General features: G+C 37.7%; 1 long non-coding RNA gene across 1 annotated transcript; it reads left to right on the forward strand.

Annotated features, from left to right (window-relative positions):
• Nucleotides 1–8436: 8436 nt before the first annotated feature.
• LOC116784780 lies at nt 8437–40911 on the forward strand. Its single transcript, XR_004356241.1, has 4 exons — nt 8437–8525; nt 10817–11023; nt 32806–32862; nt 40874–40911. It is a non-coding gene; the product is annotated as an uncharacterized LOC116784780 (long non-coding RNA).
• The last annotated feature ends 31178 nt before the right edge of the window (nt 40912–72089 follow it).

Consider the following 72089-nt stretch of genomic DNA (forward strand, 5'->3'; position numbering starts at 1 on the left):
CTGTTCAAGCTTTGAAACACTCTCCAGCTGAAGGTTTCTGCTCCTCTCTGTGCTCCGTGACAACAGAGATGAAACTGGTCTAGTTTTTTGCAGCTAATGGACCTTCTTGAGGTGTTTGTCCAAAGCTGATTTGTTTGTGTCTGTGCACACATATATGTGATACAGCCTGAACCAAATAGTGACTAAGAAGCTGCTGAAGAGAGCGGAGAAATCATCCATTTCCCTGTTTTTCCTGCAAGGAGCAAATCTCAGAATCTTTGGAGTGAACTTGATGGGATGACATTTCTTCACAAAGAAATGGGTTAGTTCTCAGAACTAACATAGGTCATTCTCTTTATTCTCCACAAGAAGACACATGGCAATTAGAGTAAAACCACTGAATCTTCTGAGTTCTAGCATCTTCCCAGCTACTTCAGGGAATATTTCTGTTGTCTGATGATCCCTGTATTTGTCCTCTGAATCCTGTATCTCATAGCTGTTGATTTTTCCTTTCCTGTATTTTTCATTGCAATTATTTTTTAATGTCTTGAAAGAATTACTGAAAATTTAAACATGTATTTCAGATTCCTCTAGAACTCAAATCCTGTCATTATTTATCTTATAGTACACCTGAATGCTTTTTCTGACCCATACTTTTCTAACCATCTTGTCTGCAGAGTTAAAAAAGTAGCTTTGCTCTCTTGAAGAGCTGTCATTTTGCATAAATACTATGATAATAGCTTTTCTTTTGTGCTTTTGTGCTGTGTAAGCAAACAAATGACAATTTGAGAGTCTTTTTTTCGGGTGTCTTCTCATTAATCAGTGGTTAAGAAATATCTCTCAAGGCTGGTGTCTGAAGACAGCTGTAGTCAAGTAAGGACTTTGATTAACTTCCTTTGTTTTCTTAGTTTGAACAATACATTCTCTTATCCCGTTTGGGTTTTGCAATGTCTGGGGTTTTAAACTACTATAGAATGGACTATTACTGTCTTAGAAAACACCGGGAGCATGATTACATCTTGTGAAGTTATTTACATTTGCATATGGCAAATGAAAAATGGAATTTTAATTTAAATGAGTAAAGAATGATGGTATATAATTGTAGTATCTTCCAAGCTTCAGTTTTCACAGTTGTGAAGTCCTGTGGTGCAAAGGAATGAAAAATCATGTTTTTGATTAAGACTTTTTTGCCTTTTCAAAAGAAATTTCAGCTGATCATTTCTTTTTTTTTTTCAATTTTGGCATTCTCTAGTTGATGTAATTTAGTGTAGTTTGAGTCAGAAACTTGTACACTTTGGCAGTTATTTCCTGGAAGTTTGCTTGCTTTGGTCTGTAGTAAGTAGACAGTACATATGACAAACTGATTGCTGTGGAAATACATGATCAGCTGCCTGTTTATTCCAGATTTTGGAAAGGGAATCCTTTTGCATAGTTTGATTTACAGATGTTCACTCTGAATAAAGCATTTCTGTCTTCCTGTTTACTTGTATCGGTGTTTTCTACTTTTATCTAATGTGAAGATATTCAACGGTAGAGATGTTGTGCCAGTTTAGAGTTAAGAGTATGCTCAGCTTTGTACAACACTGAACAGCAGACAATCACTGCCCTCGAGAGCTTAAAGTCTAAAAATACCTCAACTAATGCTTCGGCTTTTTTCAGCATTTAACATTCTCAATATTTTCTTACTGTTTTCTCTCATCCTAATAAACCTCAATTTTAAACTGTTAGCCAAAGCAAATCAGCTCAGTTCCTATCTGAAAATAATCTGTTAGAGGTAATTTATTAATTTTTAGATTTGAAAATGCATATGGGTTCAATTCAGCATTCACTGAAGAGCAAAGACAGAGTCCCATTGTTATGGACCCCTCTGGGTAACTTTAATCTTGCCTACCTGCTCTTGGTAGTGCCAGCAAAAAATCTGCAAGGCCTCTGGCTGAATTACCTGTCTTCTTTCTGGCTGTAGAGAGTAGTTTAGTTGCAGCAAACGGCTGTAACTCTGGTTGTAAATGAGGTCATCTGGGTAAGACATGTCCATCCTCCTGATGCTTTCATCAACATATGCGTATTTTGAAGCAATGAAATGTCTATCTCTCCAGCAAGCCTCCATTCAAAACTGTGATGTGGGGTTTTTTTGCCATTAGAACTGTCAGAAACCAGGTGAAGACGAGTGTTATCTGCTAGCTTAATGCTAGGCAAAGGAAGGACAGCAAGAGATGATATCATGTGCTAATGGCGAAGGGACTAAAGAAGAATGAGGAAAAGACAAACTTTAGCATAAAGGCTTTGTAGTCCACTAGATACAGCCTCTTTTTGGTGCAGATATTTTTGTAAGTGTTCCTGCCTCTGTGGTTTCTCCTTTCTAAGAACAACATCAATCAGCACTGAGCTGCGGTATCTCAGATTCTTTCTAGGGATTAAGCTACAGGTTTAATTTTTGGGCTGGCATAAGGACCATCTGTTCAGTGTAGTTTTCAGGCAGTGTCTATATGTGTGTTGTGAGTGTACAGAACTCATTGTAAGAAGAGAAGGCAGAGAATAGACTTTAACATCTTGTTAATTTCAGTTTTGTTGTTAATTCTGTTGTGCTTGAAAGAGAGTTTTTCTAAAGGATGAAGCCATTGTATGCTGTTCTATATGTGGTGCTCTAAGGGAGGACAGTTTCAGGTTGCTCTTCAGAGTGGATGAACTGTGTGATAACTTACAGGTTGGTAAGAGATGGAGACATTCTCTGTCCCAAAACTACTTCTATATTGTGGTGGCTACAGTAGCTTAATGCTTTTGAGAAAGGGAACATTTTGCTCTCGTTCATATATTACCCATCTCCTCAGCGTATACCTTGTACTGATACTTCTTCCTTTTTAGCTCCATTCTCATTGCATTCAGTCACTGTGTTTAAAAAATTGTTTTTTGCTGTCCCATCTGGAAAGAAAATTATGCCACAAACCACCACAGGAGCCCTGCGCACTTTTGTGTGTTTCAGACTAAGTCTTACACCCTCATTACCCCCACCTGACAAGGGCTACTTCTGTTACATAAACCAGTGCCATTTCTCTGCCTTGACATGTTCCTGGATTACTGAACTAGCTCTCATGCCTTCTCCTACAATTCAGCCTCCATCTCCTCTATCATACACAGGGACAGTCTTCACCTCAATTTATTATTTTTATTGTTTTCAAAGATCTGAAGTTGTTTATTGATTTAAAAGGTGTATATCGTGTATCTTTGCAGGAAGAGAGAAAGAATGATAAAACTACCCCAGGGGCTCAAATCCAAGAGAAGGCTGAAGAGTTAGGAAGGGAAAAGTAGGAGGTACAGAAAGGGTCATCAACTACACTGCCACACAGAGGTAGCCTCTCTTCCCATTCCTGCTCCATCTGATGTTAACACCAAAGGTAGGCTATTAGAGGTTCATGAGACATTCATCAGAGACTCATTATTGACCCTAAGGTATATCACATATTCCTTAGCTACAGATCTTACTGATCTCCTGTCAACAGTCCTCTACTCCTCGTCATGAGCCTTATTCTGTCATTTCTGTAAAAAGGTTAGTAAATATTAGGAACCAGCTGAATGAATGTTTAGGACTTAAAACACAATGGAACTTACTGAGAAGGAAAAATAGAAGTTTGTAAAAAATTGTCATTAAAGAGGTCTGTTTTCAACTTCAATTTGATATGTTCAGGAGAACACGTGATGGAAATCCTTACCAGAAGCATCCATGGATTTGAATCACTAGGAGTCCTGATCCACAAATTCAAGGATAAAATGAGACAACAATAAAACTGTGAAACTTCACATATCTGTTTTTCACTTACTACTTTCATGGACCTTCCTCTGAGTGCATATCTAGCTTAGTTGATCTTGTGGTATCCCCTCCCTAATGAATGATAAACACACTTCTGGGGGCTGCTGTTGCTGATAAGAACCTGAACCCTCCCTGTGGGGAGGGGGAAACTCATGGGTAAAGGAGAGGCTGACAAGTGGGCAAGGGAAGGATTCACAGTGATCCCAAGCCATAACTAACTTATAAGTCAGAGCCTTTCCTCTAGTGAGCACATCAAAATACAAAGAAGCAGATGGATTTTAGAGCACTTCAGGTACAGAGAAAAGAGAAAACAGCTTAGTACCCACTATCTTTTTCTCTCTGCTCCTCACAGCTCCTTTGCCATGCTGTCTGAGCTGCCCCATGATCAGGCTATAATGTCTTTCAGTCAAATTAACTAGTTGGACAATCTGTGTTCCCTAATACAATTGACCAGATTGCGCAGATTTAATCCAGATCTGGCATGGATGCGTGATCTCAACTCTGCGAAGTTAACTGGAGAATGTGATACGCGTGCTGGCTTTATTCTTTTAGGCTGGTTTACACTGGGTGCAGGACAGCAGAACATTTCTAGCCCAGTATAAACACAGAGCAGCACATACAGACAATACCTGATGTAACGTCAGGTTTACTAGGACAAATGTACCTATTTAGCATTGCTTGAATCAAGATGAAGTGGCAGAGTGATTTTCTACTGGTGGAATGCTCTGTGTTGTACATCCATGCAGTTTTGTACTTGATCCTATTTTCGGATGGTTTTAAAAACTGCTGCTTTCTTTCAACTTAATTTATCATTTCATGGTGCTACAGCACTCAAAAGTACAGAAAGCAGGTATTTGCTACACTATCTTTTTTCACTGAAGAAGTGTAAAAGAATTTCTGCTTTGTAATCAGCATAATGGGATTTGCCTATTAAAAGTCAGCCTACAGGCAAAGGGGTCCAGAACTCCTGTATTTTTTTACTTTTTTCTCGTATAGGTGCAACTAAGTCTCAGTTAATTTTAAAGAAACATGAAATGCTATTCCTTTACACTTGTGTTAATAAAGTTTCAGATATGCTCTGGATGTTTTCTTCTAGTAGTTGTAAGGCACAACGTACACAATTTTTTCTTCAAATGTGATTATTGATTTACAGGAAAGTTGACAGAATGTGAAACAAGGGCCTTTAATCAGGTTTCATTTCTAGTTTTTGGGAAAATTTTATTTGGCACTGTCCTATTTGTCTCCAACCTCTCAGTTCTTGACAGGTGACAGGTAAGATATAGTCCAGGCAGAAGAATACTATTACCTTCCATGTCTTTTCTGTACTGCTTTTATATGAAAGGAGAAAAATTCAGTATCTCAGGATGACAACTGCCCAATGCCTTGTGTAGGAGAACTTTTTATTTAGAATAATTCATTATGAACATATTGCAGCATCAAGACGCCTTTAATGGATAAATCTTTATAGAAATAGTCTCTGTCTCTTAACATTGTCATTACAATAAAAGCATTTTGTTATCATGTGTTTTCATGTTAATTCACTTTCTACTGTATTTCTCAGCTATACCATCATGAAGTCAGTGCAAGAAGTCTCCAGAGTGAATACTGAATAACATATAGGTGAATAAATATCTAGTTAAGTTGTTATAGTCTGTAGAAAAAGCTTTTTATGTGTCTTGAGAATGATTAATCTCTTTTACAAAATGTACTCTTGCATTGTCTGGACTAACCATCTAGAAACCTATCCATTTGTCCCTGGGGTACTGTATCAGGGGTTAATTATGCTAATACTTTTGGCCTGTGTTTGGCCCGGTCACCTGTGAAAGTTTTGCTCCTTCCCTACCAAGTTATGGGAAAACAAGCACTGATAAACGGGAAAGTTGTCCTTGAAGAGAGCTTCTTGTATAAACTGTTTTAATTGGTGTTCTGTGATTGGCTAATTGTCCTCCAAGGTCGCTTGAAGGAGAAATTGAGGAGGAGGAGGATGAAGCAATGCCTCCAGACTCAATTAAGAAAGACCCCCAAAGCATACTGCGTGTGCGTTAGGGGATTTCCAAAGTTCTCACACATGCGCAGAAGAGATGCACTCACATAACCGGGAGGTGGGACTGAGGGCCTCAGGTTGGGCGGTGATGGCCACTCCTGGGAGGTTGTGGTCACTCAGTTAATCGTATAAAAGCAGATAGTGCTTTCTTGGAGGGGAGCTAGCTTTACCTCAAGGACAATGTTGCCTTTTGGCAGGGACGCCTGCTAGTTTGTGAACTTACTGACTCTAAGGATGCAGCTTCTGCTATGGGTAATTATAGGCATGCTTGGTTGGTAAGACAACTTTATGGGCAACAGCTGGGTAACTGGGGAGGTTGTGCTGGAGGCTTATTTCTTTCCTCCTTCCTCCCTTTTGGGTTTGTTCATTTTGTTGGCCACCTCTTGGTAATAAATATTGGTTTTTGTTAAGCTTTTAGCAGTGTCATGGTTTCAAGTTTCAGTATGTCTCGAACCCTCCCTAATACAGGTACCTGGACCTGGACTTATATTTATACTGATGAACACAGATGAAATACTATTTATACAAGTTATCATCCAGCCCTGTAAAACATGTGACCCTTATAAACTCAAGATATCATGTGTTTGAGTTTAATGTATCTGAAATAATATCTGTGGTCTTGCATCCCAGGAAAATGATGTCTTTATAGCAAGAAACTACTGTGCATCCACTCCCTACCTTGTGGGATGATATATAGGCTATGTGGGAGTATTGGGGAGAGCTAGCAGTTGAAAAGGCCTTTGGGACAGGATTACAGGAGAGCAGGATGTCTGGCATGCCATACTGGTCCTGCATTCTGCAGGACTGCTGTCTGCTGCATTGTACTTTGGCACTATTTGGAAGAGCTCTAGCTCATCCATATGTTATACCTACTCTCCCAGCTTGACAGTAAGACAAAATTTTGGGCTAGTGGCCAAACCTGTGTCAAGGTCAGTGGGGTTAGTCAAGCCCTAGTCAATTTTCTAGTGTAGAGATTATCTGAGTGCCTAATCATAAGTCTAGAAAGAACTTCATGTCACAGCATTTGAGATGGATATTAGGGTCTGGTGCCTGATTTAAGAATGGCACTTATACCTTATATCAAAGCTCATGTGTTTGAAAGACTTTGAGACTCAATTCCCCAAAATTTTTGACTGGGCAGCTAATGTGTCATAGTACTCAATATGTGTGCTCTAGAAATCATATTTTTAGATATCATTTGGTATCTAAAACATTCCTTGGTAGTATGACTTCAGTCCATGAAAGCACTTTAATATAGGCAGCAAACATCAATAAATTGTAGCCTATCTTACAAGGCTTAGGTAAGTTGTCTTAGACTACCCTTAAACCTTATCTCTTCTGGTATTGCAAAGAATGTTTTTAGGAATGTTTTTCTTCTGATGTTTCCATTCACAGCAACTAAAGCACGTAACAATAGTTAGAGTTGTGTTGCAAGTGTCTGTCTTTTGTAGATGTGTGAATGAAAGAACAGAGAGTCTCAGAAAACTGAAGCTAGCTCTGCCCATTAAATTAATTGAATTTTTCAGATCTATAGCTTGCAGGGAGTTTGAATATCTTTTAATCCAATCTGCCCACCTCATCACATACAGATTTTGTAATTCAGTGGTACTGGGGGTGCCTACCCCCCAGTTTTTTTTTTTAATCCTCCATCACAGTGCAGCACTGGACAACAGTGGGATTGGCAATCTGCAGCCACTCAATCCATTTATATCCAGAGAGAGCTGGGATGATTCAGCTGTTTCATCTACAGAGGCTTAGTAAAATCTTCTTTCTCCTAACAAGCCTTTCCATTTGACACTTTCTCACCTATACACTAATGCTTTTGGGAGCTAGGTGTGAAACCAAGAGGAGAAATACACCTGTTTGCATAATGATTTTTTTAAAAGTTAATAGTGGGAAGTATTATGTAACATGACTTTTGCAAACAACTGGAAGTTTAGCTTGGCAAATGGCAGGCAGCCTCTGCACAATATTGTTCCCTGCATGTGGAAATTCCCAGCATGACTGATTCAAAAGTTTAACATAGCTGACACCTTGCTGCAAAAAAGTGGCTCAGACAAAGTGAAATTAAGTACCTAAAAAACTAGGTTCTCAGGCATGAATCTAACAATGCTAAGGAATTTAAGTTACTTGTTCAAAAAGGGGAGAATAAGAGAGAAGAAAACTTTTCTTTTCATGTTCCAAACACCTTCATTTCAGGAGAATGCTGTTTGATTCCGTTATACATCAAAGGATAGCTGTAACCAGTTTTGGAAGTGGGTTAACATGTGATAATTAAGTGACTTTAAATATTAATCATCCTATTTAAAAGTAACACTGGCGAAGAAAAGCATCCCTAATGAGAAGTAAAATTACATTATAAATATTATTCTGTAAAAATGGGACTTATTCAAGTGTTTCTTTGAAGCCAAATGAGAATCAATCCAGTGTCTGAGTACATTCGCAGGGTGCTATGAGGAAGCCGAATTCTTTTCATAATTGTTTGACAAACTTCTTCCAAAACACACAGTGCACAGACTTAAAATGCATTTCTCCTGTCGTGTGTCTGTGTTATGGGTGAATACCATATGGACTTTGGTCTGAGCTTTGCTCATCTGAAAAATGCTGGGAGAGGACTCAATGTTTCAGTTAACTGTTTCCTGTCAAGCAGGCAAAACATGTTCATCTTATGGAAGCAAAAATGACAGTTATTTTAAGGTAAACAAGCCTATGGTTGACATTTTGTTTCCTCAGGGTGTGGGATATTTTTGTTATTGTTATTCACAACTGAATAAAAAGGACAGATTAGGTATCACTACTGTTATCTTCAGCTTTTCTCAGGGAAATAAAGACAGGCTTTGAATAGGAAGTATTTACATAATTTGGAGGCTAAGATGAGCCTGAAGGCACTGATTAATTTAAAGATTTGTCCTATAGTAGCATATTGATGTGAATGGTGAAACAAGGCGGATGTGCCTAAATGACACAAGGTCAGACAGGGATGTGTTCTGAGAAGAGATTCTGGAAACTGATAAAACTGATAGAAAGCTTCTATAAAATTGCTCTCTTTCACAGTTTAATTTAACAGTGGTTAAGGAAAAAATGGGAACATTCATGTAGATTATATTGGATGGATGTGACTTTGTGCAGTGTTCCTCCCCCCTGCCATGAAGAGCAGTGACTGCAAACTTTCCCATAGGAAACTGACATCAGTAAAAATACATTGTTTGGTTAATATAGGAAATTCGTGAATTCTGCTTTTGAGTTTCTTTTAGTTTTTGGTGTTGTTTTTTTTTTTTTTTTCTGGGGTATAAGAGCATTGGTCTAATTGTGAAAATGTTGCCTGAGGCCAAATTCTGCTGTTCTTGTGCCAAAAGACATTTAATCAAATGAATGTTGAATTTAATTCTCTGTCTTTATTCAATTGTTTTTTGAGTTAAATATTCATTGCCTTCAACAAGAGTTTTGGTTGGTGAGAGCTGAATTAAACTAAGTAGAAACATCAGGACCCAGCTAAGACACTGACTTCTCCCACGTCCTTAGAGCTCAATATACTGGAGTTCATTAACTCTCATAAAATGTAATGCTAAAAGTTGATGTATCATTGAATAAGGGTAAAGAGAAAGTTACATAGATGCATTAGCATAATTGCTTTCATTTTCTACAACGCATAGTAAGAGGTTGTTTCCCTGTACAGCTTTTGAATATCCACTTGTGACTGAAAAACTGTGACAGTTTAAACTATTGGCAAGAATCTGTAAAACTCTTGGTGCTCTCAGAGTGTCTTGATGTGGGCAGGTGGTGAAAGAACATGAAACTGGCTAACTGTGATTCTCAGAGTTGTTCTTATTGTCTTGATGCAATTTGTAATTTAATTATTAAATATAATAATTTTCAGAAGGAAATCAGGAAAAAATTAAACAGGGTTGTGTTTTAAATTCGATAGGGAGTGAGTGAAATGGAAAAGAAATTCCACTACTGAGAATATTGATCTATATCTATACTGAAATTGACTTAGCATAAGAGTAGCTGTGGTAAAAAACCTGAGAAGCAGAATATGAGTATCAAACTGCTCTAAGTTTAGCGAAAGGCAGTTTCAAGACTATTCTCCTCTACTCCACATGCACATGTCCCAGCTGATCAAGTGGCAGCTGACACCAATGAAGTCTGCTCCTGTCCCTACAAGCCACTTGTAGAAGTGTCAGGACACCCATGAAAGCATTGGCAGCAAGAAATATTTCAAGAAATATTTCCTTACATGTGGAAATGCTTCATTGGCTTGCAGAATTAGTTCCCCGTATTATGACCCTGTTACATCTTAGTTCTGATTAAGGGTAATGCGAAGTCTGAGTTTCCTAAAGAGAACACTGTGAGAAGAAATAGGGCCCCTTTGCCAATTTTTCTGCTGGTCTATATGCCATTTGTTGATACCTGTGTATGCACTATTTACATGAACAGAAAAGTGTTGTTTCTTTAAATTAAAAAAGTAATCTGAATAGCTTTCCACTCCAGTTGAAAAGCTCTCAGAGATCTGGTCTCTTTCGAAAAACAGATCATTAAATCTACATCATTTGTATGAGTATTTGGCTCTGCTCCATGAATGGATTCTAATAATGAAATAAGACTTTTGTTCTTTGTGCTTTTCTCATTGTGATTTTGAGTATCTTTTCTGCTTGCTTTGTTTGAGACTTTTAGCAGATAGAGACCAGGAAAATAAGATTGTATATTGATCTAAGCAGATTCACTCCTAAACAAACTATTCCTCAAAGATTTCCAGAAGGCACCAGCAGCTCTTTAAGAAGTAACAGCCTACAAAAATGTTATTTTTCACAGTTAAGCAGACTTTGGTCTAAAGCTGTGCAAACAAGCCTCTGAATCCTTCTCGCTTCCAGGGACTGTTTTTGGGTGTGTGCTAATCTATAAATCAAAAGGATTTGAAACAATGTAAGAGAAAATGTTTAAAGAAAATAAATACAAAAGGAAACATTTTTCTCTTTTCCCTCCTGCAGATCAGGGTACCTTCCAAAGAAGCCAAAGGCATTACAGGGATGCAAAACTTGAGGATTGTTGAGTTGATTCAGGACTGTCTGGTCCAAATCCCACCAAATTAGTGGCAAGTTTGACCTTGACTACAGTGAATTTTAGATGAGATCCCACACTCTGATTTTGGGTGTCAGGTTGGCTACCACATCACAGTCCACTTCAGTTTGAAACAGGTAAGAATAAACTGGAAAAAAAGGAAGTTAAAAATAAAAAAAGGCACTGGATCTATGTTGAGCCTGCCAGGCTGTTTTATAAATAATATGTGACTCTTTATGAAACCATATGGTAACATGGGCAGTGTATAAAGAGCCCAAATGGCTTAAAGACTTGGAGTAGCATTAATGTGAGAGGCCCTAAAGCAATGGAACAATTATTAATGCCTTGCCAGTATGCAAAATAATATATCGACAGATGTTGTAAACCAGGCAGCTTGTACTGGGGTCTTACTCTGTTGCTGATGTCAGGGGCAAAACTCCTGGAGACCTCAATGGTTAGAGGACTCAGGTGGTGATGAAGTGAATTCATTTGTTCTGATGAGTACAGAGCTAACTGAATAGTCTCATTACCTGATATTGACTGACAGCATCCCCCCTATGTATTCCTGATGGTTGACAGCAGTATGCAGTAATAACAGTACTGCCCACCTAGGCAACCTGAACATGAGACTGCAACTGGAGGCAAAATCTGTGCATTAGTTAGTAAATTGAAGTTTTTTACCTGCCAGGAGCCAATTAGATGGAAAAATAAATAAATATGTAACTTGCTCTCACTGTCCTTTTTAAATCAAATGAAGCTGACCATGTTGAAAAAAAAAATAAACAAAAACCAAGACCAACCAAACAAAAATTCAGTAGTCATTTAAGCAGCTATAGTTTTATTGTTTATAAACAATAAAAATAAAAGAAGAGATAAATGATAAGGCTGGATTGGGTAGTGTTAATTGCTGATTCTAGGTGTGGTTTTGTTTTTTTTTTTTAATTCATGCATGTACTAACACTCATAGTATTATCCAAAAGGAATATTAGAATATTAGTCCATTATCAGCAGTTAATCATTGACTAGACTGCCAAAGAGGAAAATTACCTCTCTGAAAAATTGGCTCAAGCTTATCCTTTGCATTCAAGTCAATGACAGTGTTGTTCACTGAAAAGCAAGTCCAATGCAGCCATCCAGTATCTGTGAGAATGGATTTTGTCCCTAAGGCTTTCCTTTGTAACTTTTTGATTAGTATTCATTTTGAAGAGCATAAACAGTGGATAACTTTGATGAGTGCTAAAAAGTCCAGTCAGTATCAGGGCTTCAATATGTATTTGTGTGTGTGTGTGTTCATGTATGTACGTGCGCATCTGTGTGTGTGCATGTGCTACTACCAGGTAGTGCTTTGGTCTGCAGTTTGTTCTCTGGTCCTGATCACTGTCTGCCTGCATTGCAGAAATCTTACTCATTCTTGAGCTCCCATTTAGAGTCAATCAGCTACATCTCTTCTAAAGCAACCTGCTAGGTGCGGTTCTGGGGGAATCTCCAGGGACCGCTAACGAATAAGCACTGTGACTAAGTCTGCACAGTCTTGCACTTGCACTGTGTTTCAGGAAACTTTACACTCTTGGTCATTTCCAGTGCATACAGGGCATGTAGGGCTCAACAATATAAAATCATAATGCTCATATGCTCCATCACAGTCCTCACACTGTTTCAGACCCTTTGAACTGAATAAAATACAGAGAAAATAATAACTGTCTAATGGCCCAGGAGAGACCTAGGGCCAAGTACTATGGAATACGAATACAACCAGTGGCCTTCACCTTTGACTGAAAGAACACTTGGGTAAATATTTACCTACTCCAAGTATATGTCAGACATGGCTAAAAGGAATCTGTGTATGAAAGATGATACTTAACATGATCAAGTCTATGGCATATTTTTCAGGGCTACCTGATTATAGCAACTGATGCAAGCAGTCAGAAGAGTAACAGACTGTGAGGTTCAGTAGACCTCAATCTTTTGGAAATTCCATATGGTAATTTCCCATTCACTAAGAAAAAGGTGCCAGGTCACTACTAGTTGAGATTGGGGCATAAGTACGATATGCTATCACCATTTCAAAAACTATGTCTGTCTGACAATTTCTATTTTAGTCTCCAAACTACAAGTGTAATTCAGTGAACAGTGAAAACACAGGAAAGACATTTAATTTGGTTTTTATGTATGAGAAAAAAAAACCCTTTTGGAATGATGCTTGGGGTCAAAGAGGTCATATGTTTTGTCCATCAGACCTCCTTAGAGGTCTCTTCTCCTGTAATATCTTTATCCTGCTGGGTGGGTTATTTTTGGAGTCATATTTCAGTCTGATATAATTTTAAGGCAGGCTAGGAAAGACAGAAATGTCCTGCTTCATTGGGACATTTCCATAGGGAGATGTCTGTAGTCCTGTCAAAATAAGATGCTCTCGTAAGTCCCATTCTGCAAGCAAGAACATGTGCTTATCCTATCCTGAACAGCAAAGATGATCAACTTATTTGCTAGTATTTGTTACTCTTACATCACTGCATTGCAATTCCAATAAATGTTCCCTCATCTTTGTCTCACATCTTATTGTTTACATCAGTTTTTTTGTGCAGGAGAGCGTGGGTTTTTTTGTTGGGACTACAGACATGCCCTGATGAAAATGTCCCTATATAATAATTTGACTAGATGATCTTAAAGATCTTTTCCAACTGAAATGATTCTTTGATTCCAACAGTTGTAAAGAAACTGTATTTGAGGTATTTTATCAAGTCATTGATAAGCACAAAGGACCTTGTTTTCTGGAACTGTTGCAGTGAGGCACCTCTAGTCACTGAAAAAGTGATTCCACAAGGTAAGGAAATCATCTCAGACCTTTAATGTGATGGGGGATTTTTGTAAGGGACTTTTAGGAGCCCCTGAGGGTCTTTTCCACCACATCAATGATGCAGTTTAGCTGCACCTGCAGCCCATTAAGATTGCTCTCTCTATTCTGGATAGCAGGCCACCAAGTTTAAATCTGATCAAGAATGCTAACCACTGTAGAGCTCGATACATTTTAAAAACTGAGTAGAAATCAGTTTTTTGTGATATGTAATGAAGAGTAAGGAGGAAGCTAAAAAATAGGCATGAAGAGTGTTCACCAGAGAGGCATATTCTTAAAAAAATCAAATGCTGATGAATTCTTTTTCTGGATTTTAGTATGTCGTTTCATGACACACTTTCCCTGTTGGTAGATTTACATAATGAAAAGATGAACAAATCAAGAAGTTTTAGTCTGAAATACATATCTTTTTCAGAGCAGAGAAGCTAACCCGGTGACTTCTCTTGAGCTGTTAAAGCTAAATCTTGTATCTTCAAAAGTTGTTTACGTGCTTCATATCTACAAGCCAGAAAGCATAACCCACAAAGCCGGACTTGTCCCCATGACCCACTGACTTTTTGACATCTTGAGGTCATGCATCCAAAGCATGCACAAGCAGGAAACGCAAGGCTTCTTCCAACCACATCCTGGTGTGTCTGTAGTGTAAATTAGAGCTGTGAGAGCTCTGGGAAAATTCATCTGGCAGTCATGCTATGTTTCTTTTCCTTTTTCTTATAAACTGTGCTGAAGAGTTTGAGCTTAGTCTTAGTGTAATTAAAATTAATGAGAATTAAATGTAAAGGTAAAAACAGAGATCACCCATCAGTTATTGGTGGTAGGGATGGAAAACATGTATATTAAGACGTTCCATGTAATAGGAACCTTCTGCACCTCAAGACTGATGTAAAAGATAAAAGATACAAGAGCAAGATATGAGAGGGAACATTTACTAGAATTGTAATGCAGTGATGTAAGAATTACACACCATAGCCAATCGACCGATCATCTTCATTGTTTGTGGAAAAGAACTTATGAGAGTGTTTTCTTTTCTTTCTTTTTTTTTTTTTTTTTTTTGACAGGACTACAGACATCTCAATTTCCTGTCCAAAAAGAAACCATCTTCTCTTTTTTTATTTATCTAGCAATTTACTTACCAAGCAACCAAGCAACTGCATTAATTTCTGCCAGTCACATCCCTGTCATGTCAGCCAAAGCTGCAAGGAATTACTCAGAAGCCACTGATCCCTGCTGAGAACCTACTATTGAAGTGTCTCAGATTGCTCTTAAAAATAATCATCTTTTATTAGGCCTATGTGAGCAAGAAGCAAACAAGAAAAATGAGACCTAAAGAAAAGTTCAGAAAGTGTAAAGGCATTCTATTAGCATAGTCAGTTAACATTCAAAGAAAGTAAATTTTCTTATCCTGTGTGATTCTTATCCCTGGTCCAGCTTAAAAATGGACCTGAAGTTTCAAGGTGCTTAGCTGAAGATTAGGCCACTGAACATGGTGCTGCATGGGTGGGTATCAAATAAATAACATTGAAGGACAGGGGCAGTATGATATTTTAAAAAGGGAAATTGCTGAGATCCATTCCCATATGAATGAAACAAAATCAGATAGGACCATATTTCCTGCACTGGCATCATTGATATGTGACAACAAAAATATCCGATGGATATGTACAGAATTCTTCTCAAAGTGTACAGTATATCCAGTTGCCTCTCTCCCCTAAACTGCAATCATTGATAAATAAATTGCTCTTTTCTGAATGGCATAAACGAGGCATTGTTGGTACAACTGAGATACAAATTAAATGGATTGGAAAAAGAGTTACCTCGCTTGCATCAAACAGGAAAGGAATTAATATACAGGGGCTGTAAGTTCAAATATTCACCCAAGAAAGAACTTGGGAAAAAGAACTTATGCAACAGCACTTTTAGTTTTGTATACAAAGCAAGAGCAGGTGCAAGTCCAGCTTGACAAATACAGTGAAAAATCAGCATGTTTGCATATTCTAAGTACTGCAGTACCCAAGCACCCAACTGTTCAGGTCTTGAAGATCTCAGTTGGATAGATCGTCACATTTGTGATCTGTTGATGTGGAATGAAGGCAGTCAGCAACATACAGGACTAATACTAACATTCAATGAATTGAGAGGTCTCCAACTGACAAGAGTAAGATGTCAAACTGAACAGAAAGAAGTGAGACACAGAGAACAAAAATTCAGTAGTAATGGACAAGTCTGACTCATGGGATCAGAAAAATAAAGATCTTCTCAGCCTTAGTACGTCCCATTGCAGCCAACCCGTTCATATGGCACTTCTTTTGAACCATATGGTAGTACAGCAAATGTTACTGGAATCCACTTACCTCTTTCTGACTACTTAGAATGAAGGACTGCCATGTATAATGTCATGTTGCAAACTGACATTCTGAGTTCATTGTCTGATTTGATGCAATACATAAAAGTTCCGTCAGCTGGACATCAGTAATGTCATAACTAGGCCAAGGTGTTGCTTTATGACTTAGCTTTGTTTTATTTTTCGAAAGGTTGGTGGGAGAAGTCTGACTGATGTTATTCAAGATGTGCTGCAAACACTGCTAATTTTAACATAAAAATTCTAAAATGCAGGTCCTTCTGGATGTTATTTGCCTTGTTGTTACCTTTATTTGGACATTTTTCTTTGACCATCCTTATATCCTTTCATGTAAGTAGGAAGTAAAAATTCTATAACTTTAAATTGTAGATGTCTGGTATAGCTGCATTCAGTGGGTTTATATAGTAGATGAATGGGTGACTGAATGTGATCTGAGCCAGAAGCCCTCATGCACAAACCTCCCAGAGCAAGACAGCAATTGTGTCAGTGACAGTACAGAAAAGCCCTTTCCCTTGCTATGTCTTAGGCACAAGTTTAACACGACAGTACCTGCAGATTATGGCATTCAAGAAATTTGGAGGCAATAAAGTGGTCACAAAAATAGACAGACATTTAAAGACTTCTGAATAGGATTTCTGTTCCTTCTTGACAGATAAATTAAAGTAACTTTGTAACAAGGCAGAAAGCCTTTGCCTGACTAAAGTTTATCATCGTAAGGAAGTTTTGCTAGTGACAAATATATGAATAATGCGAAAGGCTTTGTTAGGTGAGTTGTTTGATCTGTAGAGGGTGTAAAGGGTACATCGAACTAATAATTCAACTCTCCAGTGGTGACTGGTTTTGTTTTTGTTTTTGTGTTAGAGAATAAGTCAGGAAGCGAATTCTTTCATAGAACATTTGAACCGGTATCAGTCACTGTTTGGCTGGAGGGTGTTTTTCACAAAAGGCAGTGCTATGAGGTGCATTTTTTTCCTACTCACTGTAAGCAGATGAGTCTGAGACTTTTTAAAATGACACTGAAGAGACATAAACATCAAGCATCATGGTGCCAAATGCCAGGAAATAAGAATTGGAGACTGACTGCTTGTAAAACTAAACAAATGTTTCCATTAGCAAAACAGGCAAAACAGTTTAATATGCAAAACATGATGCATATGAACATGTGATGGTTTACTAGAGTTCTCCTCAAATCAGTCCTCTGAATTTGCTTGCAATTTTGGAAGTCAGGTCACATGTCTTCTCGGTAGATAGTGTGTGAGTATCTTAGCAATGATTGCACTTGCTGTAACATAGCACGTGTGAAAGAGGATTTTTATCAGCCTCAAATCAGTAACTCCTGTGGGTGGAACCATTATAAAAATGAGTCATTTAACACTTTGCATCATTACTGCATATCCAGCTTCATTGTCCAGTCATTTTCTCTACTACAATCCACAGTTATTGTTGATTTGTGTGGAAACTGTGCTTCCGGTTGTTGAACATGTTGATTATGTGTACATTTAAGTCTTCCATAGCATGCTGCAAAATGCTTAGCCCTTCAGCTGTTACAACTGTTTGCAGACCTGCCTTATGATCCTAATTGTTGGAGTGAGCCAGGTCAGAAATAAACCTCCTCCACAAATGATTATTGATTTCAGGCCAGAGCAAAATATATCAAAACTCCTTACACTAGCCATTTTACTGTTTTTTGTTGGATCAGCTGATTTGCTTTAATACTTTTTGCTGTTACAGTTGAACACTTATAACTGGTGCCACTGTTTTCTGTCTCAAATATAATTATGTGACTAAAAAAAAAAAAAGGATTGATATTTCTTTTTGTGTCTTCCTGCAGCTCATTTAGCTTGCATTTTTCTTCGCGTGCCTTTCCCTTTTTCTTTGAAAGTAGAGTTCTTCTTTGTACTCCTGTATTGGCAGTTCGCTCCAGATTCAATGCCAAAAGTGTGTGTGATGTGTTTAAGGATGTATACGACCAATTCTTCCTTTTTCTTGCTTCACATACTGTCAGAGAAGGCAACCCTTCTAGTTAGGGACATAGGAGTAATGCTTACCAGTCTGTACCCTTGTACATGCCAGTCTTCCTCCAGCAGCTCAACCCACCTACTGGTATGAGAAGGCTCAATGGAATTGTTCTCAATGCTAGTAGACCTGCTCACCTTGCTGAAAAATCTGTTGTTCTCCAAAGGGGTTGTTGAGGTTCTCAAATTTGGTTTGATCTTCCTTTGTCAGACCAAAGCTAAGATAACAAAGCAAAAGTCCAACAAAAGGGCTAGTTGAGACCTGTACCAATTACCTACAAAGGAAAGATGCTGTTTGATCTACTGTTTTCATCTTGGGAAGCACCACTGTGAATGGAGTATCCTAAGAAAGAAGAGCAGAGCTGTTTTTCTCCAGTTCAAAAAGGACATGAAGGAAAAGGATGGGAGACTATACTTTACAGAAGGCCAGCTAGTGCACCTGACATCAGGAGACAAACTTTGCAAAAGGTATCAGCATCAAGAGGAACTAGTTCTCTTTATTTTATCAAATTAAAAGAATTTTGTAAAAATCCTAACTCTTGGATCCATGTGATTACAGATGCCTTTGTACACTTATTCTGGTCTTGAACAAGTCTGAGACTCAAAATCTGCACCATTTAAATGCTACGACCCTGGAACTGATGCCCCCTTCATCATCTCTGAAATCCTTAGAAGAAGGAAGTGATCTTTTGGAGATGGACCTGGGGGTCCTGGTGGAAAATAAGCTGGACAAGAAAGGTGAACTTGCCCCTCTACTCAGCCCTAGTGAGGCCACATCTGGAGTGCTGTGTCCAGGTCTGGGCTCCACAGTACAACAGAGACATGGAGCTCCTGGAGTGGGTCCAGCGGAGGGTAATAAAGACAAATAAGGGACTAGAGCATCTCACTTATGACAAAAGGAAGAGAGAGTTGGGCCTGCTCAGGCTTGAGAAGAGGTGACTGAGAGGAGACCTCACCAATGTATAAAAGTAACCGAAGGGAGGGTGCCAAAAGGATGGAGCCAGGCTCTTCTTGGTGTCGCCCAGCAATAGGACAAGAGGCAGTGCGTAGAAACTGATGCACAGGAAGTTCCACCTGAATATGATGAAGAACTTCTTTCCTGTGCAGGTGACCATCCACTGGAACAGATTACCCACAGAAGTCATGAAATCTCCCTCACTGGAGATATTCAAGAACTGCCTGAATACAATTCTGTGCAATGTGCTCTGGGATGACCCTGCTTGAGCAGGAAGGTTGGGACAGGTGATCCACTGCGGTCCCTTTCAACCTGACCTGTTCTGTGACTCTGTGATTCTCTTTCCAGTGAAATTTCTCTCTCTCCCACCTCATGCACCCCCTAGACACACTGCTGGTCACACAGAAATACATCTCTTAAGGAATAACCTCCTCCTCCACAACTGAGAGAAGATGGCTCCAGCTACAGTATACCATACCTCTTCAAGGTTTGCACTTGAACAGAAAAAGATAATGGTCCGGCAGGATCCTGGCACAGAGGTGTGAGGAGCAGTGAACTGTCCCAGCAGGAGAAAAGGGAACTCCTGAGCTGTGTACCTGCACTCAGCTCTGGGCCAGATTCACGGTGGGGCTATTCCCGAGAGGAGAATTTCAACCTGCATCAGAAACAAAGGATTTCAATTTCCTTTTAGGTAATCCTGCCCTTAATGACTATGGATGTGACCCTTTTATGGAGAAAAAAGTTTTGGCAACACCAGGATGTTGAGCTGAGTTTTCAAGGTGATTCAACTGAATTATTTTTCTGAAAATAAATTAAAAAAAAAAAACAAAACAAAACCAAAAAAACCCCAACCACCAAACCCCAACCACCCGCCAAAAAAGCCCCCAAAACAAAACAAAAGACAAAAAAATTTGAAAGTAGATAAGATTCTGGTCTTTTGAAGTTAATTTTGAAATTACTTATAAATATATTTACAGAGTTTGAAAAAGAATGCCCAATAGATGGAAGAGTCTTCTTTAACTTGAAGCTAGTAATTTTTTTTTAATTTGGTTAATATTTTCTCTAAGTGAATATTCTCGGGCCAAAACAATATGTTTCAGTATTTGGACCCATAATCAAAAATCAGTTTTTTATGCTTTTCCACTGTTAATTTCACAAGTCTGACTGGTATGATATTTTGAGCTCATAACATTACCAAGTGGGACATTATTGCAGTAGTATATATTATCTCCCAGACCATTCCTTCATTTTCTAGTATCCCCTCTTCCCCCATGACCCTTTTGCACTTTCTTGGCCACCTCCCAAAATAATTCTCTTCTGTTTTCTTTTTTGCTGACAGTTTCCATTTAAAAGACCTTGGTTTCTGCCCCTTTGTATTCATTACAGAATATAAATCAGGAGATCTCTGATTAGCTTACTTCCTTGTTTTTTTTTAGCCAGGATGATGTCAGTACAGCTTAAGCAATGAAGTTTATTGGTTACACTGTGGGCTCTCTGCTAGCCAAGTCAAGAGAAACTCGATGTTCAAAAGAGCGTGGAAGCTTGATGTAAACAACTATAATTTATATTGCTTAGAATCGTGGTGAGAAAGAAAATTTGAATGCTAGATGTGAAAGTGTTTTGTGATCAGGCATGGGTCTAGCCCAAAGGAAGAAGTAAAACTTAGTTAAAATGTCACAGTTCCCCTTTTGTTCTGCGGGAACCAACCTCTGGTGTACTTAGTGACTCATTTTTTGAAAGGTGTGTTTGGCAATACTGTCAGAACTATTACTTAAAACATTGACATAGAAAGGTTCACTCTCCTTTCTAATAAAACAACTTATTTGAGATTCACAAGACTCAGAAACCCCAACGAGGATTTAATGTTGCCACAAAGACTGGTTCTTTGTTTCCACATCACAGTGGAGTGCTTGGAGGTATTCAGGTTCCTAAAAAAAATGAGAAGACAGTTTGAGAGTAGTCTCAATGCTTTTTCTTATCCATGTTACATAGTTTGCTTTATGCAGCAGATATATTTAACATTAGCCAAAACAGCAATAGTATTTAATGACAAGGCTAACCTTTATCATCTGACAAGTCCAATTCACTGTTTCGAGTCAAAATCACATTTCATTAGGAAAAGTCACGTCTAGTCATACCCCTACTGCTCTGTTTATTTATTGAGAAAGCATGTTCTCACCTTATTTCTCAGACAATTCTGATCTGTTTACTTTAAAATTAAGTACTCTCACAAAGAACCAACATAGGCTGCATTTCCTCAAATGCAAAATAAAATTTCTTTCCTCTCAGGTCAGTGCTAACTACTGATTCTCAAAATCTGGTTTAAATCAGTGAATCAGCCTTGCTTGCATCATTTCAGGGTCTCACCCAAGGCCCTGGGAAAGGCAGGTTCTCTTTGTGAGGATTTTCTTCAAATCCTCTGCCAGCTCCTCATGCTGAGGGAGGGCTGGTTTTTGCAGGGTTGGGGGCCAGATGGTCATGGTACCTGAGGTGGGCCTCTGTCAAACCCACCAGCTGGGGACCTCTGTGCACTAGTGGAGTCTCCTCTACTGTCCAGTTGCAGTGGGCAGGAAGAACAGCTGTGAGCAGTCTTCCCTTTGCAAAAAAGTTACTGTGGCCCCATACCCATTTCCTGGTAAAAAAATACTAAATTGCGCAGACAGACAAATAAACCAAAACAAATGTGTGACAATGAATTACAGCAAATCTCTTCTGACATAAGACAGTTTACTTAACTCACCTTGGAATGATGAGGTGTTGTGGTGAGCTTTCACACCTGCATTCAGAAAGAACCTCAAGCGCCCTTGTCAGCCTGTGCTCTGCTCAGAGTTTTTACACTAAATGTGTTAGGGTCTGAAGGCTACCTGCTCATGACTGGAGACCTTGAAAGCTTCATTTAATCTCTAAATGGCTGATATTATGTGAACATTTTAGCAAAGATGCAAGAATAAAATAATATTTAGTGGTCTTTCACTTTGCTGGTAGTTTTTAGAACCCTTGCCACTTGAATCACAATAAAAAGTCATATTATACTATTTTTTTCCTGCTTGAATAAGGAAAAATTGAAAGCTAATGCTTTTTTCCTGTCTGAAAACCATCATTCCGGTTTGAGATATAAATGTGAAAATTTCTGAGAGTGGCTTACTTTTCTGGGCTATGACACCTCTAGAAATGAAGTTTAATGTAACTGATGTCTGACCAAATTTCTTCAAAGTTTAGAAGAAAGTTTGGGGTTATAGGAATCTCTTCATGATCCAGCTCAGAGAACCATCAAGTATTTTCTTTTGGTTTACGAGCACAAGAAATTAGAAGATTTCTTTTACCAGGACTAATTGCATAATCTGTATTGAATGGCTTCTCATTTTTGAATCTCAAGTGGGCAGAACTTGGTTTGCAGAATGCAGAAGTTTCCTTTGGCTTTTATTTTGTAAAAGCACATTTAGAATAATTGATCCATTTAATAAAGTAATTTTTTTTTGTTACCTGTAGACAAAATTAATGTTGAGGTCACTATTACAAATAGAAAAAGATTAAATTTAGATAGATATGCATGGTTATGCATAGATACACATTGTTTGAAAATAAACATTCAAATATTGTTTTTTTGTTCTTCACCCTTACACATATAGTTGAAATACTACAAGTCTTTAATTCTTAGCACACAGAAGATAGAACATAGGATGTGAACTAAATCTCAATTTACAGTAAGGATACGGAAAATATTTCTTATCAGGAAACCAAGAATGTTAAAACAGAAGCAGTCCGGCCAAAAGAAAGAGAAACCAGCTCTTACTCAAGCTCTGAATTTTAAAGCAAGTCTGCATAAGTGTCCAAGATCAGGTTGGATGGGTCATTGAGAAACTTAGTCTAGTGCAAGGTGTCCTCGCTCATGGTAGGAGGGTTAGAACTGAATGGTCTTTAAGGTCCTTTCCAACCCAAACCATTTTATGGTACTATAATAATCACACAAAAATGAATCATAGTATCGTTGGAGAAGACCTCTTAGATCATCTAATCCAACTGTTAGTGTAGCACCTTACGCATTCTGTGTGGTTATTTCTGACTACGATGCATTACAGGTCAGGACAATTTCACTTTTCTGAGCTTTCATACAAACTCCTCAGCTAAAGAGTGCAACTGAGAGTTTGGGGTGTGAAAGGCTGAGGGGTTTCTTAATTGGAGGACACCAGCTCCTCCAAGCTACTGGTTTGAATTGACCTTAATTTGGTATGGAAACGGAAATCACTAACATACTGTACCAAACCTATCACCTGTGGGAATACCTACATGACTGCTGGCTGGGTGGGCAGTCTGAATTGCTCCTTGCAGCTAGGGATCTGATCAATCCCTGCAGGGCAAGGGCAGGGCATGCAGGCAGGCCAGAGGAGGGTAAACATACTCTACCTCTGCTTCTGATGGAAACCTATTCAGCAAACTTCCTCTTCCTCTGACACCAGGCTGACACCTCCTCTGACCATATGGACTTGCATGTCAAGAACTGTGTGGTTCTGGACATGTAAACAAACACAAGGGCTCTTAAAGCCCACAGTTTATAGGTTAGTCTGTTGAAAATATGCTTGTTGGAGATTAAAGGCTTAAACTGCCTATGTTGCCAGAAAAGTTATCTGTGAATTTTCTAAATTAAACATAAATTCACCTCACTGTAAATACTGTGATCAATTACGTTAAATTCTGTAAATAACTTTTCTATAAACAAATGTTTCATAAGTGAGATTAGAGGTCATCACTTCTGATACGTAGGGATAGATCATTAGTTCTGATAAAATTAAAAGTTTTGTTCTCTCTAGCTAAATTTTAAAGTGAGCACTTGTGCAAACTGAAACAGCTCTTCTTCAGTGATACTTGAATTTTCTCAATCACTAAGATTTCTCCAAATTTCAATATACCATTGTTATCTTAAATGATGAGAAGAAAATTAGAAGGAGAACATGATACCACATCAATAAATCAAAAAACATACTATGAAAATGAATGACAAACAGGAGTGAGACTTTTCTTTCTTCTTTCATCTAAAATTTCTTTCCTAAAGGAAATAGAAAAATGGCTGCTGAAAAATGTCATAACAATATTTATTACATATCATCATATCAACTGGAAAGTCTTACCAAAACCAGGGTTTCCTGTCTCAAAGATCTTAAATCTGAAGTAAAACTCACACAGTAGAAATTACTATCTAGTACAGCAGTGGTCAAAATACTAAATAATCTTTGACTTCCAGTTAAAAGTTAGAAAGTCACTAAAAATATTAAACAGGAGGGTTAAATTCTCTTGTTAACTGTGCAGTTTAGAGAAATTATTGAGCCACTGATTCTTAAATGAAAAGGTACAATTTCTGCATTAGGTTGCTCAGACTGGCACTTAAGGATGCATACGTTACTTACAATCCTGAATTACAACATGAGCATCATGTCTGAAAGATTATTGTCTCAGATAAAGTAAAGATTATAAGGATTTTCTTTTCTTTTTAACCATTTAAAACCATTGAATTATTTTAGTTCTAACAGAAATGAGTGTGCCTAAATGCTTAGGCTATGCTGTTTTCTGATCCATATTATGATTCTCAAGTTCCAACTCCTCTGCCATGGACAGGGACACCTTTCACTAGACCAGATTGCTCAGAGGTCCATCCAGGCTGACCTTGAACACTGTCAGGGATGGGCCATTCACAACTTCTCTGGACAGTCTGTTCCAGTGTCTCAACACCCTCACAGCAAAGAACTTTCTCCTAATATTTAATCTAAACCTACTGTCTTTTAGTTTGAATCCATTCCCTGCCATTCTGTCACTGTATGGTCTTGTAAACGTCCCTTTCTGTCCCACCTCTTTTCAAGGCTGAATAAGCCCAGTTCTCAGCTTTTCCTTGTAAGAGAGGTGCTCAATCCCTCTAATCATTTTAGTGAAGCTGCTCTGGACTCACTCCAACACGCTAATATTCCTTGTGTGCTGAGGTCCCCAGAAGTGAACACAGTAGCCCAGGTGGGTTCTCACCAGAGCAGAGTAGAGGGTCAGAATCCCCTCCCTTGACCTGTTGACCTTGCTGCTTTTGGTGCAGTCCAGAATACAACTGGCTTTCTGGTCTACAAGTGCATATTGTTGACTCATGTCCATCACCGCCAAGTCCTTCTCGGCAGGACTGCTCTTGATCTGTTCACCCTGCAGCCTGTACTGATATTGGGGGTTGCCCTGACCCAGGTGCAGGACCTTGCACTTGGTCTTGTTAAACCTCATGAGATTCCCATGGGCACACTTCTCTAGCTTTTCCAAGTCTCTCTCGATGGCATTGCAATCCTTCAGATTGCACTCAATCTCTTTGTCAATGTCATTAATGAAGATAATTAAATAACACTGGTCCCAGTATGGACCCCTGAGAGACACCACTTGTACCTGATGTCCTTTGGGACTCTGAGTTGTTGACTGCTACTCTCTGGATGTGGCCATCCAACCACTTTCTTACCCATCTAACAGTCCAATCATCAAATCCATCTCTTTCCAAATTGTAGAGAAGGATGTTGTGAGATACTGTGTCAAAGGCTTTACAGAAGTCCATATAAATGGCATCTGTAACTCCTGTCCACTGATGTAGTCACCTCACCATAGAAACCCACTTGGTTGATAATCAGGTCTTGTCCTTGGTAAAGCCACGCTGGCTGTCCCAGCTCACCTCTCTGTCCTTCATGTGCCTCAGTACAGCTTCTAGGAAGATCTGTTCCATGATCTTCCCAGGCTGACAGGTTGGCAGTTCCCAGGATCCTCCTTTCTACCCTTTTTAAAGATGGGTACAACATCTTTTCCAGGTACCTGGGACTTCACCCAACTGCCACAACTTTTCAAATATCATGGAGAGTGATTTCACAACTACACCAGCCAATTCCCTCAGGACTCTGTGCTGCATTTCATCAGGTCTCATAGATTAATACACTGGGAAATTTTAATACTGCAATTGGTTCTAAACTCCTGACTTAGGAGATCCCCAAAAACACCACTGAGGGTTTACGATTTTGCCCTAAAGCTTTCTACCATCTTCTTTCTGACAGTCCTGGTTTTATCCTTGTTATGTCCTGGTGCTATTGCTGTTTTCTACGCTCCATATTTCCACCTTGGCTGAACCTCCTCCATGTGCAGTGTCTGCTGAGGAAGGGATTAGTGTTCCAATCTAGTTCAAAGAGCCAGAGCAAACAAAAAAATAGTTAGCATTGTCACTAGCTTCTTGATGATCTTTTGACATGCTTGGAATAGTTTACTTAGGCCATGTAGATAAGAAAATAACCTGCCAGGTAATGCATAGAGTATGAATGTGTAACAAACAGATTGCAGAAAAAATTGATTGTGCTTCTGATTAATAGCGATGAGACAATATCACTGGGAAAAGACAGTGGTAAGTTCATGTGAAAAAAAGACTGTGTGTACATCCCAATACAATTTAATATTTTGGATGTGAAAATATTAAATTTCTTTTGTATACTTACTAGAATGTTGTCTACCTCATGTTGTCATTGCTAAATCAAACAGCATAGCAATAAAACATTTTTTCCATGCTGGAAAAGGAAGTAGGAGATTAGTTCACAAGAAGTAAATTGCATGAAACTATAAGAGAAATCCCAAGGGTCTCAAATGTGTAACACACTGGAGAGACCTTGTTTTGTAGTGTTTTTAGTGTATTTAGGAGTGTACATAAAGTGGTTTCTTAAGGAGGCTCATAATGTGGTTTTTTTTTGTTTTCTCATGAACTGAAAAACAGTTCTCTAGTACTATATATTGTAATCTTTCAGTTTGTATTTCCCTTGTTTTCATGCTTTATTTATACTTGGTGTTTGGAGTTTATTTGTTTTGGGTTTTTTGGTTTGGTTTGGGTTTTTTTAATAGCCTCAAAACAGAAATATCTACTCTTATAAGAATATACTAGCCTGCACCTTCACAGTGTTAATTACTAATTATGGATTTACAGGTTGTACGCAATTTTCTTTGCAAAGACTTCTTGTTACGGTCCCAGCGAACCACTTTACATACATTAAAAAATTTATAAAATTAAAACATTTATGCACATTGAAAGAGACATATTAGGAGCAGATATGCTATGATTCCAGTTTGCAGTTAAAAACCTGGACCTGAGGTAGAATTTGTGTTGTGCTTTGAATGGAAGAGTCCACTTTTATGAATCTGAGAAATGTGGCAGGCATTAAAAGGACACCAACAAACATGTAGACTAAACAATGACCTGAACTACAGTTTAAGGACTTTTCTTCATTTAATGTAAACTTCATAGCCCAAAAGCCATCTATAATCTGAGCTCAGTGAAAGTTTCTTTCACCAATCTTTTTTCTTTCTTTTTATTTGTTTTGCGTAAAGAGGTAGATTGAGTGAAATCAAAACATTTCAAGAATGCATTTTGCCAAATCTTTCCTTAACAAATGTAAACATTCCAAAAATTCCCTTTGACCGACTTTGACACATTTTTAAAATTATATGTTGCCAACTGAGAACTGGAATGATTTGTCATTTCAGCAAAATATTTTATTTCATTTATTATTGTTAGAAAAAAAATATAGCCTCAAACCCAAACCAAGATACTTTGATTTTCTGGTCTTCAAGGAATTTCACAAGAACTTTTTATTTATTTGTTAAATTAAAAAAAAAAAATCTAAACGGGAACATTTAAGCTTTCTTATCTGCAAACATCTAGTAAGCCACGGGAATAATGTTTTCATCCTGCCTGACAACCAATTATCAGTTGCACTTCCCTTTCCTCCATGGGTAGGCATGAAATGTAGGTGTCAGACCTAAGGAGTTTGTTCAGAGCTCTCTGTGACATGACCACGGGCTAATTGACCTTGAAAGCAAGAGCCTTTGACTAAATGGTGATATAGTTCTGGAAATCTCAAGTTGATGAGACAATTGTATATAAGGGTGAGCCAATGCAGTTGCAGCTACTTTTTTTCTGGAAAGCCCTTTATTAACGTGTTAATTGATGACTGCAGATTGAAAAATTGGGGTTTTGTATTTTTTCTTCCTTTTATTTTCAGTAACTGCTGCTTCTCCCCTTCTCCACCCCCACCAAAAAAAAAAAAAAAAAGGAGGGTTAAAGTTATGCTAGGATTCTGTGCCATGGATAAAATCCAGGCCACTCCTCTTCGACTTCAAAGGAGCCATTTGCAATGGAATGAGTGTCATTTGGTGGTGGAAGCAGAAAGCTATTTGAGCAAGAGGCACACATAAGTGAGACAAGAGGAGGGGGAGCAAACCTGAGGACTGGTGAAAAAGTCTTTCCACCTCTGAGAACACGCAGGTTATTTCAGCTGCCGGGATACAGCAGGCAATTGCAGGGCACTTGCTGCCTTCCTGAGAGGGAAGCTTGCTTCTCTTGGCTCTGTGCCCTCCTGCCCTGCAACCCCCATAAGGACTGAATCTGGGCACAGCAGCTGATGTTCGAGTTCAATAGCATACACAGGACCACCACACTGAACCTAGCAACACTGAACCTAGCAGTATCCCAAAGTTCTCTCTTGGGAAAATCTGACTTCACCTCCTGACCCCAGCACACACAGTTCTGAAATTCACTTGTACTCTATGGAATTTAAAGAGAAGAAAAGAAAAATGCCTCTCCTTTCCACCACAAAATAGACCTTCACTTTCATAAAGACAGAGAGATGTAGTCCTGTAGTCCTGTCACATTCATTTCTGTGTACAAAAAAGCTCACTATATACCTTTTCTCCATCCTCATTGTTGTCTTTGATGTTTTTTGGGTGTAATTTATCAAAGTTTTCTTGCCTTGGATTCCTGCAGGCCTCATTTGGATACAATATATACTTGCCTTACTTCAGTTCCTGTAGACAGTGATGTATTTGATCTGCTGGCCTGAGATATGCATTTCTTTCAGAAACCCTAATGTAAACACTGGAAGTAGTTTATAGCTGTGAATCAGCATCCAATGGTCGTGATGATTTAAAGCTATAAAGAACTGACATAAACCCCCCTTCCCCTGCACTCCAACTCAGAGTCTTAAGGTGGTTCTCTATTCTGTTCTTGAAGCTACAATTAGAAATACTATTAAAAAAAAAAATCTTCTGGTTTTCTTCTTTTATTTTTCCTCTGTTTTCTTTTTTTTTTCGTTTCGGTTTTGGTCAAGCACAAGGAAGTATTCTTCTGCTGTGTTGACTTTTTATTTCTGCCCAGCAGATTTGGAGCTGAAACAGAGTCTTGCTGACAGGATTTAATACGAGGAAGTTTTGCAATATGTTTTACAGCTGGTGTAAAACCTCACGAATGTCAGAAGATAGCTGCTGCAATAAACTAGTTAGGTATTGTTGTGAATATCATTTGAACAAGATGCTTTCCCCTCGAACAAACACTTTATTTGGTACAGGGTTCTTTCAAGGCATCCATACTAATTGTTAAAATCTACCATTTGATGAGCAGTGTTAGTTTATGTGCACTTTAAAAAAGTGGTAGAGACAAACCTTGAGGATTGCATTCTCTTTCCAAAGGTCAGATGCTAATAAAAAGTAATGAATTGCTTCTTTTTTTTTTCAAATGAATTTGTCCAACATCCTAAAAATCTGAAATATTTATGTGACACTGAACAACGAGAAAAAAGGGTGCTGCGTTTTGCTTTGTTTTCAAGTAGATTTCAAGAGTGAAACCTGGTTTTATACATCTTGTTAACACATTTCACTGTAGTTGGCAGTTTGTCAACAGAAGAAAAAATATATGTTTGTTTTAGCTGGAAAGGCTGCTCAGTGTATTGGCCTGAGCAGAGTTCTGAGCATCTGGATACCTGGAGTTTATTCACAGCTATGCCACTGCTCTGCTGAGTGACTCTGAGCAAGCACCTCTGCCTCTTTGCTGCCTGCTTACCTCCTATATCTCATATCCAGTCAGCTGGTGATCACTTGGAGCAGACACTTTCAAGAGATTTTTATCTGTACAGCACCTTGCACAGCTGACTCCTATCTCACTTGGGATCTGCAGGTGCTTCAGTCATATAAGAGTAGCAACAAAATTAAGGATGTCTAATAAAGTCTTGTTTCCCTGTATTTATGAGAGGAGAATGAAGTAAAATCAATTGAAATGTGTCCTTTTTTTTTTTTTCTTTTTTTGTATTCTCAGAGTCTTTCAAAGACTGGAAAAGACAAATCTCTGGTTAGCTAGGATGTAGTTAGGGAATGCCATGTCCTTTCCTGTGACTCCTACTGTGTGTCCTTGCAGTCACTGGAGTCAAAACAGAGGAAAGTATTGTTTTTTCACCCTCTTAGACAGGAGAGGAGTCGAGATAAACCAAGGACACAGTTGAAGATGAATCAGTAATAAACAGTAAATAGCTAGTGACTGTTTCAGTGTCTCTGTGGTAGCTGGAACTCCTATAGCTGCTCCTAAATTTACATGATTAAGTAACTCTGTGTGCAATTCTGAGGGGCAAACAACTAATAGTAAGGAAAAGTTAGACAAAAACCCCAAACTTATGAGGCACTGCTAATACTATGTAGATAATCAATAAGGTCCTTCCATGTTACTGCCAGCACATTCCCTGTTTTCTTTACCTACCCATCCTGAGTTTTGAGTTCTCCACATATGCTGTTTTGACAACAGTTTTACTGCATTGACTGAAGCCAAGTTACTCCTTCACATGGGTATAAAGGAAAATCAAACAAGGCCAGGACTAAACTTGTGGATGCAATTATAACCGATGAGCAGTGTTTTCCTAATCTGCTTCTTTTTGTTGCTCTTTTGAGCAATACAAGTGTTTGAGACTCACTGCATGGTCAGTGTTGGCAGATGAATGTGTTCATCTCAAGTGCTGTGTCCTTGTAGCAGCATTAAACCCATGTTAGCGCTTCCTATGACATGCTGACTTCACTGGCAGTCAATTTTATACTTCTGCAACTCAGAATGAGGGTGAATGTGAAGAATGGATGGCACTTCACAAAGAGAAAAACTGTCTTATGATCTGAACTAAATCCTAAAAACTTGGAAGGTTATTTCCTCAGCTCATCCAAAGCATGTGTTTTTTGAGCACTGCAGACTTAGTGCAGATATCTAAATAAGCAATTAGTGCTTCAAAAGTTTTGTGTTTTTAATGATTCCAGTAAGATTTGCTGCCTCACTGTTTTAAATTAACCAATAAGGGCTTGGAAACCTAACTCTAGGCAATTATTCCAGGAAACTTTGGACAACATACTGTAACAATATTAATTATTCAGAATTAACAATCAACTATTCAGTGCAAATTTGGATGATGTTCAGTAAACAAGGTGTGAGATCACACATGGAATGAGTACCAAAGTACAGTATTTGTAAATATATTTTTAAATGTTCTTAAAGCCATATTAATGGAAGTAAATGAAATTTGGACAGCTAATGTTTTCTTAAGTTTTCACCACTTTATTCTGCAGTTTTAGTATTCTTTCAATGTAGGCTTTTTATAATAAGAGGTACACTGGTCCTTTATTATACTGTGTTATGAATTAAATATTAAATTATAAAATAAATTTAGAAAAAATTAAAGTTAAAATGCAGTAGTCACCTCAGCCAACTGAGGTACTCTGTGATATGTTAACCCTGCTTTTGCATGCTTGGTCACTTGCAGTCTATTTTACTAATTCAAAGAATTTACAACATGTCTCTCAGTCATTTCCAGGAATTTGAAAGAGCTTGTTTGTTTATTCTTACTTGCAAAGAGCTTCTCTACAAAATTCTTCAAAATATACCAAAGACTTTTTCTCATCTGAAACAAAACTACAGGAACCTAAAAATAACAATCTTTTTTAATGGGCTAATTAGTGCATCAAATTATTGCTCAGGCCCTTTATCTGAGACTTTGGGTAAAATCCAAATGGAAATGAGCTTGGCCGGTGCATTTTAACCTACATTTGTCAGCCTCACAAAGTCACCATGTAATTTAGCCCAATTGGCAGCTCTGGTTCAGAGACAAGAAGTGCTGGCATAGCTGAGATGCTTCAGGCAGGGAAGACCATAGCACTTTGACAGGACTGTGCACACACACTCTCACTCCTGCTCTGTGTGTGTTTCCAGCCCCTGCTCTCACTTCCACCCAGGCAGCAACATAATCCTGGATTTAATTATTTGAGACTTGCAATAAAACTGATTTTTAGGAAAGCAGTAACATCCTCCTGAACATGGATTTGTTATAAAATGAATAACAGCCTGCTTCCAAAGCAGAAGGATTCCTGGCTTGATCCCATTATTTACAGCTTGTGCTACGCCAAGCTGAGCAATGCTCAAGAACCTTTCTTGCCAGTGTGGCCACCGTGGGAGGCCATTCCCAGGGGACACACTGAGATGGGTGATGTGGCAAGTGGTGTGAGCACAATGACAAATGTGTTGTGTTTGAGCTCCTGGTCCATGGAGAGTGGGCTCTGCTGTGCCAGCTCTGGAGTAAGGGTAATGATGGGTTGACTGCTTTGGCTGCTTCCCAGGACTCTGATGAGAAGATACAGTATCTCAAGGATCCATCCTGTTCCAAAATATAAAATAAATAAACAAACCAGGATATTTTAGGTTTTGTAGATGTTGCATCACAAGAATGGCTGGAGAAAAGGTTGTGTCTCACACCAGCCATGAAAGGGAGGACTTAAGGGAACAAAAAAACCCTTTACAAATTCTGCCCTAAGCCACAATTGAATAAACTCCCTGAGATATCAGATACATTGTAGAAATTCCCCGTCCAGCTACAAATCAACCTGTTTTGTTCACTTTTTTTCAGACACCTGATCTGGTGATCCATGTGATGTTGTGTATGCCACTGACAACACAGTCCTTGGTAAGCTTGATAACTCATAATAAAATCAGCAGGAAAAAGATAACCATCAGTCTATCAAGGCCAGGATGAACATCACTGATAAATGAGGTGGTGAGGAGAGTAAACATAGAATTGGGAAGAAGCAAATAAATGTTTGCAGAGCTTTGAAAACAGCTTATTAGTTTTTAAGAGATGGAGGTGAATAAAATAAAAAATTGAAGGTATTACTAAATTATCTCTCATTACTCAAGGGAAAAAAACCAGGTCCTGTGCAACTATATTTTCTCAGCAATAAACCACAGAAAAATATTAGCTATTTCATGATTGGTAAAATATTTGGTAGAAAAAATTTGTGCCTCATGTTTTTATTTGTCACTGAAGACTCATAAGTGTCTTGATATATGTATATTTAGTCAAATCCTGCAGAATTTTGTCATTCTCCTAAAAATGTCTTACAAAACACCCATGGAATATGCAGAGACACTTTAACTGACAAAAAAGTAATCAATTCTTCCTATTTATTTTTAATGGATCCATTTTTTTTTTCCACTCCAGAAATGTACTTCGAGATACACTTAGTCTCATACAAGATAGAAAGAGATATTCCCAAAAGCAGAATAAAGAGAGAAAGTATTTTAATTTACTGTAATATAAAACTATTCTTGAGGGAATTTTCAAGGTTTCTTTGATTTTCTATTAGAATCCCTCAAAAGAAGTAAGTGTTAGTTTTTTTTATGATAGAAGCTGTCAGTTCATATTTAGTGCTAAAATGTTTGGATAACAAGTTTATGCTTGTAGAAAGTAGAAGTAGAAAAATAATACCAACTGCTGTATTTCTTTTAAAAGCTACCAAGATAATGCATGGTGATCATATCTGGCATATATGTGGGAGATGAAAGACAGAAAAAAAAATTACAATTTAAAAAAATAGTATTTATATATTTGTTTCAATTCAATGAGAGCACAAGAAAACTAATTTTTGAAGGAAGTATTTTCATTAGTGATTCACTTTTTTAAATAAATTCCATTTGGAAAAACACCTTGAAAATAACATTTCTCGTTCAGCAAATTGCATCTTCTGGTCAGAAGTCTTGCATTTGAAGAAAACTGTGTTTTCCTGCTTATAGTCACTATTCTTTTTCTTTCATGCACCACAGCTGAGACAGCCTGAATTGATTTCTTTGTTCATTTTTCAGCTTCATTAAAAATGTCAGCGCAGGCAATGCAGGGTATACTTAGTTAACACCTCCCTCCTAGGACCAGCTATGTTTAAAAAACCTCATCAGCTACCTACCTTTTCAGCAGGATTGAGATGGATCGAGACAAGGTAGCTATTACTACTGAGATGGTCAGGTAGCTGTTACTTAGAACTGGCACATTTCTCCAGATCCTTGACTTTTTACAGTATTACTTGTTCCTCACTCCTTACATTTTCTCTGCAGTCAGGATCATGTGGCAGTGGGGGAGGTTATCCAGAGGAAGTGGGGAATGCTTTGCTCAGGGCACAATGGGGTCTTTTAGCTGTCAGTGAAAGGTGTACCATGAAGTTCTCTTGTGGCACCCCTTGCAGCCCTATATTCTGTCATTATGTGACTCTCTGATTAGCAATGTGAAGTAATCATATATCTAACACAATTTTGCCATGAGTGAGAGAATTGCTAACAAAGATGAGTCGAATTACAATCTAGATGCACTTGAGCAGCTTACACATCCAGAACTGAGAAAGTAGGTAAAGGTCTGCACCAGACTCAAGAAATGCAAGAGAAAATCACTTAAATGAACTCCATCTTTTAATAGCTGGGTGGCTGAACAGGGCAAACTGTATGAACTAAAAGATCTCTTGATACACATAGCCAAAAAAATCTGTGCAGCCTGCTGTGCTCTACAGAAAGCCAGTATTTCTGGTGCTGTGAAAGCGCTGAGAAATAGTTTGTGTAATCTGCTGAATTATGAATGATGGCAGCTACCTGTATGTTAGGAAGAGGTTCAAAAGTAGGTTGCAGTAATTCTATTAGATAAAACATACTTTTTAATACATAGGAAGACAGAAGTAAGATTAATTCAATTTTTTTCATTATGTCAATATCTAGGAATGTTAAAATGCAAACAAAAGTAAATTGCATTAAAGACAAATATTTAGAAGTGACAACATAAGAATAAAACAAATAAGAAACTACTGATCTCCTGGTAACAGTGGTAAGTTTGGTAAAAAGGTTTGAAAGGTTATTTTCTATTATTTCAAGAATTAAAAATAAGGTAGAATGTACATGAATGTACATTAGAAGTTTAGAGTTTATAGAATCATTTATAGCATTGTAAAGAGCAAAGCGTTAATGTTATTACTAACATTGAGATTGTGCAAAATTATTGTCATTGTTACAAGCCACAGAATTTTGTCAAGAGCTCTGCCCTGTTATATTGGCTGTCTACCAACAGGGACAGTAAATTGCCTCACAAAGCTCATAATTTAAACACATCTAAATAGTTGATTAAACATTGCTTTCCTTAGTAGATGCTTTCTGAAGTGACACCCTAATTAAGCAGAGGATTTCTGTCAGGACCTTCCCTCTGATAAAATGAGCACTTATTAAGGGTGTGGTGCCCTTGCATCAGAGCAACATGACAAGTTAATGCCACTGTATATCACACAGAATCACAGAATCAATTAGACTGGAAAAGACCTCTGAGATCATCTAGTCCAACATATAACCAAACACGACCATGTCAACTAGACTATGGTACTAAGTGCCACATGAAGTCTTTTCTTAAACACCTCCAGGAACAGTACTCCATCACTTCCTGGGGCAGTCCATTCCAATATTTAATCGCCCTTTCTGTGAAGAAATTCCCTCTATTTTTCAACTTAAAGCTCCCCTGATGCCCCTTAAGACTATGTTCTCTCACCCTGTTGCTAGTTGACGAGGAGAAAAGGGTGACCCCCATTCGGCTACAGCCTCCTTTCCAATAGCTGTAGAGAGTAATAAGGTCACCCCTGAGCCTCCTCTTCTCCAGGCTCCCTCAACCTGAAGAACTCATAGCTTCAGTTCCCTCAGCTGCTCCTCATGGGACCTATCCTCTAGACCTTTCACCATCTTTGTTGTATATTGTACCACTGTCTTTACAAATGTGTCATCTGATGCAAAGAAGTGATGTTAATTGCAGAAGGTTTCACACAGTGCCAACATAGTACCAGAGATTAAAGAGTTCACGTAGTCAGGTAGCAAATACTTGGATAGAAAATTTCAAAGCTTATTTGAAGTTATGATAAACCTCCACTTTCTATGTCAGACTCAGAGTACCTCATTTATCAGACTACTCTTGATCTGGTCAACAAAAAGACTGCAATGTAACCAGCAAATCCCATTTCATAGGATGCACTGGTAACAAGACAATCCGATTCATGACGCCCCTTCTCTGCAAAAGTTACATGTCGTCATTTGTCACTTGGGTTTTAAGAAAAATGAAAACTGAATCCAAACCAGAAGTTATGGCTCCTTATCACCATCTCAGTTTCCTCAGTGTTTGAATACAAAATTAATTATGTTTTAACCACAATAAATACTCTTCAACAATCGTATTCTATTTATAAGCCAACATCCTTTGTTCTCCTATTGCAAATCCTAATGCAATGGTTTAGCTCGGTATATCAAAAAATTAATTTGTAAAGTTGCAAACAAATCTAGTTCACATGCTTCCTTATTATCATCATCATAAAGGCCATATCATATTATTTCCACTCCCTAGGGGACAGATGCTCAGGTGATCTACAATGGTAAACTGTTTGACTTGAATATGATTTCAGTGACTGATATCAACAGAGGATCCTACCTGTGCATTTTCCTTTGTCGGTTACTTACCTGACTCATACTTCCAAGGGAAGGAAATGGTAGCATGTGGCTGAGTTAATTATCCAGCCAGAACAAAGAAACTGAAAAAGGGTTTAGATTTGATATAAGTACGAATTTTTCTGCAGTGAGGGTAGTGAGGCACTGGAACAGGTTACCCACAGTGGTTATGGATGCCCCATCCCTGGCAGTGAGAAACCTGGTCTAGTGCAAGGTGTCCCTGACCAGGGAAGCTGTGTCAAACTAGATGATCTTTAAAGGCCACTTCCAACCTAACTCATTGTATGATTATATACAATTTAAGCTGCAAAATCTACACTTTGGAAAAGAGCAGCTCACAAAGAGTGAAGCAATGAAGAATATGTCTCTTGGTAAAGTTCCTTTAGTAAATCAGAAGGTCTGGATGCAAGTCAGGAATTGCTTTTCGGGGGAGGTCCTGTGGTGTCTATTAAGCAGGATACATTACCAAAATGGTCCCTTGTGCCATTCAAGTCTATTCAACTGAGTCTGTGAATTAATGATAATTGTGAATAATTTAAGTGGAAGTATTCTTGCAAGAAGGCAAAAGCACTAGGGAGTAACTTTTGCAAAGTTTAGCTGTACACAAGGGTACTGTACACTGGGCATGCCTGCTCTTTGTTGAAATTGATGGGAGTGGTCAAAATTTCCACCTTTTTGCAGATGACAGTTTCAGGCAATGCCTTGTTACCATTTTGACATTTCCAGGGAAGACTATAGTTTCAGTTGTGGTAAGAGCAAGCAATAATACCTGAAAATGAAATAACTGTTAGTAAAAGCAGTCCACAGCCAAATGCTGCAGCTAGATCTGAGAGGAAAGATGTAGCATGACCTTAACAGGGTCAGCATTACAATTAAAAACCCCTGACATATCCAGCTTCGAAATGGTTTTTGGTTTTGGTTTCTGGAAGCAATCTGAGGTACTGAGTTAAAGTCACTGGAAGAAGTCAGAATTCATAGTGGATATTATGACATTCTGAGTATGTTCAGATATTATCTCTGATTTTTCCAGTGGCATGGATTTGCAGGGGAAGGGGTTCTGAGTTTTTCCCCCTTTTTTTTTCCCCCACAGAAGATTTGTTACTTGGCTTTGTTAGGATATGTGGTAGATTTAGAAAGAAAGAGAAATTTCCAACTTTTTTCTAACCCCTGATGGATTAGTGAATGTTAGAAAATTTGCTATATTATGTCAGTTTTACGTCTCTCACCCCTCCTGAAATATAGAACAGAGGTCTTAATGATATCACTAATGATGAATTTGGTCTCAGATCATTATCTAAATGTATTATTCTGCTGCTTTCCAGTCTTACTTGAATAGGAGCTGGTTTCCCAACCCACCCAGCCCTTTCTAAGTGACTTAAGAGAAAACAATCTTGCTGAGTTTGCTTCATTGCTTCAGGGAGGGTAAATTTTATAGGGAAAATTATTTTCTATTGGCCTAGATGAATCCAGTCTGCAGAACCAAAAAGACAAAAAAACCCAAGCAAACAAGGATGTCTAAAAACTAATTCAGGAACCTTTAACTATTTATTAACCTATTCTAACTATATATGAAACTGATTTTAGATCAAGCTCTAAAAATACAATTTTATAGTATCAAAAAATAATTTGCCTCACATCAATTTGGCATTTAATCTCATTAGCAAGCAGAGGGAAGGATGACCAAAACTGGCTGGTTATCATACTATTAAGTTATTTTGTTTTACTAAGAATGAAATTACTTGCATAGCACATGTCAATACTTTTGTTATGAAACCATGGATTTTAGGGGACTGCAAGATACATTTCAAGTTAGCTCCCTAAAAGTAGGAACTGAAACTTTTAAGTAAAAGTTGAAGAAAACCAGAAAATTCCTGTGCTGTTCTGTGTTATAAAGGCCATATCCTAGTGCCTCCGAAGATGGTAGACCCCTTTGGGAGGACCATGAATTGCCCTGTGGGAGGTCAGTATCCCCTAAACCTCAAGCTCAAAGTGAATCCAAACAGTGGGGATTAAGAAGGAAGGTGTTTGCAGCAGTGTGAGGAGGCCCTGCCTTCTTCCTCTACTGTGGGAAGGAAGATCACTGGAGAGATAGAACAGAGGATAAAGTAGTTTGTGGGGGGAGTTGTGGATTCAGTGCATACCTCAGCAACCTCTTTCAACAGGAAATGAAAGCTACCCAGATAAGGTGTTGATTGCCTCACTGACACTGCCCTAGGCTGCAGTTATTGCAGCTCAGGCTACGTGCAGACTTGAAGAGGACTTAAAAAAAATTTAACTGAAAAAAAATCCCACCACACATGAAAATCAATCCCTCTTGTACCATTCTTGCCACAACTTGAATCTAGAGTTCACTGATTAACTTTAAAATGTTGATAGCATCACAAACAATCCAAACAACTTCAGGAATTCAGCAACTTCATACCTTTAGCTAGGGATCAGTTGTGGCAAAGTGATGCAGATAACTAGCACCAACTAGGTCCACACTGGAAAAAAAAAAGAAGCTTAATTGTTCTGTTTTGAAAATGGGAGTTTGATGAGGTTTTTTAATTTTTGGGTTTTTATATGCATGCCTTGTAATACAGTTCTACACTTACTTCACAGCAGTGCTTAAATCCTTCAGTTACTTTTGGAATTATGGTCCTAAGGAAAAATAAGGAAAAAAAAATCTGAGTTCCATCAGCCTCATAACATAATGCAGAAGAAAGAAAATCTCAAATAGGGTTTTGAAATGATTAAAAATATTCCCACACAGAGCTGGGGTGGCAAAATATAAGTAAAAAGTTACAAAGCAAAACTGTTATTGAAAGACAGGTGAATTCACACAGGCATATTAAATAGTGTTGAGTAATAGGCGATAAAAGATCAAGTCCATGTCCTTTTTATTGCTTCCAGCAGAGAACTTGATATGCTGAGTCTGACCAAAAGCATCAAAGAGTGCAAAAAGTCACAGGATAGTGTGAGTCACATGGAAAGTGATCTTCAAATGCTCCTCCCTCATTCCCACCCTTGAGAAAGTCAATTAGTAAAGATGAAGTGAGTTTGTGGAAGAATACACAATAGGGAAGATGCTATGCAGGCTGAACAAAATAACACAGAACATTTTATGTTGGAAGGAGATAGATTCATTAGTATCAGACTCCTCATGAGCATCAGCCCAACCTGGGAAGAGAATTTTTGGAGGATCATTATTATTAATTAATAATCATGATTATTAATTTCTGTTATTGCAATTCTGTGAAATAATTCTGAGTCTTGCCTCTATATTCTTCTGGTTATAGTTAGAAAGTAAGAGACAATGGGCATATCTATACTAGTATTATAATTCAGAGAAGACATGAACCTTGGAAGAGCGTATTCTATTTGTTCTCACCCATTGCACTTTGGCTCTCATCATGGAACTGCCTTGGAGATTGTAAAATGCATTCCTTTGGGGTGAAATGAAACTAAAATATGTGCTCCTCTAATGTCTTTTACTTCTCATCTGAAATAAAATCCCTGAAGCACATTTAACATGGGTGTTGGACCCTCACGAACAAGTGTTTTGCTCTGCAGAGCTACTCCTTCTGGACCATATCACTTGTTATTGTAAGACCAAATGGAGTATAACTCTTCATCTAACTTTAGATGTCTTATGTATGTGTGTGTGTGTGTGTATATTTGATCCAGGCATCTGTAACCATTAGAAAAAAATAATGACTTCAAAGATGTGATTTATCAGTTGGAAAGATATATCCTCTGCTCAGATGGATCATATTCTAAAACATACTATTTTCTCTTCAGAAACAATGAGAAGAGTCTAAGTAATAAGGTCCTGGGTAGATGTTCACCTAGTGAATACTGCCCTAGTTAGTTTAAATTCATGGTTTTGGCAGAGAATAGGAAATAGATTTACTAAGAAATGACTTGACTTTTCTGAGACCACTTCAACTGACCGGTGCTGGAGATAGTACTTGACTCCTAGTCAAGTATCTTCTCTTTACACATCATAGTTATTAGTATTAGAATTCTAGTATTAGAATTAATATTAGTGTATATACTAATTAGTATTAGTATTCTAGTATTAGATTTTATTTGGTTGGCTGTTTAATATGGTAACTTAATCTTTATTTATGTTATACTAAAAGGTTTTTCTTAGAATTGTAGGTCAGAACTACCACTGACATATCTCTTTATTTTGAATCCATTAGGAGGAATGTCTCCATTTTTCCCAGCATTGTAAAATTTTATAAGTACTTGATATTTTGCATTCTTTGCATCACTGAACATATTATAAACATATGCTATGCACTGAATTGCACTGTCTGTACTCTATAACATAATTTTTTATTTTTCAAGCAGTATTTAGCGAGGTCTTTTATGAACGGGAAAGAATCCAGTGCCTGGGATACAGTGTTCTTGTAAGAATAAAGATAGACCTGAACTAGGAAAATAAAATTATACCTACAGTTTCTGAAATTGTAGATATCAAGTTAATTAGAAAAATATGAGTAATTCAATTAATGACTTACTTTCTGTTTCTGTGTGTCAGAAATACTGTTAAAAAGAGGTATCAAAATATTTGTCAAGTTTAGTGTGCTTTTCCCAGTTGTCTGGAAACAATAACAGCAACCTTTATAACTGTATGTTTGTTTTTTATTTGCAATGAATCACTGAGGAATCTTATTTGCATCATATTAGTTAGTCATGTTTGTATTTTAAAGATAAATTTCAACAAAAGGTATCAAGAATCTTAACCCTTGTTTTAATCAATATTCTAAAGACAAAATTTAGGCACAGATAAAAGTAAACAAAACTCAGGGACATTTCCTTAAATTCTTCCTGTCCCCATAACTTGATTTTATAGAAATGAATTATAATTTACAGAGTGGTAGTAAGTACAATGCCTAAGAAAAACTAAAAAGTCAAGTTTTTCATGCATAGAGTTTCAAAAAACTGCACTGGGAAATCTAGCTGCCTGAGATTCAAACTCTGCAGAGTTGAAGACCTGGTGCCTAGTTTTGAAGATCCATTTTAGCAACATGCATGCCAACGTCTAGGCAACCTTTCTGTGGCACTGCAGAAGCAGAACATAATTTTAGGAAGTGCAATCATTTGTTTTGAGGAGAATACCTGTAAAGAAATGAGGCATAATTGGAAGGACTGTGTTTCAAATTCTGTGCTGAAGAAAGCTAAGAAAACCCACAGCAGATGGCTAAAGAAGATTGTAATGATATTTAGCTTTTCTCACTTCACAACTTCAATAGCCATTTTGTGCCAAGGAACCCAGAGCCTCCGGAGGTCCTTTTAATCCTGCTCATCTTTCTCTTTCTCTTTCTTACTCTTCCAGCACTTAACAGCCTGATTCAGACAGTGTTGTGAGACTACAGTCCCAAACACACCGTTTCTCTTTCTGGTTATCCCACCACAAAGAGATTGGAGAGACCTATTTCTTCTACCACTTATGTTTCTATGCCACCTGATGTACTCTACAAGGTCTGGTTTAAATTTAAAGCTTTGTAAAGTAACCATGAGTCTTAAAACTTTCTTAATGGATCAAAATTTGAGAAAAGAACCTATGTTCACTGATGAGTCTCTAAAAAAATCTCTCTTCGGAGACCCAGGTTTTACTCATAACTAGATCTCAAGCTAACACTTGTATGTTACCTAAAGAAACAACACCAGAATAACATATTTTTCACTTCAACAGTAATTTAATGATAGGCAGTATAGTCTGTGTGGACTTTTCAAAGGTGTAGGACCTTGCAATGAGGAAGCATATTTTTGCTAACAGGATCATCAAAGTTAAACCTCTATGAATATAAGTCCTTGGGGCAGGCGACCTGAGGACAAATAGCTGGGAAGAGAAATTCTTATGGCTGATTCAAAGTCTGTTCAAAGAAGTATTTATTCTGAAAGAAACATCTTTGAAAAGATGTGCAAGGAAAACACACTCAAAGTGCAATGTATTCTGAAAACATGAGTTGCCAAATGTAATCCAGACGGTGAAAGCAGTACAATAAATGGAGATTCAATGGGGACACTTGAGCAGTATAGAGACAGCATATGCAGAAAGTAAAGAAATCTGTGTTCTAATAAAAGGAAAACAAAAGACTTTTTCTTCCCCTCCACCAAAGCATAAGGCAGCATCCCTAGAACACCAAAGTGGGGTCAACATGGGACATGACTCATGGAGTATGGTTCTGTAATACAAGGTGAAATTCTCTGGCTCTCTCTTGTTTACTCAGTTCTGTGTAGAAAAACAAAATAAAATAAAAAAGAAATGAAATACAGAATATAAACATTGAAATAATATTTGTCTACCACCAGCTGAGTGCTACCAGCTCAATTTCCACCGTTTCACCTGAAGCCAACTGTGTTTGATTCTGGTTTTATTTGCTTCTCAGTCAGAAGTGCTTAATTCTACAGCTTTCTACCCATGTCAGACCTGTGTAGGAGTGCTCTAAGTCTGAGAGAGTCTTTTCTTCCTGACGTCTTTCAGCACTGCGGATGCATATTAGTTTCTAAAGCAATCTCTTCACCTGTGCAATAACAGAGCTGATTCTACAAGCTTTTTAAGTACTTTAATCTGTAAGAACATTAGCTTCAAAGCGAGTACCTTGGTGCTTGGATTTAGAGATACACTTCAGAAGATTGCTAAATTTGCTCAAAACACTCAATCTGAATGAAAGAAATGTCTTGGTCTTGAAGTGGGCCTTATCCTGAGAGTGCTGACAGTTACTTTGACACACAGTCTACCTTTGGGACTGTGGATTGCTGGTTAGTTGTCATCTGACTTTTCTTTACTGCACATATTACAGAAAGGCTTGAGGATTTGTCTTGTTTTGCCTTAAAGATGTCTTTAACTGTGGTGGCTCTGTGCAATGTCCCAGAAGAACACCAGAAACAGAAAAAGGCCAAAAGCATCTTACAGTATTAATACTAGTAAATAACCTTTGGTCTGGCCTGTAAATAATTTTCTTTTGGTTTGTGCCATGCTCATGGGACATCTGAGAATGTCACTGTTGTCAACACATAAGGCATAAGATGTAATTTTATTACAGGCATCTAGAGAAGGTGTATTATTTGAAGACTTCACTGTTGCATAAAATACTATCTTTATAAAAACACTATAAAAAAGTAGCATTTTTAAAGAAATCTTTTTTGAAAGATTTACTTTTTTAGTGATAATCCTGTTCAATTGACAAAAAGAAATCACAATATAAACATTTGAATTGCTAGATAAAATGCTCTAGAAAGAAAACACATTTACTATAGGCAGTAAAGCAATATTTGCTTAAATACTATAATCATATATAGCAAAATGTAACATCTGTGTGTCAGATTCCCTTAGTAAAATAAAAGGATTTCATCACTAAAGTTTAGGAAATTGTTTACTAACCTGGTGAAATATAAGACATCTTTCTCTTAGTTGTGTTTCTTCTGTATCAAATTAAATTTACTTCCTTTCTTTTGAGCAAGACTGTGCAATTGAATTTAGAATAAAAACAAATAAATTTTGGGTTGTGGATAATAGATAATATTTTCTTGGTTAATTTAATATGTTTAAAGGACATTTTGTTAAATATTATTCAAAAATCAATGCAAATTACCTCAAGATTAGATTTTTTTTTTTTGTATTTCAGAATACACTTTTTTTGCACAAGCTTTGACACAACTTTCTGATATGTAAACAATACATTTTATCTGAGTTGCATGTATTGTTTAGGTTTAAGGGCTTTAGATTTAAGACTTTAGATTTAAAGTCTTCAGTCATACTACATCCTGATACATCTCCTTACTTTACAGAGCTAATGCAGTATGGAGGACATTAATACAAAAGTCTCCTGGGTTATATATATCAAGGACCACAAATATATACCTTAAATTGACCAGAAGTTTACAATCAGAAAAATTATCCAGTTGCATCTGGACATTCTTTTCAAAGTTCGAAAACCTGACCAATATCAACAACCCAAAACACTTCGAAATTAAGATCTTGGTTTTATGTATACTGATTTTATGGAGTGAAGCCAAAAATCCTCTCCGACCCTCTCCTCTCCGACCCTCTCCAATCCTGCCCTCTCTGACCCTCTCCAACCCTCTCTGACCCTCTCCCACAACAGACACAGTTCTTTCACAGACTCCTTTCCCTTCTTTTGGATCCTAAGCTTCAAATTCTGCTTCTTCCCTACTTGAACTTTCTTGCCAGGTCCTACAATGTTGTCATAGGTCGCTCAAAGTTTTGGGTATTTTCCAAGAGCTCATCATCTGCCAAGTATCTTATTATCAAAACAAACAAACAATAAAACAAAAAAATCCCTTCTATAGTTCCAGAAAAAAGCTTCAGGATATGATTCTCAGTGAGAATTGAATTGAATTCCCCTTGAGGCTTCTCACTGAGAATATGGTTTGTGGACATCTCAAATCAGCCCACAACAGAAGCAAGTGAAAGAAGTTCCCATTTATTATTTAAACTATTAAAAACTGGTTTAAGGTGATATTCAGTAAACTGGGAACCTTTTTCATATTTGTTGAATGCTTGTGAAAGTAGTATTGCACTTGACAAGTTAGCTTGTTTTGATGACTCCTCCTTCCTAGCTTCAGGCAGACAGGACATGCTGGATGCCCATCAGTGACATGTCCTCTATGTGGGTGACCCAGGACCCAGCCCAGTCAGCATCTCAGAGGTCTGCTCCTGGCAGGGGCAGCATTCCTATTTGAGTGGCCTCTGCTTCTCACTCTGAATAAAAAATCTGGCACATCTGTAAAGTTTTTGTCAATGCAGATCTTTGTGCTGTTTCCAGGAACCCAAAATACTGAGGACTGGCACTGGCATATCTCATGTGTTGTGTCAGCCAGTTTTGACTATCAAGGGATTGCAAAACAGACATGAAAATTAAACCCGAAACTGCTTCAGTAGACAACTTGGAGAGAAATTCCTCTGCTGTTCCCTTTTTCATTTCTTTGCTTTGAACAGTTGTTCCAGTTAATGGTGAGTTCCCACCCCCCAGCCTCTCCACCAGATATCTAAAATTGGGTCTTTTTTCTTAAAACAAAACAGCCTTTATGCTTGTAAAGCCCTGTGTTCACAGTGCTAAACACAAGACTGATCACTCTACTATATTCTCATATTTAACAGCATGACTTTTGTCTTTAACAATTTCTTTCTGAAACATATGTCTTATGTACTATTTTCCTGTCTTCTTTTATTCTTTCTACTTTTTTTTTCTTTTACTTTCTCCTTTCTGGTGAGAATAAAGGGAGGGCAACAGTTTCAGATTCCACTGTGGGACAGAACCTGTCTTTAAACTGCACCTCTACCATCCCTTTTTCCATGCAGAGAAAAAGCTATTGTCTGCTGCTTGGGTCTAGTTCTGCCTGTGGGAACACCATTACATTATTTTCCATGAACCACAGTCCATTGTAAAAGAGTTCAGGGGATGAAAAAAGGCACAGAACATTTATATTTTGTTATCTGAAATAACAAAAAAAAAAATTCCCAAATCCCCCAAAATATACCCTAGATTTGAAAAGAAATAAATTCAAAAATAACAATTTATTTTAAATAAATCTTTAACATTCTTATGAATTAAAATATAGTACCTTTCCATTATTCCAGCACTTCCTTTGATTAAAAAGTGAAACATTATATTGAATAGGAAATAAATATTTGATGAAAAAATGGTTTATAGTGAAGCTTGCAGATGAAAATAAGCCACAGAATCACAGAATAAGTGAACAATATTAGACCCTCTAGTGTGCAAACCGGACTTCAACTAGGATTTTAGCAGAAGTTCATTCATTAATTATCTTCATTTCTGAGAGAGCATCAACCTTCAGCAGTCAGGGTACCTCTCTTAATGAAAAGCATATAACCTATCCAGAAGTTATCTGAGTTAATTGAGATTAATTTCCCATGAGCAGAGAGCTTAAGTCTCCTGGGGTTTCATCACTTCAGCATCTCAATAGCCTTCCTGAATGGAGGGACTCAGAACTGACAAGTTATTCAATGATGATGGCAAAAGAAAGACTCTTTTCTATAGGTCGACTCAAATAAGAAAATCTGGCCAAAAAGTCATGGATGGGAGCAGAGGGGATTCTGAGAGCAGCTATCAACATATGTTCTCTGCAGCCTCCAAATTTCATAGCCCTTTGCCTCTCCTTCCCTCCACCTTTAAATCCAGACAACTCCCTCTTTTATCCTGGCAAAGTTTCAGAGAGTTTATGGAAGGTTGCTGGCCTAGTACGTTTCTCCTCCTGCCTGCAAAGATGACTGTTCAGAAGTGCTACTGCATTCCCGAATGCTTCAAAACATTAAAGCTTCAACTAGCTTAAGTCTGATATCTTGTAGCTTTTAGGTTTAGGAGAAGAAAGTGCTGTGGGAAAGCTATCAAACTCCTTTTTGCAATGGGATGCATTTTTTGTTTCTACCTCTTCTAGTTGCTGCGAATTTGAAACTTAACATGGAGACTCTTCCAGAAGTGCAAAGGCTGATCTTGAAGTAGGAGGCACTTGGCATTTACAGAAAAGGTACAAAACAGAAAAGAAGCTGGATTTGGAGAAAAGAAATAGCATCTGTTAAAAAACCTCTCTCAGAGATGTGAAATCCTGGATCTGGGTCTGAGGAAAATGTCTAGGAGAACAGATGAAAGAGGGCATGTCATTAAAATGCCATGCTAGTAAGTGGGTAATGCCTCCACAGAGACTGTGTTTGTGTGTATGTACAATAACAGCTCCTTGCACTTGTATTTTTTAATCTCCCAAAGGAGTATAAGTACTTTGCAAAAACTTGCAATTTTTATGACATGACACACCTTATAAAGAGGAAGAAACTTTTAACAAATCAGTTTTTTCTGTAGAGAGCTTAAATCATATATGGATAAATATTTTAAATGATCTAACCTTATAAGAGAACAAATACAGAAAAGAACTTAATCCTCTATATTTAGAGTAATTTCAGAATTGTTTTTGGCACCAGTACAAAGGGCTAACCTTTGGTGTGCAAGTGTACGCTGGAGTTTTTTACTGGTATTTAAATCTGGGGTAGGAATCTGAATTTATTGAAATCAAACCTTACCCCCAAGGCTGTTCACCCATTCCAAGGTCTTCTGAAGCATGGGCATGGGGAATTTTCCAATGTTCTTAACTCTTTTCTAAGGCATTCTGTAGTACTGCCTACAAAAGGAGCACATGGAAATCACATGCAGACAGAGAAGTTCTACTAAATGTCAGGGATTTACATTTGGTGCCTGCACCAGACTGAATATCATTATTTACTGTCTTCCTCTAAAAGAGAGAGTTCTCTATTGCTGTCAGCTTGCAATGTTTTTGCTCTTTTATTAAAATATCCTTATAAAACACACCATGGATCTCAATACTTGTGTACAGTCTGAGCATCAAGGCTTTGCATGGGATGGCAGCAGAGGCAGAGACGCAGTATTCCTAATGTGGTTGCTGTGATCTTCCTCCCTATCACTTTTACTTGAAGTAAGAGCTGGAAAGAGCACTCCCTCCTTTCCAGGACTATATGTTAGCTTCCCAGGCATCATTCTGGCATCAAAAAAAACTGCATACTCTGAACAAGGCTCCAAAAAGGCTTTCCCTGTATCTAAAGACAGTAACTGAGGTTTTGACCTCTAATATTGAAAGGTTTCATAAGGAACTTACGATTTCAAACATATTGGATAAGGGATAGCTCCATCCTGAGCAGGTATTTTCTAGATCCATGTGAGCAGAAGTAAGGCCAGTTCTCAGTTAGAATTTGCACAAATTGATTGTACTGTAAATGTTTTGTTTGTTTATACAGTTTCAGGAATGGCACAAGGTTCGTGTGAATACAATATATCAGCCTTACTCAGGCCTAAAAAGAAAATCCTTTGAGGTTCTAAGTTTTTTCCTTCATTTTCTGAATATAATATTCAACTATATTCTCCAAACATTTCTTTCATTTTCATTTTGCTTTACTCTTGGAGCTGCCACTGTGATCTCTTGCAGTTACCATCATTTTACAAACCAGAGAGGCACTCATCTGGTGGTAGCATAATTTGCCACAGCTTTACTGGAAATCAACAGTTAAAAATCCAATGTGTAGAAGTCTTTTTCTGGGAAGAAGTAGAAGACAGTGGAAAGGTCTCACACATATCTTTACTGTTTGCATTTGGAAAGATTTGAAACTGGGATACTCCAGCTGTATCTAAGCTTTCAAATGATGCTCTAAACTAAATTAAAATTTTGATATTTCTCAGTACATCATGATTACATGTTGTATTCTTGGTTTTTATGTGGAACTGATATATGTTTATCCAAAAAAAAATGGATAGCATTCTTTGTCATGATGATGATAAAGCAGGCTAGATATTTATTCATATGAGTGAGGATGAGACATAATTTTCCCACAGTGATAAAATAATGTTTGTGTTTTTGAGTATGGTGAAGTACCCGCTGAGGTGCATCACATAATGCCCCAGTTGCTTTCACAAAACAGAAAAAAACATTGCCAGACCCCCAAGTACAGGATGACTAAATAAGCAGTAAAATAAGGGAAGAAATAAGAAGCAGTTTCCAGGCCCACAGTCCTAATGTGTACTGTCTCCACAAAGTCCCATTTGTGGCCTCAGAAATTATTTCTTCTGTTTTAGTTTGTTTTTAAAATTCAAGCCAAAGAGAGAGTGCTTTCCAGCACTCAAATTAATGTATAGAATACTGCAGTGGTAAAAGAAACTATGTTAGCAATGCGTATGTAAATCTATTTCTGCCTTTGAACTCTGTTTATACATCACTCTGGAACTCAGCTGCTAATATTTAGCATCAATATAGTCCTTGCTTACAGCATGTTAGTGCCAAGGGGGAAAAAACGGGATTTACTTTTCTTAGCAAGGGCTTTCAATAAGAGAGGAGAAAAAAAAGACTGCTTTTGTTGAACTTTCCTCACACATAACTTTTTTTCATTAGCTGTGAAATGTCCACATCTGCAGCTAGAAACAAAACTGATAGATTTCAGTGATCCAAGGTGATACTATTATAAGGGAAATATCAGCAATTCTGTGATTCAACAAGTAATTTCCTTGTAAAGGAAAACCAAAATAAAAATACTTCTGCATCTGAGATCAATAAAAGTGTTCTAATTTTCAAAGATATATTCTCATGAACTTGTCAAGAGAAGTAGTACAAAACTGCATTGCTCAAGTGGCAGTGCTTTTTGGAGAACAGCAAATTTTTCTAATGCCCAGATCAATGTAGTGTAGAGTCTTAATCAATTCAGACTGAAATACTTTGAAGTTCTTACACAAAAGCCAGCTGGTGGAAGTGTGTTGTAAAAAGAACTAGCTGAATTATTCATTGCGAATAATCTGTGTTACTAATTTACCCTCCCACTGCCCCACCTCCTTTTCAGGAGTTGTCTGCAATGCAGTCCTCATCTCTGTGAGCATTTGGCAAGTCGTTTTTATATGGGTCCAAGATATGCTGAATCTCTCGAATAATATTATTTAGGCTACCACATTTTGTGACTTACAATGTGTGAATACACCACCATATAGTAAATAATTTTATGGTAGTGTTTCAGTACGCTGATGGGCTGACTGACATTTTTAATCCTAGAGATTCATGAACAACAGAGGTATGCTCTTTGGTTGTCTTTGTAAAATGAACTGATATGTGTTTACATTTTCTGGCCTGTACTTGTCCCTTGTAATTTTAAACAGTAAACTAAGGTGGCTAAGTGAGATGCATAGGAATTCTATATAGCCTCTTTCTTCAACTGAGGGTGAACAGTTGGCACTCACAGAGGTTGAGGCAGGTCTTTGTGCAATTATTTTTCTTTGGAAGTGCCTGTCCCTTCCATTTATTAGATTGGGAGTATAAAGGGTCTGTGGGACAACATCAGGTTGAAATGATGAAATTCCCCTGTTTTAAGTCATTCTTATATACTATAGATAGAAGAGTGTCAGTTAATGGGAGACAACTCCTTTCTAAGGTTACCTTTATGGTCTATAAGGAAACATAAGTTCTTCTAAGGAGCAAACCATTTCATTCTGAGTAGACTTATGAAATAACTAGAAGACAAGCCCTAAACGGTTTACTTATCATAGGGTCCTGTGATGGGAACTGAAATAAGCAGCCCATATCTGTGTATCTGTACTGAGGATATCTACATTCATTAAAATCAATTTCACCTACAGATCTCACCCACTCAGATTACCATTGATGAATATTAGTAACATCAGCCCTTTTCCTGCTGCTGGAGAAGTATGTTTATTGATAACACAGAAAAACGAGTTTTCAGTGTCTTTGTTTTTATGAAGCACGTTGAAGTATTCAATGTCTCCTAATAATTTTTCAAAGTTATCAACACAAAAAGCATAATGAAGAAATATAATATTGCCTACTTGCTCTCCAGATGAATTACTACATCAGGAGCCTATTTACACTTTACTTACTAAATAAGTCCTCAAAAAGTCATCTTTATTTGTTTAAGAAAATTCACAGCTCAATAGATGCAACAGGAGGGTGATGAAATATCTGAGTGATAAAATTTTTGTGCACTGAGTCAAAAATAATTCAGTATAAGCTTCCTGTTAATAAATTTATCTGTGAAATGAAGATAGTTCCAGCCATCAAAGGAATAAGCGACCTTTTGAAACAGCCTTCCAAGAGATTATCAGAGATAAAAAAGATGGAGTTTTGCAGGTTTATGAACAAGAGTACATAATGTTTTGTCTAAGCGGAGGTTGAACTTTAGATATCCATTCTAATCCTGTCTTGCTGCTATCCATTGTTAATTCTTAGAATCACTGCCTGTCAGAAGTTTGAGCAGATTAAAGTAGCACTTTAAACATATGAGAACTCACATTAATTCTATTTGGTATATACACCTTTGAGAGTGAACTAGCTTGATAAAATTGTCTAGCTGCTTGTCATGCAAAAGAACTGCTTTCCTGTGAACACCCATCGGAGTAACTTATGTACAGTGATGCACACATTTTACTACACATGCCCATTCCAGTTTTTCAGAAACTCACATCCAGCTTTGGCTTATCAACATCTACCAGCAAATTAATTTTCATGATGTTTGTATTCAGAGGGGCATGTTTTATAGGTAAAATGCGCACATCAGAATCAAACCAGTTTAATTTTATGTTCACCTGATACAAGTAAAGAGGAAATTATATTCAGCTCATGGTTCGACCAGATATTCTTTAAATATTTGGACTATGCTTTTCTTTTGGGGATTTCCTAAAAACCACTATCTAGTACATTTATCCTTTGGTAATTTTAAGATATAAATACAATGAAGGGAAAAGTTCTAGTTTAGATAAGGCTGTTTTCAGAAATAAGTTTTTCAGCATCATTATTTTTGAGCTGGATTTCAATAAGGGGAGTTGGGGGTCAGTGCTGTCCTTGGGAAGGGTTTACTTCTCACAGAGGATGATGAAGTAGAAATGTATCCCCAGCTTTGCAGAGGGTCTTTCTCATCTTCTGAGATCTGCTTTAATTGAGGAGGACATTATTTTTAACACTGTTAGTCTTAATCCTGAACAGTGGTAAACACATTCTTGGTAGCTTTGAGAATTTTGCTACTCTAACAGCCTGAGGCTTACTTGTTAATGTCTGGTGACTTGAGCTCTTCCTGGCAGCTTGTCTCCACCAAGGAAGACTTATTAACGTGTTACCCAGCACTGAAGTCATAATTGATATGTAAGGGAATGACTTTCATTCCCTTACAAAATAAATCTCTTTCACTTTCTAAGTACATGTTTTCTGTAGTTGATATGACAGCTTTAACTACAGTTATTTTCATTTTTCCTTTAGAGATGTGGGAACATGTACATATATACTGCTACAATACACTGGATACACATTCATAAAGCATCACAGAGGAAAGATGATTCATCAGTCATGGAAAAGAGAGAACGTTACAGGTGACATTATGAGAGTAAACTCTAGAGACCAAGGTAACTTTCAGGGATTAAAAAAAAAATCAATTTTCTTTATCAAAGAATATTTCTTATATTAATCTTATCTTAATTTCAGACAGAAAAGTAGAGTAAACCAACCAAAAATATGGTATTACTATAAACTTCTTCCTGTTTCATCATGATGGAAACTGAGAAGGAGATGAGGACACTCCAAATACTGTGTGCACACTGTGGACTCTATGGCATATTACTCTTGCAGCTTTGGGTTGTTCACAGAACTTTTTATATATTCCCCATTGATGATATGTATTCTACATGTTTTACACAGACTGCATGGCCAAAGCCGCGTGTTCCAAAATAATTCTGAAAAATCCCACAGAATTACACTAAAAACCATAAGATTCAATTTGAAAACTTTTGTATATTTGTTTTTGAATCATTTAAGCCCGAAAATTTCTTTTTTTAAAAAGAGGTTTTTTTCAGGTGGTCAAGGAAGATCAGGTTTAAGAACAATATTAATTATAATGGGATGTGTGACAAAGTTCAATGAATTGGCAGCAACCACTGAGAATTTGATAGAGCTGAAGAAGATACATGACCTGAATGCATGGTTTATTAGATCTCCAAATAAACAACCTGACTATCTGCATTCTGCTTCCAAAAGCCTCCAGCTGCAAAACAACCAAATAAAACTTATCTATTTTTTTAGATAAATTACATAGTGTCTGCTGATACCTTTGTTAATTTATTTTTTCATTAGATTTCTGTGGTGGTTTTTTTCTTGCTATTTTTTTTTCTTGCTTATAAAAAAATGTGTTTGATTCTGCTCTTCTGTTCCACTTACAGTGTCTTGCACAAGTTTATCAGCTCTTTCTTCTGTTGCTTTTTCTGAATACTTTATAGCTGTTTCTCTTTCTTTCATACTTTTAACATATAAAAATAATCTGAATTAAGTCTATCAATCGCATGGAGAACAGGAAAAATCAGAAATCCTCACTGATCTAGTTAAATATCATCTACTGATAGTCCTGTTCTTAACACAATGTGCTTGATTGAATTTAGGATGGAAAAAAAAGCAAACCCAAAAACTGAGCACTATGAGATACTCTGAAAAGAAAAGGAAGATATGTGAGATACACATAGATAAAAGACAAGACTATCCACAGCCTTATTTGCATTTCTTTTCTTTGTTTGAATTTTCAGAACTTAAAAGCGGATCTCTAGTTTTATATATTGTGCCTTCATTATTCATTGGTTTCATTTCATTGATTTATATTATAAATGTGCTTTGTAAAAAGATTTAACAAAAGAATATAGTATTAGACTTTATTTGAGCAGAACACTTGAGGAATCATTAGGAAATGAGGTAAAGATAACAGAAAAGAGAATTGCTTGGCACTACGCTGGGCCAGTAAAAGATGCAATTTCATAGATTGGTCTACAGGGTACTATGAACAAAAAAACAAATTTAGCCAAAACTCTCCCCATGTACCCATATATATACCATTTCATCTCTTAGTGATGTTGAACTACATTTTACTATCTGACTTCCATCTTCTCTTTAATTTTAGTGAGAATATGAAGCACATTATGTCTCATAATAGCGATAATGACAGATAACGTTCTGAAAGTAATTTTATCCTTGAGATGAGATACCCAAAGGTAGGATTTGAAGAAGCGGTAAGAGCCTGAAACAAACCTGATAATGTGCCTTTTTAATTGTTCTTTTAGGGCCTCAGATCTTGTTAATACAACAGGAAACATCCTATCGTTTGGTGGAAGCTAAATTCTCTACTGGTGTGTTTAGTCCTTCATTTTCATTCAACATGTATTGTAAAACAACTATGCTGTCTCTGGCAACATGCAGTCATGGATAGTTTAAGCATCAGTGGGATACTTTGGTGTTCACAACTGCATCCTACTCTAGATGCAGTACATTCAGGGCACTTCCAGTGCACTACATCCTTCTCTCTAAGACCATGAATATCTTTCAGAGTAGTGTTGCCTTTTTTTTCAGTGGTCTTATGCGTGAGTTTTTTCAGAAATTTGCAGCAAGGGCACCTGCAGCATTTCTAGACTTTTCTACCTGCTCAGAATGAGATTTCTTTCCAGCATCACCTGTGCTTTTTTTGTTGGATTAAATGCAAAAGGATTAGAACCGTAACTGGAAGAGAGGATCCAGGTCACTGAAATAGTGCTTGAAATATTTAACCCTAAATTTTATTTACTTTCATCAAGACTGAGGCATAAGTCACAATCTAGGATTTGCAGAGCAGATGCACATGGGTTAACAACGTATTGCATAAATGGAAGGGCACATCCCTCCCTGGCACAATGGTTTCAGCCCTCAATGGGGAAAAAAAGCAAATTAAACACCAAAAATCTGAAGTAACTGGAGCAGGTATTGGCAACTAACCCTGGCAGTTCACGTGTGTGTTAGGAGAGGGATTGTGGGAGCAATTTCATTTGTTCCCTTCCCCAAACTTCAATTAATAAAGTAAAGTAACAGGACCAGGTACTCCACACATGGTCCACCACTGCAGCCAAGGTAAGAAAGTGGCAATAGGCTTTGTGCTACTGCATGCAGTAATGGAAAAAAAATGCATCACTGCCTTACACAACTGAGCAAACCTGAGCTCCTGAGCACTTCAGCAGGCCTACCATATGCCACGGTCAAGCCCTGAGAGCCAAGGCCTCCTGACTCACACTCTGAGCTACCTACCTGCTGCTGGATCCTGCTGAACCTGCAGTGGGAACAGTCAAGGCTGCCTGTACCAGGCTACAATAGGCGGCAGACGTCAGTGGTTTTGGTTCCTGGCTCTTCACCGACCAAGAGAAACTGGGTCTCCTTCCTGCAGCAGCATCTGCAGGCACTTAGCTGGGCCACATCTTCATCAACAGAGCAAGACTAATGAACGCTTATGGGCTTGGCAGCTCCTTATGTAAGGCCCTCTGTCTTGGGCGCTGCCTGGAGCTGGAGGGTGAAGGTTTCCCCTTTAGTCTGGTTGAAACCAGCATCTTCCATTTAAGAGAAAAGTGAATAAATAAATAATGCAAATAAATAAATCAATTACTTGCACCTCTTGAAGTCAGTTCTGAAGGAGAAGGTGGAGCTATTTCATTATCTGGCTTTTGCCACATTGAAGATGGTTTAAATTTGAAGTAGTAAGGTTGAGGAGACTTGTTTGCCATGAGTGCAGTGATATCTGTGACATCCCACTCAAATAGATTATTAATACATTATTAGTCCTGATACTGTATGCTGATTTGTCACTTTTTCTCTTTAGTTGTGCACATTTTGTGAGATGACTACCTAAACAGAGTAAAACAAAAGAAAATTCTACTGAAAATATCAAGAGCTCTTAGTTAAACATCATGTTGTGTTGTAACAAACATAATTTTTGACAATCATACTATGTAATAGAATCCCAGGGATTAAGGAAAAATATCAGAAAGATGGTACAGGAATTTAAATATGTTTGTTTAATAAAGTCATTAGAAGGAAATGTTAATACTCTCAAGACAAAAAAGCTTTTGAATCTTTCTCATAAACTAAAGATATTTGTAGTCCCCTCTAGTTCAGTTAAAGGCTAATGTCTTTTAAATCCTCACTCTTGTCTGTTCTTTACTGAGGCAGTAAAATCTGATTATTAACAAAGGTGATGGAGTGCTTTGGCAACCAGCTGCTGCAGCTCTGTGTTAAGTAGAAAAGGAACTGATTGGAAAGGCTCTGAGGAATATGAAGAGAAACTTGTCCTAGCACTAACACCTGACAATATTCAAAAAGATAGATGGTTAAGGGAAAAACTCCACCATAGTCATGTAACAACAAAGAGAAGACCTAATAAGAAAATGTCTGAAGTCATCCATATGGGTGGAGAAAATGAGCTGCGTTCAAATGGAAATACTGGGAGAAAGCAGTTTCCCAAAAAAAAACTTAGTTGGAGCTAATGCAGCTGGAGTCAGCTCAGCTCTGCCTTGGTGAGGTGGGGCAAAGTCAAGAGTTTGAGCAGAGGTTATGGCAACTGCTGGACACAGCAACCCAGCCAGTGTTTGAGAAGTGTGCAGCTCAGCATGGGAAACATAGTTGCAAGAGATGCTGTCCTGCACTGCTTTGATATTCAGCTGAACGAGTGATGTCACTCTGTTTTTCAGCATATGGAACTCTCTGTGATTTGATCCCACAGGCTTTCATGTTGGCCTCTGGGTAAACTGAAAGAAGATGATGGCATTATCTAAGACCTACATGGACACTTCTGGATTCCCCCTTCAGCCTTGCTTGCCACTCTGCCACAGTGATCATTTCCCCCTTGGGTCAAGGAGATGACAATGGTAGTAAGGCAAATAAGGACACATTGGATGCCCGATGACAGTATCAACCCCACAGCATGGGTGAAAGGGAGATCAAAAACTGTGACATGTTCTCCCTTTGATGAGCCACAGCAAAACCAAGAACTTCTAAGGAAGGCTACTGCATGTTTGTTTCTTTGGTGGGGTAACTTGGAGATAGTGTAAATGGCAAAATCCTTTTACCCCAAAATGAGGGGTTTATTCCAGCTCTACAAGTTCCAGACTGATGGGCCTGAAGGAGAAGATAAAATTTCCTCTAGCTCACTGATCCACTGAGAGTTTTACCTGCCAAGGAATGAGAAAACCCAGTTATTCTTTCATAGGGATCTGCACTATTATGCTGTTTTGATATGAAACAGGTTGTAAGTATGCAAGGCTGCCAAATTTACTACAGCAATATGATTGATTTCTCTCAATGGAGCCCACTTTCCTAAATGAGGACCTTAAAATTGCTATGGTATGAGCAGAAACAATCAAATTGTGCTGTGGTTACACATCACAGAATGTCACTGTAGTGGTAAAAAACATTAGGATGTAAGTGATTATTAATTTTCATCATTACATTGGCTGCAATAGTCTATATGTTACATTACATTTGTACAAATGTTGCCAGAAAATTTAAATTTGAAACTGAACATCAGAGTATTATTTTCTTTGTTTCTTTAATTTTTTGAATGTGGAGGTTGTTAATTCACACTGTTATGCGTCTCCTGATAGCAGAGAAGCTCATTCATGTCGTTGCCTTGTCTTGAATTTAAATTTAAATTGCTTATATGTGTTCATATTTTCAATTTATATTATTAGATCCACTCCTGCTCTATTCTTTGCTCATTAGGGACCTCTAAACACCAGCTCGAGGAAGTTCTGTTAAATGAATCGCATGTCCTTTGCAAGAGCTCTTTGAATGATGTGTAATTATCGACAATTAACAAGATGCTAATTATACCTTCAAATTATAATCCTACTGAGCAAAATAAAAATCCTTTATGGAAGGAAAAATTGTTAAAGGCACAACATTATATTAAACCAAATGACAAAAAGTTTGGCAACTTCCAATGGTATAAATCAAACAAACTGCTGAACACATCATGCAGCTTGCCAGAATGGCTCTCTGCCAATTAGCTTTTTATTGCATATTCAATAAGCTGGGGGGAGGGGGGAAGTGGGAAGAAAAGTGAAGGAGGAAGAGAATTTAACTGGTGTGTCACTGCTCAATCAGTAAAAAGAAGTCAGAAAAGCTGTAACTATTTAAACTTTGCAGTGTGTGTTGTCTTACAGTTCCGTCAAAATGAAAGAGAAATTTGTCTGAAAGGTTTGAAGCTACAACCACTTTAGTAAGTTTTACATTTGCAAGAGAAACATCAAGAAGAAGCATCTCTGTGAACATATCTTGGACCCAGTCTCTAATTGTGCACCATGCATTTGTTTTTTTTCAGCAGTTGGCACAGGGAGTTTTAGGTCTTTATCTGCACTCAAAGATGTAATTTTTTGCCAAAGTAGAGCGTCCAGAATTAAACCTCTACTCTAAATTTTCACTGATTATGTTTGTCTCTGCTACAATTTAGCCTAAGTATCTTGTTCTTTGGGTCATCCTGATCCAAGTCAGTCCTCAAGGACTTGCTCAGTTCTGGTATCAGACTAAAGTGTTCACAAAATAACAAAAAATGTGTCCAATCTCTTGAAAACTTAAAAAAAGACAAACCAAAACAACAACAACTGGAAGAAAACAAACAAACCAACACCAAAAAAACCCTCTAAACCATATTTATTTTCTCTAAAAAGAAGCTATAACACAAAAGAGAGATTTCAGGTGTTATGGCAGTTCTCTAAGATGACTGGGTTTTTTTATGCTTTTATGGTAAAAGATATCATTCAAGAAGAAAAAAATAATTACGGAATTTTCCCAATAAAATAGAATTTTCAGTGGTCTACCGTGCAAGTATATCTGCAGTTTTACGCAATAAATGTTAGAGAAAGGGGGCAGCCTTTTCCTGTCTATATAATTGGTAGTTCTTTTGCAAACACTGTGGAGCACAGTTTTGGTTTTGTGGATTTTCTTGTTTTGATTTGTTTTCCTATTGACAAATTCCAAAAATCAGTAATGGTTTTCAATCATTCACTGAGCTGTATTAGGTGTTCTGTTTGGCCAAAGTAGTGGTTAGGACACATACCATAAAGCTTCTAGAACTGTTTTCAGGTCATGAAGAGTGGTCTGCAAGAACTCCAAGTGAACCCTTTGCAAGCATTTGACAGGTTGGAATTCACACACAGCTGATTTTACAGTCTCTGCAAAAGGCCTATTAAAAAACCAATCTGTTTCCAACGAGTACTTGATCCAAATGAAATTTTGAAATTCAGAAATCCTTGAAAGTTTTGAACTCTATTCTTTGTTTTACTAAGAGGAGTTTCCAAAGAAATATCTAATTTTTTAGATACTTTAAAAAATGTTACCTCCTTTTCTACTGCGTGAAAAGATATAATAAGCTTTTTATGTCTTAAAAGAAAGTGAAAACTACTTAAAAGTTACTTCAGAAGGCATGCCATAAGGAAAGCAACGGGAAATTGGATGACAGCATTTGCCATATCCCATCTGTAGTTAACTTCTCATAACCTATCTTATCTAAACATAGGAAGGGAAGACATTGTTTAATTTAGGCCTCATACTACAACCATTTAATAGTCATTAATTACTTTCTTTTCTATGAGAACACAGGGAACATCAGACTCATAATTAATCTAGATTTAAATATCCAAGAAAAAGGACATCCTGATCTGCCAGGACTGTATGCAGTACAGCAGAGAAGCATCCTATTTCCCTGTAATCTTCCACTGAAAACTGAAAGGGTTGATGACTGATGGTTGGCAACCAGACTGTTTTCCGTACCACTGCACACAGCAACTTTTCTAAAACATCTTTAGCTTTTATTCTTTTCAGATCAGCACTGGTGTGATGCACCTGGAGTGCTGGGCTCAGTTCTGGGCTTCCCAGTACAAGGGAGACATGGACATACAGAAGAGAGCCCACCGAAGGGCCACTATGGTCATGGAAGGACTAGACCATCTCTCCTATGAGGAAAGGCTGAGAGAATGGTCCGTATTGATCCTGGAGAAGAGAAAGCTCAGGAAGGGCCTCATGATGGGCTGATGGTGGGGAGTAAAGAACCAAATTCCTCTTAGTGGCACCCAGTGATGAGACAAGAGGCAATGGGCAAAAATTGAACTACACAAACATTTGGGTTTTTTTTACTGCAAGCCTGTTCAAATACTGGACCAGGTTGCCAAGAGATGTTACGGAGACTTTGTCCTAGAATATATTAAAATTCTGACTCGACAAAGAATATATTAAAAATCTGATAGTTGTGAGTAACTTACTCTAGGTGGCCTTGCTTGAGGAGAGCAAATGGATTAGATGATCCCTAAGGGTACCTTCTTACATCAGCCCATGCTGTGATTTTGTGATAGTGAGTTGAAAATGAGAGAGACTTAAAGAGGACAGTCCTATTAGGTCAGTTTGTCTTTGAATGTGTATGTAAGTAAGTTTACATAAAGGGTAATCAACTGTAAAGGACTTTTACAAGTTTCTTGCTTTTGTAGAGGCTTTCCATTTACAGAACTGTGAGTTAAGAGACTTTAGAAATGAGTTCAGCTAGTTTTCATAAGCCTGAAGGAGCAGATACTTGCATATAGTGGGTTGAGGAGGTTGAATTTCTTTCAGATATTGTAATTACAAACTACTATGAAAAATAATAGGATGGTATAGTTAATCTTGAAGAGAAAGAGGAAAAGACATAAGCAACAGAAGAAAGGAAAGAAAGAAAACATAGGCTTACATGAGAAATCCAAAAGTGCAGATGAGTGACAGAAAGAATTGTGTTGCTCTTTTTTGGCTCACAGTAACCCTTTATGTTCATTTGGAAAAGGCTGGAGAAAAGGTAGGTTCGTCGTACTTCAAAGCCCATAGAAGTAACTAATCCACCTACAACCTTATCAAGACAGAAATCGTATGTGCCCCTTTTAACGCCAGCTTGCAAGCACTGTATGCAAACACGGAAAGCTTTAATGATAGAAGGGTGATATAACTTAAAAAAAAAATCATCTAATCCAGTAACTTTAGAATCAATCTGTTTAACCTCTCTTCCTCACTATTAGAACCTCTCCTCACTGCCTCTTGTTACCTACCCATTGAATGTCTTTCACCAGCAGGAGAGGGACAAGGACTTTTCTCTGGTTTTATCTTCAGTGTGGCTGATGTGAAACTGCTTGGTAAATCAGACTCACCAGACTCTACTCCATTCTCATCTTGTGATGTGTCTAACTGTAAGTTTCTTTATTTTTTCTGTTCTGTTTCTCACCATAAAAGTTGTATATTTGTGGTAATTTTTAGTAATTAATAACTGCTCTCTCCTTGTCTATGGAAACAGTATTACTTTCTTCCCCTCAACATTCTCCTACAACCAAATCAAGTTTCCTCCTACTTAACAGTAACTCCTGAGATTACATGCTGGGAACACTGGTTGGCAGTTTATGTGAAGCAAGCTCTCTGGCACCCCACTTCTTATTTGCAGCGGACAGAATCTGCATCTCTGGTTTGATCTGGAGTTTGGGGAATGCTTGGTTGGAATTTGCTTCAGCTCCTCCCTGCGATCTTGCAGCAGGATTAAGTATGTCATTCTCTTAGGCTCATTTCTGTAAACACTTAAGCATCTGTTTAACACTTGTGAGTAGTTCCACTGAGACCCACATTTAGAAGAGAGGTGTATAAAATGGTTGTTTAGATCCCCCTCTAATCTAGTGGGGGTAGGTGTCGATTTATGCTTCTTCTGAGTGGGCTTGTGAATTATTCTTCCCTTTGCAGCACTTTAGGGGCGAAAATAAATACAGGATATTTTCTTTTTACACTAAGAGCTATATTAACTAGCTTGCATAAACAACTACTTAAGATAACTGAACTCAGTATCTAACTTTTCTAAATAGGGAAGTAACTGATAAATTCAAAGTAGGGAGATCCTAATTTCGTAGGTTTTGAATGAATATTTCACCCTCAGACAAAGAAATGGTTCAGTGGAAAAGAGCCAGACTACTTAGTCATATGAACTTCTGAAGTGACTGCTGTGTAATCTACTGCTAGCTGGAGCAGGAAAATGTGTTGACCACTTCAGAATCAGATATCTCTATATGCAAACACCACAAGTAACATTCCGCTATCTCAGCTTCCTTTTCTTTCTCTTCGTAAACACTGTTTCTACTGACTGCTTATTCATTTCCATATACATACACATACCCACACATATTTTTCCAAATGTATGCACATGATGCGTGTACACCACTAGCCAGACCTGACCGGACTTTTAGTTCAGCAGTGCCATCTTCATCTCTCAGTGTTCACTGCGTAATCTTCACCAGTGGACTATTCTGGCATGATATTTAACTAACTCAGAATCAAGAGAAAGTATGGAAAGAAATTCCTCCTTCAATGCCAGATCAAGTAGTACAACGAAGAAATGTTATATTATGTATAGGCAAAATAGAAATTCTGAGTCTGCTAGTACCCGAAGAGTTGAATTCAGTGAAAAAGTAGAGAAAAATTGGGGAAATAATAATACATACTGATTTTGTAAAGAATAACAAGGAAGATTAAAGGGAATACTTTGAAAATAGGAAAATACATAAATAGCATAGGCAAGGGTAACATATATCGTAGCATATGAGTAATATTATATAGCACCAAAGCAACAGGTATAATTTAAATTATTTCTGAAGTGTCCAGGGTGATCAAGGAAGCTTAATATACTGGAATACTGAAAAAAATAGAAGCACACTGTTAAATAAACTTTGTAATGTATATATACACTCATAGTCTCATCTGTTCTACTTAAAAACATTCTTTCATCTCTAACATGAAATACCTATATAGTTCCTCAAATTTCTCAAAATGCTATTCAAAGACAACCACTTTGAAGTTTGCCCTAGCCAAGTGAAGACAGCTAATAACTTAGCCACCAGAAACATAAACATGAGGTCAGAGCAAAGAGTGTGCAATTTTTTTAAAGAACTGGGTATGAGTCTTGCACAAGGTTATATGTTGAAATTAAAGGCTTTTTATTAACAAGTTGAGGGCGCTGAAAATAGCTATGGGTACTGTAATGTTTAGGTGGTAAGATGTGTAAACTGGGGTTGGTTAATGCTGGCTCCACAAGTGGTTTCCTTGGTTTGAAATGATTGTGCTGATGGGAAGTGCACTTGAGCAACCTAACTATAAATGTAGAATTTGGGGGCTTGGAGTTTTCCGTAAGTTATTTTGCCTTCTTTTAAATTTAAAGAAAATATTTGTCATCTCTCAATTTTTAACCTCCTGTTTTACACATGAATCTTCCTGTACGCCCACAGTGTTCCTTCACCTTCTACTTGAATTTACATCCCTTTCCACTCTGCCCTGAGCAGTCTCCTTTCCTTGTAAACTGCTCTTCAGATACCATCCCTCCCTATTGTTATGCTTTATATTTCTCAGTACAACTTCTTTATACTGAAAATATACAGAGCTCCACATGGGCTTTCCTTATTGTCTTTATTCCACTACTGTACATGTCACAAAATGCAGATTTATAGATAAAATTGGAGTATCAGAGAACCATGGACAGAAAGAGAAAGAAGTCTGAAAAAGGGAGGAGTGGTGTGAAAAGTGGAAGATGATAATGGGAACAGATCTTACCCTGTAGGAAACTATCAGGCTGTAGAAAAGGTTTCTTCTGTGTGCAAAATACTTCTACCACATCCCAGTTACCAAAAATCATTTTTGAAAGAAATAGAAAAAAAAAGTATTCCTGAACACTTAATTCCTCTACAACACTGTCCACTTGAAGGCATGGATTTGTTCATCTAGGATGAACAAATATTAGGCAGTCTTTTATTAGAACGTTGACCACAAACCACCCCTTCCAACTTTGAAACCATCAGAGAGTTCTGATATTTTACTCATCAAAGTAATTTTCTCTATATACCTTATTGCATTTATTTCAATTACAGTCAATTCTAATAACATCAGCTGGCCAAGGATTAATACTCTATTACTTACAACTTACATGTTGTTTACATTGATAAAATGCCTTATTATATTTCCTCAATAAACAGAAGAGAAAATGACTTTTAGGAGGTTGCCTTAGTCTGTAAAGTCAATATAAATGTGGGATATTTTAAGGCTGTTTATACTTGTTATCATCTTTGCTATAAGAGAGCTGTCTTCATTCTATTTTTGAATGAGGTTTATACTATAATTCTAAGTACTTTAAAAATGTGCTACTGGAAGTTATCTGGCATATTGTGCAACATCATCCACTACTAAAATACAATGTAATTTGCTGCACAGAATAACTTTTTCTTAGCAAAATGTCCCAAGAATGCTTATTCTCATTATTTCAAACATATACAGTAAAGTTATTATTGGAGTTTAGAGCCAGTTCTTGCTGAGTCAAACATTTCTGGAAAGGAGGTGGAACCTGAAAACCTATCCAATGTTAAAATAGAACTGTACCAGCAGGCACCTTCGTAATCAAAACTCTTCATTCTTTAATAAGTATTCCTACCAATCTCTGGAAACTCTTCTGGAATCATAAAGAATAGAAAATAAACAAATGTTTAAAGAGTGTTTTCTTGAAGTGTAAAATAGGGCTATGATAAACCTGATTGAAAGTTGAATGCTACCAACCCCATGGAATGTGAGGTGGGTAAGCCCAAAATGTATTATCTTTTCTTTAGCACAGAAACATTTACAGAAATAGGTCAATATGATAAAAAACATCCTGTAAGCCTCCCAGAGAAACAGTACACTCAGAAACATAAAAGAAAAAAACCCAAGGTGCTCTATATATCCCCCCCACTTATAAGCCAGAGCATTTAAGCCAGAGCATTTTGTCTGAATTCTAGACGAGTATTACAGCTGTCCTAACTATTTAATTTTTTTTTTTGTTTGTATAAAAAGAATGTGTACTAGCCTCAGTGCTTTTACAGTACCTTTGATAAAGGATTTATACATACACAGAGAGTAAGAGTGCTAGAATTATTTTTTTTTGAGACCTTGAGGTCATGAGACTGGACAGGACTTTTGCATTCCAAGCCAAACACACCCAAACACAGGTCAAGTTAGATGTAATTTGAATTCCAAAAGCTTAAAAACAACCTATTCAACAGTAAGTGAAGGAAAAAAGAAAGAGTGTCTAATGTAATCTGATATTGTTATTAAACACAACCTCCCTCCCTGCACTTAAGCACTGTTGATATCGTGACATGAATTGACAAAAGCTGGAAAATTCAGCATTACACTGACACCTCATCCTTTGCTCATGGCTTTATGAAGAGAAGGGGAAACAGATATCACAGCATGAACTGAAGACAGTATCAATCAACCATAGTTCTGAATTTTCTGGCTGTTGGTCAGTTTGCATCATAAATTTAATGTTACTTAAATAGAAGACTCATTGTAGTTCAACTTCAGGGAAAGAACTCATTATGAAGCAAATATGTTAATATTGCCTGTAAGACTGAAATAATACAGGAAAATATTTAATTCATTTAAATAGAATGTTCATTTTCTAGTTCCCCCTGCCCTCCACCCACCCTGTAGTATTCACATATTATACAAATATTATTTATCAGATTTGCTTCTTATGTCACTTATTGTATATCAGGTAGTTACACATTTTGATAGAGGGTCAAAGCTCTCTATATTTATATTATTTGTTAGTTTATAATGGTTTCTGTGGACATAATATGGTCCACTTATATAAATATTCATAAATTCTTGCCTTCATAGGTTGTATTGAATGCATCCTATTTACTAATTCAGCTGTTGCATGTGCATATTAAGTCACAGTGAAGATGTGTGGTATTAAAGGTAAACCAACTTGCTCATTCCAATTCTGTTCCTCAGTCAGCCTCCCCCTTCCAAATGCCTAGGCACACTATTCTAAGCTTGTAGTGGGTTGACCCTGGCTGGCTGCCAGGTACCCACTAAAGCCACTCTCTCACTCCTCTCTGCAACTGGACAGAGGAGACAAAAAAAAACAGTCATGAGTTAAGAGCTGGGAGAGGTCACTTAGTGATCACCATCACAGGTAAAACAGAGTCAAAGTGGGGATATTACTTATATTTATTACTAACAGAATCAGCGCAAAAGAGTGAGAAGTAAAATAATCTTTAAAACACCTTCCCCCCACCCCTTTTCCATGTTCTCCCTCCTCCTCCCCAGAGGTGCAGGGTGATGGGGAATGGGGTTTATGGCCAGTTGTTGTTTCTGCCGCTGCTCAGAGAGAGGAGTCGTTTCCCTGCTCCTGTGAGGTCCCTCCCACAAGAGACAGTCCTTGATGGACCTCTCCAACGTGAGTCCATCCCTCGGGCAGAAGTTCTTCCCAAACAGCTGTCCCATGGGTCACTCCTCCATGGGGTGCAGTCCTTCATGGATGAGCTGTACTGGTGTGGGGCTCCCACAGGGGACACAAGTCCTACCCAGGAAAAACATGCTCCAGCATGGGCTCCTTTCTCCATGGGCTGCAGGTGGGTCTCTGCACCCTGATGGTTCTCCATGGGCTGCAGGGGCACAGCTGCTCCACCATGGGCTGCACCATGGGCTGCAGTGGCCTCAGCTCCAGCATCTGGAGATCCTTCTCCCCCTCCTTCTGCACTGATCTTGGTGTCTGCATTGTTGTTCACGTGTTCTCACTCTGCTCTTCCCTGGCTGGAATTGTTTCTGTGCAATACCTTTCTGTTCTTAAATATGTAATCACGGAGGCATCGCTGTCATTCCCGATTGGCTTGGCCTTGGCCAGCAGCAGGAAACCTGTCCTGGAGCTGGCTGGTATTGCCTCCGTTAGACAGGGGAAGCTTCTAGCAGCTTCTAACAGAAATCTAACCACAGAAACACACTACAGCTATAAATAAAATATTTGTAGTAAGCATGCACTTTATTTAGGGATATTAGAAAAATTCATATTTCTGATTAAATTATGTTTTAACATAACCCAGACTTTTAAAAAGAACTCAAGAAATTACTTCTCTCCTTTTATAAGTATCAACTAGAAAGATACCTAGTTTGCAGGCTAAATTCATTGTACACAAATTTAAGAGGTTTCTTCTCTCTCCCTAGCTAAGCCTCTGAGTGGTACTACCATACATCCCTGCTGTATTTCTCTTCCCACTGCTATTTACTTAGGTCTATATTGGATTAAAGAGGGGCAAATGAGGGGCTTGACCTGTGTTTTTAGCCTCACTCATATTTCTTCTTGTTCAGGCACAACTCATGGCTAGGCTTTGCGAACGAAGATTTGGAAGGGGCTTTACCCACGTTTGTTACAAGCATGCTGGTGGCTAAAAAGGGCAATATGAGACAGGCACGTCCGGTTGCAAAAGGCACAGCAGAAAGACTCCTTAGATGGTATATTCTGCAAGGCAAGAATCTTTCTGCATTGTCTTTTCCCCTCAAGAGTGATCCTGTGTGCTTTCTCAAAAGCATCAGCAGCGTTATAGATGGTGTGTCTCCAGACCTCCCCATTGGAGGCCAGAGTAGACCAGTTATGTTGATCAATATGGCCAAGGCTGAGATGTTGTTTCAGGGAGTTCTTGTATCTTCTCTTCGGGCTCCTCTCATGCGACAGCCGGTGGCAAGTTCACCATAAAGCAAGATCTTAGAGAGGCAGTGATCCTTCATCCTGGAGACGTGCCCTGCCCAACGCAGCTGTGTTCTCGGCAACATGGCCTCAATACTTGTGATTGCTGCTTGTTCTAGAACAGATGTATTGGTCACATAATCTGACCAGTGGATGTTCAGGATTGTACGGAGGCAGCGTTGATGGAAGCATTTTAGGATTCACAGGTGGTGGTGGTGGATGACCCATGATTCAGATCCATATAAGAGAGTAGACAGCAGTATGGCTCCGTAAACACTGATCTTTGTACTTTTCTTCAGGTGTTTATTTCGCCAAACTCTTTTATGAAGCTTTCCAAAAGCACTATATGCCTTTGCTAACCTGTTGTCTATCTCTCCGTCAATCTTACCATCCGAGGAGATGAGACCACCTAGGCAATTAAACTGCTGGACTGATTTGAGCTCTGATTGGCCAATGGTGATATGGGGATGATGGAAGACTTCCTGAGGTGCAGGTTCTTCTGTAATAATTTGCCTCTTGTTCAGGCACAACTAGCATTCTCCCAAACACACCCATACACCATTTGGGCAATTGGGGCCTGGGATCATTTTGGAGGCGACCACTGATTTTTTTGACAGACAATAATTTAATTTGTGCATGCAGACAATATTGTGCAATTTGACCTTAAAGACAGAAAGGTGCATTCCACTTTGTAGTATATATGTGACCTAGCCTATATATGTGCTCCCTCTGTACAATATTCTCTTTGCCTCAAACACCACACACAAATAGATAGGAAAGTATCATGGATGATTTTCTCTTATCTCATGACAGAATTTATATACCCTAATCTCTCTCTGTGATTCCATGAGTCTACATATTTGAACAAATAGTTAAATTAGATTATATAACTTCTGTAACATGATAATGGAGAAAATCACCTCATATTGGTTTCAGGTTGCCATCTGGCTCAAGCAAGTTAACTCTGAAGCCATATCATTCTGTTTGGATGCTGCCATGATACTGTCTTTATTTATGGATTAAAAAAAGAAAGTATTTTATTCTGTTTGAAAATATCCAAACAAATTTCACTAAAAGAGAATAAACATTACATGATGAATTCTTTTACATCAGGATAGAATAACTGCTTCGCAGTATGACCTGTATATGCCTGAAATTCTAAGTTAGGGAAAGAGTTACAAAGCCATCCAGCAGTAGCTCATAAAAGGGTCAGAAATGCCCTTTGTGCCTGAATTTCCTTAGCGTAATAATGTAATAGAGTGCTGTCTCTGCATTGCCCAAAATAGCACTTTACCTCAAGGTACAAAAACAGAGCAGAGGAGCAATGATGTCCTTTGATGGGGGTCAAATGAGATGCATCCCTCCACACCGGAATGATACCAGGTATTCTGAGATGGAATACTTATGGGACCTGTTCTTGGTTGATACTGTAAAGGTGCAATTATCCCTCAAACTCTGTAATGCTATTCAACATTCCAACATGACACTGGAGTAAAATATAGAATTAATGATTTTCCCTCAAAATCAAATGCATGCTGATGCAAGAATACATGCATTTTAATGATAGGTGTGAATTTTGGTTTGAAAAGGTATTTTTCTCTAAAATACATATACATATATATATATATATATATATAAAGAATGTTTACCTAACATGGGTTCTTGGTATAATTCTGAGAAACAGTGTTAGAGTGTAAAATATTTTTTTCTACATGTGTTTTTCCCTAAGTCATCAATAGCAAAGTAATATGCCGCTATGAAAATTTGTGCTCCTCTAAAAGCTGTGCTTCAGAATTCCTGAGAGCTTTTATTTACAGAAACAGGCACTGAGAAGTTAATGAAATTCAGGCAAGCCCAGTTATACACAGATCATAAAATTAGACAGATTTAAAAACACTTAAATCACAATTTTCAAAGTGGAATGACAGCTGACATCTGAAGATACAGGGCACTGTAGATGTCGTTAAATGCAATTGCATTCAGAGATACAAATAATGTCGTTTTATTTTTTATTATTTATGCCACTTCCAGGACTCTAACAATAGAATATTTCAGATGCTTTTGCATTTTTGTTTCCCACTTTGTCCCAAGAGAAACAGTTTTATTGGTATGAAGTCTGGGTATCAGTTGTTTCTTGTGAACAATTTACTGTTGAGCAATAAAGTTGAAGAAACTAGCTCTTAATTTGAATCAAAAAGGTGTTAAGATTTTCAAGCACTTGTGGTTCTTAGAACTAGAGATTTCAAAGCCTATGAAAAGCCTACGGAGGCTTCATTGGCATCACAAAAATGTTCCAAATAATTCAGTGTATGTGTGTATGGGTGTGACTGTGCCTGCATGTGCACAAGCTGGGCTATGAAACAATTTCCCAGAGACAAAAATATTGAGGTAACCAGTTGTGAATATCTTAGATGCTTATCCTGTGTGACAGAAACAATATTGGGATGATAGGTTGTGTGATGGTGCTGTCCTGCTTTTTTTTCACAATATGATTATTTGAACTTCCAAAGGTAGAATCAAAATAAAACAAATTGCAAAAAGTACAGATATTGAGAATAAGTTTAGCAGTCTGAGGACAATGGATTTTCACAGCAGAGAACACTGGGGAAGAGGCAAGCCTACCCACTGCAATTTAGTTTAGACTAGCATTGTCCGGCTGCTCTTCATCCAGCTGCTGATTTGGATGAGTCAGTGAATAAGATAGGAGTGACTGTATATTTACAGTAGAATTCAGTAATGCAAAGTGACTTCTCTAGAGCTGACTATTATCATATTGACATTGGCTAAACATGCAGTGAAGCTAAAATGGACAATATTTGATAGTCCTTAGGTGTTGCACAACAGAAAATGAAATCAGCCGAAATATCTGCATTGCAGAATCAGTCCAGGACCAATGCTCTCCCTGTCATTCCAGCATTTGCACAAGGAACAACAGTGATTAAGACTCCTGCCTATTCTGGGAAATTAATTATGAAAAATGAATATGATCATTCTATCATGAGATAGATCCTAGATGGTTGATGAGTTAAATTCATGCAGGTAAAAGTTTTTATTTTATGAACATTTCACTGGGTGAATGCAAAACAATTCTACATGTTTCTATGAAATTTTTAATGTTTCAATAATTTTCTTGGTGATTGCACTCCTTTTCTTTATTTATCATAACACCACATACTTTATGGTCATGTTGGATTATGTTTGGTATCTACTTTCAGTGAAATTGCATATTTTTTTATCATTATCAGATACTTTTTTCTGGGCACCTAGGGAAAAAAAAAAAAGCAATCAAAAGTGAAAAGTTTAATCCCACTGAGGCACAAAGGATCACTCAATAGTCAGTGAAGATCTTCCCATTTCTAGACTCAGTCAGACAGACTTGTTGTAGCATATTTACGGAGGCCACAAAATCATTAAACCTATTAAATGATGGAAGAATTAGCCTCAGACTACTAATGAAACAACTTCCATGAAAAATTCTGCTGTCTAGAAACATTTCTTTTCCTTCCTCTCTGCAGAAAAGGGAATGGATAAAAGGAGAAGGATGATTTTATACCACATGGTCTTTAGAGCTATCCATTCTTAGCATGTAATGGAAATTTCTAGTCTCATGTTCAAAGGGTTTATGTCATTATAGAGATTTCAAATAAAACTTCATCTACCATTTGAACTAACATTTTAAACTAATATTTTAAACTAACTCCCTGCCCCCCTGGTCTCCACAGCAAAATAGGTGGAAAGCAAAAGCAACTAATAAATTATGACTCTGAGAAAAATCTCCTTCCAACCTCAGAATGAAAATATAACCTTACATTAGAAAGATGGAAAGAATTCTGAAAGTATTCTGGTATGTGATTATGTTTTTCTGCTACCCCTGCTGCTGCTGCCACCGCCATCCGACCAAGATCATGAATGGATGAAGTGAACTTCAGCATTAAGTAGACCCTTGCCTAACTCATCACAAAGTCAGAAATGGAAGGGAAAAGGATAAGGAGAAAAAGAATCATCTCCTGTGCTTCAGTGGAATAAGGAGAAGCCAAGTAATTAACAGGTAGATTTCCACTAGTCCAGAGAATCTGCTTCCCATTTGGTAAAAGGGTATTTCTTTTGTTCCTAATCCCATAAATTTATCCTGATCATCTAACAGCATGCTTGGACATTCAGCATGGTACCTGAATACTAGCAGTGAAGCTGCTCATGTGTTCCAAGCAATGCTCTTGCAACTCCTTGCTGCAGCAAGCCCTCTATAATCTGGAATTTGTCTGGAGTTACTGTTCCTGCTGGCATATTGCTTCAATTCCTCCTTCAGAAATGAGAAGGAGAAACAAGTGGCTTCCTGTTGGATAAATAACAGATTTACTCTGTCAGAAAGACTGTCTCAGACTTCACAGACAGAGCCAGTCTGGGACAACCTGCAAGCTTTCCTAGACACTATTCAAAATATATGGTGCCCTGTTTTTCAAATATCACACCATTTATCTGTACTTTCTGGAAACATTTCAGAC

Source organism: Chiroxiphia lanceolata, chromosome 3 (assembly GCF_009829145.1).
Source record: "Chiroxiphia lanceolata isolate bChiLan1 chromosome 3, bChiLan1.pri, whole genome shotgun sequence".
Taxonomy (NCBI): Eukaryota; Metazoa; Chordata; class Aves; order Passeriformes; family Pipridae; genus Chiroxiphia; species Chiroxiphia lanceolata.